Source organism: Euprymna scolopes, chromosome 28, assembly GCF_053919585.1.
Source record: "Euprymna scolopes isolate OS-2025 chromosome 28, ASM5391958v1, whole genome shotgun sequence".
Classification (NCBI taxonomy): Eukaryota; Metazoa; Mollusca; class Cephalopoda; order Sepiida; family Sepiolidae; genus Euprymna; species Euprymna scolopes.
In genome coordinates this window covers 5,881,455-5,953,543 of record NC_136509.1, presented here as the reverse complement: position 1 = coordinate 5,953,543, position 72,089 = coordinate 5,881,455, and positions in this window count along the sequence as shown.

Below are 72,089 nucleotides of genomic sequence, written 5' to 3'. Positions count from 1 at the left end.
AACAAATCTAAGGCAAGGCAAACGAACAATGAAAACAGAAAACGAACACGTGAAAAATGGCTTAAATAAGCCTGTTTCGCTATAAAAATTTAAAACATCGGTGGATACCCGGGTGTCGCTAAGAATAAGCGAAGTAAAAAAAAAACAGGAAAACGAACGTTACGTGAAAAATGGCTTAAATAACACAGGGGTCAATATTTAAATTTCAAAACTCGAAAAAAAAAAAAAACCCATCTCACACCAAGATTCGAACCCAAAACATTTAGATAATGAACCAAGGCCTTAACTACATGGGTTAAACCGACTTATCCGGAATTTGTTCGGTTTTTCAACTATTTAAAGTAAATCAGGTTATGACGTCATGACGTCATTTGACGCATGCGTTGTTGACCCTCCCCCCTGTCGATTTCGGGGTGAAAAAGTTAAGGTTTTCTCCTTTTCTGTCTAGACATCTCTCTCTCTCTCTCTCTCTCTCTCTCTCTCTGTTTGCGTCTCTTTCTCACTGTCTCTCTCTCACTTCGTCTTCCTTACTCTAAAGACTGGAAAATGGCGTCTGGCTGTTTTTATTTTTAAAAACTTCTTTCGTTAATATTTTTTGTAAGCGTACTTTTTTTTTACTTCACATGCTTCGCTTATTATTTTCCGTTTTACTATCGTATCTACCTATTTTGAATGTGGTAATAACTGTGGTAACGTTGCCATAGCGTGGGAGTTCATAGTTTAGCTTTAATTAATATTTTTTACCGATAACAACCTTTTTAAATTGTAAATTCAGACCGCCATTAGAGCTTGCTGACGTCAAAATAACGTGACATTACTCAGCGGGTTTTAAATACAAGTTGACCTTAAATAAACGGCCGCGTGTATACTTTATGTAGAAGAGTTTGCGCCCGTATTTTTGGGGGCAGTTATACATCGATTTTAAAATATGTAATGTTTAACATTAAAATGTCACTTTTGGGCCCCCCTTCAAAAAATCGATCAGTTGATGGTCACTTTGAGTCAATTTTTCGGTATTTGTCGTCCGGAAGGTGAGGCTTTTATATGAGACCAAGTTTGTGAATTTCTGTTTCATCTGTCGAAAGTTTTTAACAGACACACAAACATACATACATACATACACACGCACAAACATACACACATTTTCGCTTTTCTATATATATAGACTACTGAAAGGTACCCGGCGTTGTCCGGGTGTTTGTAGGTGTGTGTGTGTGCTGTTAAATAAAAACGAAACCGGGGAGGGGTAGGACCGAAGCCGAAGCCCTGAGGCGAAGTTTGAAAATAAAATCGGCCAGCCAGAATGAAGCATTATTATAAGCGATTAAGTGATAGATGTTTGAAAGTCGTCGACCGTTACGACGATGACGGTGCCGATGTAAGCATTGTTATAAGCGAAGTAAGAAAAGAAAACAACGTTTTAGTTAAGCGGGGTGGGTAATCAAAACATCGAAAAAAACACAAAATAAACTAATGTAAGGCAAACAAACGATGAAAACAGAAAACGAACACGTGAATAATGGCGTCAACAAGCCTGTTTCGATATTAAAAATTTAAAAATCGGTGGGTACTCGGGTGTTTTTGGGTGTCGTGAAGAATAAGCGAAGTAAAAAAAAACAGGTGGTTACCCGGGTGTTTTTGGTTGTCGCTAAGAATAAGCGAAAAAAAACCCAGGAAAACGAATGTTACGTGACAAATGGCTTAAATAACACAGGGTTCAATATTCAAATTTCAAAAAATCGAAAAAAAAAACAAAACCATCTCACACCACGATTCGAACCCAAAACATTTAGATAATGCACCAAGGCCTTAACTACATGGGTTAAACCGACTTATCCGAAATTTGTTCGGTTTATCAACTATTTAAAGTAAATCAGGTCACTACGGTATGACGTCATCTGGCGCATGCGTTGTTGACCCCATCCCCTGTCGAAAATTGTCGATTTCGAGGTGAAAAAGTTAACGTTTTTTTCTTTCTATCTCTCTCTCTCTGTCTCTCTCTATCTCTCTCTGTTTGCGTCTCTCTCGCTTACTGTGACTGTTACTAAAAAAGGAAATGGCGTCTGGCTGTTTTGTTTTTGTAACAACTTCGATCATTAATATTTTTTGTAAGCGTATTTTTTTTACTTCACATTTTGGTTTGTTATTTTGCGTTTAACTATCGAATCTAAATATTTTTAACGTGCTAATAACTTTGGCAACGTTGTCATAGCGTAGAAGTTCATATTTTAGCTTGTGTGAGGCTTAATTTTAATTTTACCGATAACAACAATTTTTAAATTAAGACTACCATTAGAGTTTGCTGACGTCAAAATAACGTTACATGACTCAGCGGGTTTTAAATACAAGTTGACTCAAAATAACGGGCCCCGTGTATACTTTATGTTGAAGAGTTGGCGCCCGTATTTTCGGGGGCAGTTATAAATCGATTTAAAAATATGTAATGTTAAACACTAAAATGTCACTTTTGGGGCCCCCCCTGCAGAAAATCGATCAGTTGACGGACTTCTGATTGTTCTTTGGTGCTAATTTTCGATATTTGTATTCCGGGGCTTAAATAGGATACTCGTACATCTACCCACATAGGCACATAAAAACACATGTACTTTCACATAGATAGGAGAGTAAGTACAGAATTAAAAAAGACGATAAACGAAAAATTATTATGTATATGCCGCATTATAGTCATGCATTGAAAATCAGCGAAAGATGTCTCCATCTTATCTAGAAAATTTAGTTGCACAAAATATTTAATAAGTATAGTCTAAAGCTTTACTATAGCTAATTTGCAAACCTAGAAATTATAAATATATTACACAATAAAAAAATATCAAATGGGAGCCTTAATAGAAAAATATACAAAATCGATAAAAAAGTTACCAACGTAATAACAATAATTTACACCCAAAATAACCAACATAATCATACCAATTTAAACAAAAATTTACTAGCATAATGACAGAATTTTACACCCAAAATGTTTTCAACATAATAACACCAATTTAAACCAAAAATTTACTAATCTATATATATAAAAGCGAAAATTTATGCATACATGTATGTATGTGTGTATGTGTGTATGCTTGTGTGTCTGCTAAAATCTTTCGACAGACAGAAAAAAAGTAACAAACTCGCTATAATATTGAAGCTCCATCCTGCGCACGAAAAATATCGAAAAATTGGTCAAAAACATTAATTTTATTCACACCGTAATCGGCAATTTTCGACAGAGGGGACAACAAAAACCGTCCTCTAATGTACTTCGCTTATTCTTAGGTTTTCATTAACACACCCGATCGACCACACACACCCAAAAACGCCCGGGTGCCCACCGATTTTTTAAATTGTAACACCGAAACAGGCTTATTTAAGCTATTATTCACGTGATTTTTTTGTTTTAACGTTCATTTTTCTGTTTTCTTTTTTTGTTTTTTCGATGTTTACATTTAACATCGTTCGTTTGCCTTACGTTAGTTTTTTGTTTTTTTCGATGTTTTGATCACCCCCCCCACTCGGGTAGCCCCGCTTTTGTTACTTCGCTTATTCTTAGCTTTTCATTAACAACTACACGCACGTTCAAACACTCAGGCAACGCCGGATCCCCCCCCCTCGCTAAGCAGGGTTTTTTAACGTTCGTTTTTCTGTTTATTCAACACCCCCACACCCGCCCGACCACACACACTGAAAAACACCCGGGCAACGCCGGGTACCCCTCGCTAGTAATAACATAAATTTACACCAAAAAGTTACCAACATAATAACACCAATTTAATCCAAACAGTTACCAACACAAATAACACCAATTCTCAATAAAATTTACCAGCATAATAAACCGATTTACACAAAAAAGTTAACAACAAAATAACACAAATTGACACCAAAAATTTACCAACATAATAACACAAGTTTACACTAAAAAGAGAAAAATTATGAGTATTAGAAAGCGTTTTAATAATAAATATCATTCTATTAGAAATAAAAATAAGACAGATTAACAGAGAGCATAAAAGTCTGACCGTTTCAAAATACATGCTTGATCGCACGCATTTTATATTGGGCTAAAAAAACTTAGCAAAGTCAAACTTTAATAACAGAAAATACTGCGTGTGATTAGGGTCGTTAGGTGATTAAATGAGTATTACGATCCTAGAAGTATATTAAAAAATGAAAAACGCTGAATATATATTAAAAAAAAAGTATAGAACATCTAGGAAAGTGGGCGTTCGTCGATAGTCAAGATAACAATAGCACAGAAAGTGAGAACATGTAGAACCTAGACTGACCGTGTAAATTAATTTTATATGGATAATTAGCTACCCTACTTTCAAATATACAAACATTTATTGAACTGCAAGAGCTAATTATCAAACGCCAGTATAAAGAAAAGTATTTTTAAATCATACAACATAAACAAAATTTAAAAACTTAAATTATTATTACACTAATGACGTCCCTGTACAATTGTGGACATTCAGGCGTCTGGCAGAAATAAAATAATATAAATTTCACTGACGATTAAAGCTAGTTTAGAGTTATAAAATGCAGTTACTGTGTGAATTAAGAAGAAGCAATTCAGGGTATACGTAAATGAGTATGAATTAATAAAATTAGAAAAAAGGTACATTAGAATAATAATCTATCTATCTATCTATCTATCTATCTATCTATCTATCTATATATATATATATATATATATATATATATATATATATATATATATATAAAAGGACAAAATGTGTGTGAGGATGTGTGTTTGTATGCCTGCCAAAACTTTCGACACGGCCACGGATTTTCACAAGTTCCACATTTTGGACGGTAAATATCGGAAAATTGGGCAAAAACATTCATTCCTTCATCCTTAACGGCTCTCTTTTTTACAAGGAGGGGGGAATGATATCTTCATGACAGGATTGCTTTATGCATGCGTCATTACGCGCAAAAGACGTTGTACATTTTGAATCTTGTAAAAACCAACCAACTTTTATCCACGCGTTTATAGCGCGATGGGTTATGTTACAGCGTCGTTATCTAAATATTTCAGGTTCGACCCCAGTTATCAGATATACATTTTTCTCGATTTTTAAACATTTAATATTGACATGAGGTTATTTATACAATTTTTGTTCGCGTTTCGCTGTTCTTTTTTTTTGTTGTTTTTTTTTTCCTTTTTTTGGGGTTTTTGTTCATCCGATTGTTTTAAAGAAGTTTTACGTCCGTTCGCTGTTTTATTTATTTTTTTTCCGATTAAAAAAAAAAGTTTAAACAGGGTTTTTAATTCGCTTATTCTTTGCCTCCCCTTTTACATACACACCTCCAAGCACCCGGTTATCGCCGTCTTTTTGGGGGGAGGGGGGTTGTTTTTCCGATTTTTTAAAAAACGTTTTTCGTTCGTTGGCTGTTTTTTTTTTGTTTGTGTTTTTCCGATTTTTTAGAAGTTATCCCCCCTACATACACACCCGTAAACACGTGGGCAACGCCCCCCCCGCTAGTAATAACTAAAACCAAAATGATACATTAGGGATTCTCGTTGTGTATGTATTGTTTGTTGGGATCTAAATGCCAACAGTCTTAACTGTTTCCGTTTTTATTTATTTATTAACTCTTCAACTAATACTATTACATTAAATTCCAGTTTCTTTTTAACGTTTAAAACTAACAAAAATGATTTACTTCACTTTCTTGAGTGTTGTCATGTTAAGAACGACGTTAGGAAGAGCCATCCAAATTCCCCATGTATAGAACGCCCTTCGAAATAGACATGTCCAGCATCCAAAAATAAATAACAGCTTTCAGAGTAGACAAGCATTTTGAGGGAGGACAATTTCACCAGATTACACCGTGATAATCATTTTCAGAATACCAACCCGCCAATGCTAAAAAAACATTGAAGAAAGGTGTTATATAGCGGGGTGTCATAAAGGAAATTCGTTTTGTATCATAAAGGGAATGGTGTCATAAAGGGAATTCGTGTGTGTGACATGTAATTTCTGAACCTACCTCTGCTTCTTCTCGCTGTTGGACCATCTGGGAATTTCTCATCCTGGAGGGAGACTTGATACCTGTTTGACGAAGATTTATCACTCCAAGACGATGAATGGGTTTATAGATTGTATTTCACTTTCCCCAGAGGTCCTGCAGCCGGTGGAAGTGAAATCTTCTTGTGTGGTTCTTCTTCACACACGTCAGCGTTCGTCTCCCCCCTCCCCAGTTAAGAGGGGGGAGACCACGGAAAAACGTCCGTCTTCTTCAAAGCTCAAATCAAATCTCTCAGATCTAGCCAACCACGTCACACATACGTAATTTGGTCAGCTGACCTTTGGTTCTGGTAAACGTGTCTACCTCCACGTTTACTCACCTCTCTCTCTCTCTCTCTCCCTCTCTCCGTCTCTATTCTCTTATAGAGACACAGAGAGAGAAAATAGAAAGAGTAAGAAAGCCAGAGAGGGGGGAGAGATGCTCGTTAACAAAGGCACTGTCGTTAATAGATAAGTAGACTTGTTTATCGAGCTTCATAGAAATCTGGCAGTCAATGAATTGCACTGCATAATACAGGTTTTATATCACTCTAAATACTTGTAGCCGAGAGCATCGTCGAAACTTATAAAGAAAATTGTGGGAGTGAACCTAATTTACAATTTAGCCCAACAGCCAAAAAAGTTAACGTGAGCGCAATTTCGAGGATAAGCCAGGAAATTAAAATGAAAAAAAAAACTACTGCACAGACTTAAAAATGTCGGTAAAAACAATTTTGTAATCAATAATTGATTCTCTATATTATGAAATTTAGATACGGACTGTAGCGTAGGTAAGTCTAAAACCTGTTTAAAAGTGCATGAATTTCAAACACGCCAACAAGTTTGTCAATTGAGGTATTGAAGCATACAACGGACACACTACTTACGCTATTCTTCAAAACTGTTTACTTATATATTTTGACAAAAACTAAGATACTTTTAAAATATATTTTTAAAACATATTTGCGATTTGTTTTTCCAAATACAGTTACGTTTTCCATGTACTTTATGTAAACATATTGTATTAATATATACTTTATTTAAACCTGCGCATTCTATTACGATATTCCAGAATGCTTAACTAATTTTCACATGCCAATTGGGGAGTTGACATATTGTTGGAATAGACAAAAATGTAAATAGTTATCATTGTTTTAGAATTGGAAATCAACTTTTCAGCTGTTGGATTTCACTACAGTAAAATGAGACGCACATTTTTTATAGGCCGACATGTACAATTAACACCCCTCATATATTGTTTGAGCGGAGTATATGCGATTGGAATCTAATCTTCTTGAGTATCTCATAAAAAATGCAAGAAAAGTCATATGAAATTAGTTCCAGAGGGTGCTTTAAATTAATAGACCTCCCTTTTTATGGAACCACATAACGGAAATTTAAAACCGAATCATTGCGTATAGGTTAGACGTTCTTTTCGTATTTCTCAATATTTGAGTAGTCTATTATTGATTAAACAATAATTTACTAGATTATGCAAATATATAACAGAGCAAAATTCAATATAAATATAGTGAGTAAGAATAGAAGATTGAAATAGTTTCACGGCGACATTTTTTATAGCTTAGTAGTTAAACTGTAAAAATACGTTGTATGGTTATAAATTTCAAAACTCATTAACCAAATTAAAGCGACTTAAAAGGAATTAGCCACAATCAACAAACACTGACCAACAATTAAAAAGACTCTTCGATAAATAGATTCCATGTATCCAACGAGTCGTTCGAATATAGGGTATGCATTTAACAGAAGGTTTGCATTAAAAAACGGGCAAACCCCCTAAAATCATTTAATATTTTTTGTTTTATGTTTTTGTTGTTTATTTTTCCTTCGATAAATTGGAAACATTGAAAAAGGAAAAAGTATAATGGTGTTGTACAGGTACCTTTTTCGTCGGTTAAATTTTTAACGATTTTCACATTAACTGTCGATACTGGTGCATATTCTAAACCAGGCGTATGTTACCGTTCGCTCGGTTCTAATTGGAATATGACCTCAACAGCCAGATTTTGGTGTGCTTCGCCGAATTAATCACGAGAACGCCACATAAAAGACAATACCAAAATTGATACATGTAACATGTAGAAAACAAAAATCGCCCAATCGTAATGTGATGTATTTATTCAGTTTTAAATATTAACTGTAAGGAATTTAGAAGAAGAAAATTAGGAGGTCAAAGAAGTTTAAAGAAATGATTTTGAAAAAGTTGAAAGAACTTTTTGTTTTTTCATTTTTGGATTCATTTCTGTTTGCCAAGAAAACAGGAAATAAGATTGATTTTTTCAAGTATGTTTTAAAGTATGTCTGTTACAGATATTTTTATTGTTTTTGTTGGGAAGAGAAAGTATAAAGCATTCAGTAAGTTCATAATGTCCAGGATATTTGTTCCAATAGTTATCTAAAATCCGTTGCAATTAAGCGCTGCGTTTTGATTAGCTCATCAACCTGTTAGGTCAAACTCGGCAAAACTCGGTTGGTGGTTATTGTCCGGCTAAAATCGAGGCAACACTGACATATAGAGTAACCAAATGTTTTTAGTACTGATTTTTTGAACAAGTTTATTCAACAAAGATTCATACACGATACATTTATGAAGAAAATAAACATAACATTAAACGTTTTAATGCACGGTATCTGCAGTAATTTATTATCGTGAAAATTCGTCTGAGCATATTCAGCCGACACTTCATATTTTGTGAGGGAATAATCGGTGTAACGAGACTGGTTAATCACCGGCGTAGATAATTCTCCATAATATATACGGTAACATTATTACAAATAAAACGACCTACTTTATCGAAAATACATTAAATAGAACATTATTTAAAAAAAGTGACATATAAAACACGCCTAGGTACAATGAACATGCTATAAATAATCGAAAAAATCCTGCAGTAGGTTTCTTAGATATTAGGTAAATAAGAAGCATACACTTCCGTATATATATATATATATATATATATATATATATATATATATATATATATATATATATATACATATATATATATATGTGTATGTGTATATATATATATATATATATATATATATATATATATAGCTTAATGTAGAAGAAAAGAGAAAATTAAATTCCATAAATTCTACCTCCCACCGTCTCTACTCTTCTGATGCTACCTAGCACCTTTTTTTTACTCACCTGACGAGAAGCATTATGCTTCGAAACGCCCTGTCATAGTCTTTTCTATCCCCAAAATGTTGCCTGTATTCCATTATTTAATAAATGATCAATCATATATCTACCAATATAGGGTTTTGTGTCTTCATTTCATACTGTTGTTGTTCTATTATATTGTTTGTATATATATATATATATATATATATATATATATATATATATATATATATATATATATATATGCATATATATGTATATATGCATATATATATATATATCTATATATATATGTATATATATGTATATATATATATACATATATCTATCAATGTGTTTTAGAGAGGGTACCCTTTAGAATTAAAACTTTAATTTACTCAATATCTTCAGCGTTTATTCGCAACTTTTCGTTTGATGTTAAGTTTTAGTGTTCTCAATTGTCATATCGTTAGTTATTCCATCGCAAAAATCATGTTCGATCGATACGAAATCCGACGTTATGTGCCGAGTCCTTTGATCATGTTTTCAAAAATAATAATAATTCCGAATGAGTTTTGATGGCGAATTATTAGAATGAAAATCTAGAAAAACACCAAGTCAAAAGCAATCACTTAAGCATTAGATTTTTAATTGTCAATAACGACGCTTAAAATGATCTATTCTTACTTATCTTATGATAACAACAATCGCGATATCCAAACGTGTAGTTTAACTGTTATTTTCACTGCATTAAACAAAAGCAAATGCCAAAACTAATCATGTCAACACTAAATAAAGAAGTGTGCCCAGAAAAGGGTTTATGAGAATTTCTAAAATACGTATAAACAGTCGATAATCGGATCGAAGGAAAACGATTAAAGAATCTATATATTAATTGGCTTGTCCGTACGGTGTCACGTCATCATCATCGCAAACATTAATTAATGAAACGCGTCATCATCATCGCAAACATTTATTAATGTGAATTATCTCCCTTTATTGTTCACTCTTTATTAGTTAAAAAATCATTAACCCCTTTTATTTTCCAAAACTTCCCGAACAATAACAATAACAAAAAATATATATGAACTGTCTGTTTATGGTTCTGTACTATTTTAAAGACAATTATGCATACAAGGTATCGTTCCACAGTTTAAATAGTATTTTACTTACATTTTTAACGATGTGTTCTGTTTACTATAGTAGTGAATACGGAACGCTTATTTTATTTTATTCAGTAATAAATATATTTTTTTTACATTTAACGTTACGAGTTCGTTTTTCTTTTCTTGTTTTTTTTTTACTGTGTAACTTTTTTATTTACTTTTGAGTAAGCCTTATATAACAAAACATATGTTTCGAAATAAATGTTACAAAAGTCAAGAATGACTTTATTAAATACATAACCAAAGACACCATTCGCAAATGTGTAACAGTAACACAGAGTCAAAACATATTTTACGTCTTGTTCTGATTTGTTTTTGTTTTGTTTTTACGGCATATCAATCCTTTTTCGTGTTATTTAATGCCGAATCGAGTAATTTTGTAACATGTATACATCTTCACGTTGTTTACATAGTTATTGTTTATGTTTTATCTGTTTTATTTTTCTTCTTTTACAGGTATTCATCATCTTCTAATGCCCACCGACAGGGACACAACAATTTTTTTTTAATATGAAATAAACCACTGATTTATTTCCTATTTAAATATTTTCAGTATATTTTATTTAACTGAAGAAATATTTATTGTTCATACATATATTTTTCCATTATTTTTATTACATTGTTAAGTGAAGTTTCAAAATAGTTAACCCCCCTCGCCATATTAAGAATGGCTTTCGGCATGATTCTTACAATAGCGGTATCAAAGTTTTTTATTTTTTATTTTAAACAAATTAAAAAAAAAAGATACAAGACCATTACATTTTGTTTCATTAAATCGCTATTTAGGTGAAGGTTCAAAATAGTTAATCCTTCTCCCCTTAACCGTTTTTTTTATGCAGTAAAATACTGTTTCAATAATTATGGTTTAAATAAATATTTATTCCTTATTTACAGATTTACAGTATAATTTATACAGGAAGTATAATTTATACAGGAAGTCCTAGGAATCTACAACAGCTTTATCAATTTATTTAACTGAAAAAATATTTATTGTTCATACATATATTTTTCCCTTATTTTTTTTACATTGTTAGGTAAAGTTTCAGAATAGTTAACCCCCTCCCCATATTTAGAATGGCTTTCAGCATGATTCTTACAATAGTGTTATCAAAGTTTATTGATTTTTCTTATTTAACAAAAATTATAAATAAGATACAAGAACATTTTAAACAGTTTTTTCATTAAATGTTTTTTTAGGTGAAGGTTTACAATGGTCAAACCCTCTCCCCTTATAAAGAATGGCATTTTTATTATTTCAGCATGATGCTTACATTTTCTTTACATAAAAACAAGATACAATAAAATGTTAAGCTTTTTTTTAAATTAAAATGTTAGATCAAAGTTCGGAATAACTTACTTTAATTAACAATTAGCCAGCGGTATTAAAATGTTTTAGCATTTATACCTAATAAGGTTTTCGCTTCAATTGTCATAGGCAGACAATATCGATTCAAAGGAGGTAATTCGTCAACAATTGTTTAAGTCGAATTTTACGGTAAAGTGTAGTGGACTGGTGGATATATTATACATATCCCACAGTTTGTATTTATTTGCTTCCCCACTTAGCAAATTAGGCAAAAGGCCATTTTTTAATGTGGAGAGAGATGGAGGGTGGAGGGAAATGGGGGACCAGCTCCCGATGGGTGGGAAATATGAGTTTGATAGGAACTGTTGGTATGAAGGGTTGCACCTACATTGACCAAAGTAGATATGTGGGGTTACCCCCACATATGGTCTTTGCTTGCAGTATCCGTCGGGACAGATACTACACTTTGATCTTGTCGCCCGGGCCGCAAAGGCCGGGGATATTTATTTGCTTCCCCACTGAGCAAATTAGGCACAAGGCCGTTTTTTTAATGTGGAGATGGGGGAGGGGGGAAAGGGGGTACCAGCTCCCGAGAGGTGGGAAATGGGAGCTGGATTAGAAACTGTTGGTATGAAGGGTTGCCCCTTCAGTGACCAAGGTCAGATATGTGGGGGCAACCCCACATATGGTCTTTGCTAGTGAAGAATGATTTTAACAAATTAAGCATCTATAAAACACAACATTTCAATTGCAAGAAGATTTATCACCTCACCAGCTAAGTGTATACAATAAGTATGGTGTTAGTTGCAACGTAGATGGACGTGTTTTCATAACTATTTATGTTTAGCGCACACTTGAACAATAGAGATTCACAGTTGTAATTTAATATTTTATTAAAATATTTATGATTTCATAAAAGAAACTGTAAAATACAGAGGGTTCAAAAATGAATGTTTCGGTTATTAAAGTACCATTGAACGTTTATCCAAGCCATTATTTAAGAATTAGTAAATAAAATGAAAAATACATTGGATAGAGTGTAATATTGACCACAATGTAGTTGGTATTAATTAAGTGTGCTTCTTCTTTTGACATTGCGAAGCGACTTGATTAGAACTTGCTTTCAGTCAAATTGATGTTAAAATGTGTGAATTAACTCATTTCAATGACAATAACAGTGTTGACAAGTGGCTGATTTCTTACCACTTTCGATACAGGCCAACTTCGGTTCCAGTATATATATATATATATATATATATATATATATATATATATATATATATATATATATATATATATATACATACATAATATTTTTAATATGCTATAAAATTTCATTATTTTTTACGTGTGTATATAAAAAACATGGATGAATTTCATGCACCTTAAAATATAATGTTTAAATGTTTAAGAAAAAGATGCAGAAAACTTGAAAGAATGGTCTGGTTTATATATCACCATGCGGTAGCAGATTTAAATACAACCAACTTCCTAAAAATATATCGCTAAAAGTAGACAGCCTTATCTAAGTTTAACGTGACGTCCAGGAAGTTTGTTATTTTTATGTTAGCTGATACGTCCGCTTTTAAGCCTATTTTTTTCATTTCTTTTTGTACGATTTTCTTAAAGTTTTCTCCCTTGACTTTGTTGGAGTTTTTTTTTTTATTATAGCTAGTCGGTCATCTCTATATAGGCCGATATCCGTAGTATCGAATATGCTTGTGAGGGTATATAGAATGAATAATCCCACAAGATCTGATGCCTCTGCAGAGTCTCTGGAACCCATCCGCAAATCGAACGAATTTTTCATTTTAGTTTTTATCCATTGGTTATTGTTATTTATTAGAACTGATTTTCTACATTTTTTTATGATGTTGATTTCTTCTGAGGATATATCAGGGTATGCCTATGCAAATTCTAGGGCAATGTTAAAAAGTTCTTCGGATATCGAGGGATAACAGTCTATGATGTCAAACTGTATGAACGTACATTTATCTTTCTTTTCTATATTTTTAAACTAGGTGATTGCTTCGGTAGTATTTGTCAACTGGTTTTGTTCTAGGTCCTGTTTGATTTGTTTGTTTACTCTAGAAAGTATAGTTTTGCCTATTTTACCTATTTCTGGTTTAGTTGGGTTTATCAGGCGGGTGCTGGGATTATTATTAAAGTCCCATTTGTGGTCTTTAAGCAGAATGTATGACTCTCTAGGTTTCAATTTGCCAACTTTATCGCTAATTTTTAGTTTATCGGTAATTTGTTTACTTTCAGTATTTATTATATCTATGTAGTCGCACTCGTTTGTCTGTAGTTTTTTGTAGTTTTTTGTAATGTTTTCTGTGATTAGTTTGTTATATTTTTGCTTATTTATTTAGTAAAAGTTTCTGGTTTTATCTGCTTTTACAAAGATTTTATTAGAGTTGTTTATGTTTCTAACGATTTTGTGTAGTTTCCGTTGGAAATTGTTAGGTTGATTGTGGATTTCTAGGTTTTTCAAAATTTATCAAAAGGTCTACTGTTTCGAATTTTAAAGGCTTTTAAAACCATAGGATTCTTTTTTGTTTACGTTTCGTTTTATCTGCTCAGTTACACATATTTCGATTATTTAATCCTGCTAACGATTAAATAATTTCATCAGACTTCACAAAAATATTATAATAATAGGAAAAACCTTAGCGAAAGTACAAAACCCCAATAAAATACAGCAGCTGCACTCAGTTATAAATGATTTAGGATTTAAAATATAAAAAAAAAACATACACAAATCTAAACAGGTGAATAGAGAGAAGGTTCAAAACAGAGAAGTAAAACGTTTTGATGGAAGTCGTAGAAGAAATAAATAGATGAAAATTAGAAAGTAAAGTTAAAGTGATAAGCAGTGTATTTTGATAGCGGCGTAAAATTGTCAAGGAAGTCAAGGAGATAGAAACATAGAGAGCAGGGTGTGGGTCGCCGGTGAATAAAGGACATGGAGGGATCGACATATTAGTTAGTACTACAATTTGAGAATTTTCGTTATTTGTAATGACTAATATACGCGTCTAATGAGAAGTTAACATTCAACTTTCATTCATTTATTTAAAAAGGGAATGAATGCGTCGATTTATAATTTAAAATTAGCTCAGTAAGTCAGTAAATGGGTAGATGAATCAATGAATAAAATGCGGTATATGAAGGGATGTAATGTATTTAAATGTAAAATATAAAATTATCAAAATGCGTATGCAAAAAGGGTGCTATAAAAAGGTATATATATAAATAAAATAATAATATTAATAATAATATTGATACTAATATTACTACTACTAATAATAATAAAATTACATTCACAAATAAATAGTAAAATTTTTAAAAGATCAATAAAACATAAAATAAAATAAAATATATACTTAAAGATTAATTATTAAATGAGAGTAGACAGATGCAGGTTAAATTGTATTCCTAAATATATATATATATATATATATATATATATATACATATATATATATATATATATATATATATATATATATATATATATATATATATATATATATATAACATTTAATATTTGGGAGTTTATATGGGATAGATCCGATATACGGTGCAAAACTGCTAAAAAATTGGGATTTGTAGTGCCGCCAATTAATAGTATGTTCATGTTTTCTATTTAGCTATTTATCATTAAAATTGGTGATAACAATTTTTCCATTAAGAACGAAAAAACTTTTCCCCTTTTTCTGTTCATTTTATTTCATATTTATGTATTTCTTCCTGTATTTTGTTCTTACCCACGTTCTTTTTTACTCTTCTCAGTCTCCCCCTCTTTCTCTATTACTACCTATCTAATTTCATATTTTGAAGCTCCCCTCGCCATTTATCACCTCTCAATGACTTTAAACTTGAGTATTGTAATTTATTGGAATTCTTGTACTTCCAAATTTTTTCCCTACTTATAATAAATATTTCTGTACAATTTGACTTAATTATAAGTTCGTGAAAGTTACCAAATAAAACTGTAATAAAAAATATAAATTGTGCTGCTCTGTAATAGTATTGAGCACTGCTTCAGATTTTTATTAATTGCAAATGAATTTTTGTATGTATATATATATATATATATATATATATATATATATATATATATATATATATATTTATGTGTGTGTATGTATATATATATATAAATATTGTTTCTAGGTTATTAATCTTGAAAAAGTTTCAACGTTTATATTTTTGTATTATTGTTTTTGTAAAAGAATTCTTAATATATTAATTTTGATATTCTGCTAGCATTCTTTATCATCTCCCTATAAAACACATATCCAATTTTAATGTACATTTTCGCAATTTCTTTTTTAAATCCTTTGAAAGTCGGTGTTGTCTATATATTTTTCGTATATTGCCGTCTGTTCATCTTATTTGGACGGAAAGCATATATATATATATATATATATATATATAATTTTATTCTAAATTTTATTATTAACCAATATTACTCTACTAATCTACATCATTAATTAACTATTTTTCTTTATATTTTAATATTTTACAGATTCATCTGCACTACTTAAATGCTAGGTTTATTTATGGTACCTTTTATTTAAAAAAAAAAAAACACCCAATATTTTTCCGATGAGGAGACTTTTTAAAAAAAAAACTATATGCTAAAATAATTGCCCTTCACTCAATGTCTGTCACAATAAAACACATCGTTTCCGAAATTGGCTTTATTGTGTTCTTTCTTATGAAACGGATTTTTAATTTTTACTTTTAATTTTGAATTATAAATTATCAATCATCTTTCCAAATATTAAAATGGTTCTAGGATATTAGACTAGTCAGCATTGATACATCGGCTTTACAACGAGCATTATTTTTCCTGTATTTTAATTTAATTAGTATTTTTACTATAACAGTAAAATACATTCTCCCGTAAAGAAAATTGCTCTAAACCCTCTTTAAATTATATATATATATATATATATATATATATATATATATATATATATATATATATATATATATATATATATATATATTACCTTTCTGAATTTTTTAGATGCTGATTGGCTATACACATTATATAGATTCATCGGACTACTGTTCTTATCTTAAGTGTAATTTTTCAACGTTTTATTCAATGTATCTCAGACACATTCTATGCGTTCTTTTTTCGAAATCGGGAATTGCTCTATTGATCTCGGGAGTCCAGGCAGAATTCAGAATGGTACTTTTAATTTACGTACCGGAGTAGCATGCCCTAGTTGCGCTAGCCCTACTGAAAATGTCGAAATTCAACCTAACTTTGAGAATTCGACATAAACATGCCTTTGTTCGAAAAAATACAATCGAAGAAGGTCGTAGGTTACGTAAACCAATGCCTATTGAAAATGGCAATTAAAATAGGAACAGTAGTCCGATTAATCTATATAATAAAGACATTTGAATTTTGGAGGAATTTATTTTATCGAATGGACATATTGCCACCATAAAAAAAGTGTTTCACGTAGGAAATAATACTACGACAAACAAAACGCACAATGATTATATTGATAAACCATTGTATAACGGTGTTATGGTGTATAAATATATATTAAAAATAGACAGTAGAAGAAATTAATGCTTTGCCACAAACACAAGCCCATCAAAACATTCAAGATTCTAAGTAATTTTTGGAAGAAAGTCTTATGAGACCAGAAAACATTGTACACTACAACCTCTCAGAAAATTGTCAATACAATGCGTACATATTACATACCACCCTAAAATTTCAGCATAAAACTATAATACAATAATAGTTATTTACAGTCTCATATTTATAAACAGAGATAGTATAGCTGACGCAGTATAAGATACTGTTTTCTCTATATAACAATAACAAGTTTATGGTAATTAATACCATGAGGAAAATTAAATACGGTGTGATTAATTTAACTATCATTAATTTCATGGAACAACTTCGGCGAATAGTAATCTAATGTTTGAAGGAGAAATCATTTTTTAAACAAAATTCAAAGGATATAAGTAAGAACCAGAAAAACGAAAAAAATAATTATAAAGAAAAGAAATAATTTCGAACAAAAAAAATCCCTATATTTTTTTGTGAAATGAAACGCATTCATTATTCTTAGTCGGTGTCTAGATCGATAGACCACGTGTTAAGACTCAAAACCGTTTAATTATATTCACTTGGACTGATTTCTTTATGAAGAATATACAATTCTGCAGGGACAACAAGGATGATTAACGATTGATTTTGCCGTTATTTTAGAACAGGAAATGGCACCGGAACTTGAAGAAATAAAATTACTAAGTGATAGAAAGTGCACGAAATGTGATCACAGAATAAAAAACAAACAAACTATGTAATAAAGTATAGTATTTAATGATTTGACAGGTGCTTGGTACGTAGATAAATGTGTTTCTGTACATAGCTTTAAACTAAATATATTTTTAAATTTTGTTTTATACATTTCGACATTAAATTCTGGAATTGTTATACTTTCATTAGACGACCAGTTACATACTGATTCATGGAGAATCATGTGTTAGGTGAAAATAGAAAAGTATGAGTTATATTTTTGATTAGTGTCAAATGACATGCATTAAATATATATAAATATGAATGTATGAAGTCCGTAGAGTTTAGCGCGATAATTCAGCCTATAAATGCATCATTATGTGTATAATGCGAATCATCTATAGCCATTTTTAGGAAAACAAAACTTTTATTTGGAAAAAAATGTGTTTTTTTTTAAATAATGAAAGCAGAGTAGTAAAGACACTGAGGATGTGTTATCGGTAGGTCCGGAAATTCTCGCTTCTTCTTTTTTTTTTGTCTGTTATTCCTCATTTCCAATGAGTGATTTTTCGGACAAAGGGTGAAGAAAAAGTTGCTTTCCAGGTCGGAATTACTTCGTGAACAGTAGCCTTAGAGGTCGGAAATTCTCTGTTTCTATGTCTATCCTTGTGGCCACACCACTAGAAAGGGTGCTTGAGGTAAACGTTTCATCTGGGCTGATGTTAATCGCCTGATAGTCAAGGACCCGAACCTTCGATTAACAACTAGAGAGAGTGTTCTATCAGCAGGGTGAAAGTATTGACCATGTTGTATTGCCATTTGGTGAATGGATTCTAGACCATGCTGCAGTGTCAGGTGGAGGCTCCCGATGCCATACTAGTAGGTAATTTTACGGCTTTACCTTATCATGTGCTACAAAGAAATATTTCAGTCTTTTCTCTCTTACTTTCCCTCTCTGTCGTGCCCTAACCAAGGCTGTCGACCTGTTTCACAAATCCCAAAACCACCACATGAAATATCTCCTAAAACAGTAATAAACCAAGAACCCTATCCTCCAACGTAGACCCCTACTACCATCTCTTCTTATCCAGCATAAGGGATCTACGTTCCAACATTCCAGCGGTTGAAACCCAATTACAGGAAACGAAACCGGACATATTCTTTCTAATTGAAACTGGCATAGGACCGACCAATTCACCAGATGAGTTCTTGATTAACAGATACTCTGACTTAACATAAACATCTGACCCCCACGATCGCCATAGGAATGAAATATGTGCCTACATTAAAGATGGGTTTCCTTGTAGTAAGGATATCTACCGATAATACGTTAATTTACCTTATATGTGCTTCTGGATTGCACTAGCTTACATCACCGCATTTATATTTGCCCTCTATCGCCCCGCAACAGCAGGGTTACTATCTTTAAGAATATATTTGAGAAAATTGACAACATCCTGGCTGCTCTTCGTTCGGCTAACATTCACATCTGTGATGACGTAAATGCCCATAATGTGGAATGGCTGACCCATGTCCTATCATGATTTTTCTTGCCTATGACCTCCCTTTGTTTATTCACAATTCCACCCGTGTGTCCGATACTACCGGTCAGTGTGCAAGCCTTCTAGACTATTTTCTCTCAACTTCGCCTGAGCTATGTTAATTTTCCGTTCTATATCTCCTGGGATCCTCCGACCACTCAATGTATCAGTTAAGATAAAAAATAAATGTAATATGTCTTCAGACGTATCTCTCCACCGTACTGTATATCAGTACTTTATGGCTGACTGGGATAGCTTCCGTACACTCATATATGATCAAACCCGGCATTCCATGTTTAAAAAGGATGTGTCCTCTATAATGTCAGACCGGACCGAATGGTTAATTGTAGGCATATTCCGATTAATACCATCCAAAAATTCCAACAAAAAACCTAAAAGCCAGCCATGGTTCTCCCCAGAATGCGCTGCTTACATCCCACAGGAGGAACCACTTTTTCCATAGCTACCAGCCTAATAGATGTACTGAGACTAAAGCTGCTTTCAGGACGGATAGTAACAACTGTAAAAGAGTAATAAAATGCAAGAGAGCTATATGCTCAGTCCGTTAAATCTAAGGTAGCTTAGCAGCGGATTGGTTCCCACCAGTTTTGGCAAATAGCAAACAGGATCCAGAGCAGAAGTGCACGTTCTATCCCAAACATCATCAATGGACCTGAGGTATTCTCTTACGCATCAGACAAAGCCATACTATTTGCCAAGAACTTTGGAGCTAAGTCTACTCCATGCGACGAAGGCCATCACCTCCTCGTACTTCCACCTATAACAGACAACACACTATGCAGCATACAAATATCTGCGCGTGAGGTCGCCAAACTAATCAAGAACCTTGATTACAGTAAACCACTGGCCTAGACGGCATTCCAATTATAGTGTAGAAAAAGCTTCAACCAGTACTCGTCCCCATACTTACAAAACTGTTTAAACGTTGCCTTACGGAGGAATGGCTCCCAACACCCTGGATTACCTCATCAGTATGCCTTTATTAAAGAATTCTGGTTATAAGTAATCTCCCTCTCAGTACAGTCCAATTAGTCTCACGTGTGTCATGAGTAAGCTGCTGTAATCCATATTAAATAATCAACCACCTCAGCAGAAATAACCTTCTTAATGGCATGCAATAAATAACCTTCTTAATGGCATGCAATACGGTTTCCGTTCTGCTAGATCAACAACAGATGTGCTAACGCTGTATTCTCATAGTATAAGTGAATCTTTTGACAAAGGATTCCTTTTTAGGGCAATTGCTCTTGACATATCAACCGCCTTTGATGAGGTATGACATAAGTGTCTAGTTAACAAGATATACAGCCATATAGCTGGAATATTTTTCAATTATTAAACCATTTCTCTCTGATAGGCTCATAAGAGTAGTGGTTGATGGGCAGAAATCAGAGACCCACAGTGTCAATGCTGCTGTCCCTCAGGGGTCCATCTTTGGCCCAACTCTCTTCGTGATCTACATCAATGATCTCCCAAAAAACATTCTTAAATCATTCGTTGACATCTATGCTGATGACACGACCATCTATCGCAACGCATTAAAGTCCGTAAATTACAAAAATCTCCCTGATTCTTTCCCCTCTGATCTTTTGCGCGTGGTATTTTGAAGAAAGGGGTGGCTGGTTACTTTTACTGCCTCTAAAACCAAGCTTCTCTATTTACATCATCAACGTTCTGATCTCCATCCGGCATCAATTGAAATGGATGGCTCTCATCTTGGGAAGGCTCCATGTTTTGACAAGCTCCTGGGTTTGACCTTTACTCCTGATTTTAAATTAAACACGTATATCTATTCTGTTTACCAGGTCGCTGGGAAAATGGTGGGATCCTTCTACCGCTCCAGAAGATATCCCACTACTGACACACATGTTTATCTGTATTAAGACATAGTACGCCCAAGGATGGAGTACTGCTGCCACATCTGGGATGGAGCTGCTAAAAACAAACTGCGTTTATGGCCTTAACAAATACACACGGTTTGATAAATTAAGAAATGTATGACTTTTAGTTAAAAATATTTTTTTTTTACATTTTAATTTCCGTGACCGGTGGTTTTATGGGGGTAGAGAAAAATGATTTTAAATAATGTTCTCATTTACTCTTACTCTAAGGAGAGCAGAACGGTAGGTGTGTGATAATGTAGTTTCGGAACTGATACACTTTTCAAGATATTGTCATTTCACAATCCTGTTATAAAAAAAAACAAGTATTGTTTTCTCCGCTTCTGTTTCTAATAATTATAATATAGTATCCGTTCTGTGTTGGTGATAGCATACTCCCAGGTATTATTTAAAAAATAACCTGTAGGGAAGGTGCGAGGAAATGTGGGTGTTTCTCCTAACCATCTTCTGCTGCTTTTTAATTCGGTGTAGCCATTCAAAAATACACCTTTATTTTATATTTACTTTTTTTTCAATTATTCATATATTTGCACAGTTGTTTTTTCAACCGAAAGTAATGCGTTCTTAATTTTTGTTTGATTCAATATAATTGGTGAAATTGTACTATAAAGAAATATTATTTAAAATTGATTTATTTAATTTATGTTATATTTCCTTTATATTTAATTGATTTCAATTGATTATATCTTTCAACATTTGCATTTAAAACCGGAATAATTCTACCCAAACAAAGTAGAAATGAAACTGACAAAGAAAGAGCGAAACTATAAGAACCTAAGAGATTCAAAGTTGCTGCAAATCGCTCCAATTAAAGCACTTCCCAGAGAGAAAGATATTTGGTGCTCAATGGAATACACCAAAGAAAATGTCGAGCAAGATTTACAGATTTGGAAAAACCAATCCAACGTCAAGGTGACAGAACTAGACATGCTGCAAGACGATTAAATAAATCAGAAGACAAATTTGCAACAAAGGCAACGAGACTGCTGGAAAAGGAAAGCAAAGCTATGATCAAATGAATCACACCAACTAACAAGTAGATGTACACAACGTCGCAAGATAGAATCTCAAAGACGAAAGAATGAATCACAAGCTCAGCAGATATTTCGTTTTCATCAACGGAAGATCGAGTGGCTGCAAGGAGAGACACTCTTGTGTTGTTCCAGCAATAAAACAGAAAAATAGACAACGAATGCCTTCTTTGACACAACGAGAAAAAAGAACTGCAATAGAAAAGGATTGCTCTTCAACAAAAATGACTGTCTCACTACACCCGGCATTGGGAAAATAGACTAAGTATTTCAGCGTTGCTCAGCTGCGAAATTTAAAGAAGAAACCCCTCGATGATGTTGTTTCTTTTAACAAGGTTGGGTTGATAGCTGCCCGCCACTACCTCAGTTGCTGCAGTATTTGCTCTTCGCTAACAGTCTCATATTAAGAGACTCTTCAAAATCTATGCAGTTATGTTTTGGTGGAAGCACATGGTTAGATGAACAAAACATGATGTTTTTTGATGCCCCATGAAACTTTCAACACTTTTGTTATTAAGTCGATCCTTGCAAAGATTAAATGATGTTACAGATTATGCTTGCAGCAGCGTCCAGTAGAATTGCTGCCACTCTACTGCCAGAGAGCTGCACTCTTCACAAAACGTTTTATTTACCCTTGCGTACTCATAGAATGGATGAGTAATTTTGCAATATTACTGGTACCTCAGCTTTGGCAAGTATTATTCCTGACACCTCAGCAATTATTATAAACCCAGCCTCGATGATACACGAGAATGATTATGAAGCAACTGACCGAACACTGCAAGAAATCACATAAAACAAGAATTCCATGGGTGGCATTCCAACCCTATTTTGTTGAGAGCAGCGTCAAATCCTCCCGGTTGTAAAAATGGCACAAAGGCAAACATTGTAAATGCAAGATGGAAGCAGTTCTTTCTCTGGGGGTACGTTATAGTAAAGAGAAATCTCTGTAAACACGGTCGAAGACGAATACTCACAACTGCTTATCCATATTATTAATGGTTAGTTTGCAATCACTATTCCACCTAACATAATTAAAAATTAAGACCGGGCTTGTCGGATATCTGAAGCAAATAAACAACAACGTTTACACGGCCTGTAAAACAACGGAAACTCAATTGCTGTGAGGGATATTATTTCACCATCAGACAACAATATGGATGACTGGAACAACTGCATAGTTGTACTATTTAAATTAATCGAAGTAATGTTCTCATTTTGAGTGTGGTTTTTACAACAATTCGGTTGATGTAACCTCTGGCCTTCTTTAGAGAGCATGACATCAGCCCAGGAAATATGGAGTAGACACAAAAAGGCATCACTCAGATACGCACCACAGTTTGTATACTATATATGAAGGGCTGGTCTGAAAAACTTAAACGAATATGTATTACGGATGATACACGGACAGTATTCAGGAGTGACTCAACCCTCTAGAAACATCTTGTCAGAGTCATGTACATCGAAAAATCTTAGTACGTGGAGGGTTGACAAAACAGGTATGGATGATCCTATCTGGGAGGAAAACCGAAACAATCTAGCATTATGGGAAACTATAGAGAAGCAAAGTTGAATGTAAGACGAACTATATCATAGGAATTAATCAATTACAGCATGGACCGAGTATAGAATTTAATACGATATGACACTATTAACTATAAACAATAGATAATATACACAAGTAAGGAGTATACACATTAATATATATATGTTGTTCTGAAAAAAGATGTATATATATATTATATATATGTATATATATATATATATATATATATATATATAGAGAGAGAGAGAGAGGGAGAGAGAGAGGAGAAAGAGAGCGAGGGTAAGACGTTAATACATAGTAATACTTAGTAATAAATACTGATATTTACAACTAAAACAACTAGGTTTTAGGCTCCTAGAATCCGTACCAGACTAGTCCACGAAGACCCGCAAATACCCATGGTACAGTGGTTGTATAACTTGGAGAAATCAATTGTAAAAAAAATGATATTCAAGTGGAACAAGAGAATGCTACCCCGTGAAGTAAATACAGTGTTCCGATTTCGGGAAAAAAAATCCGATTTCGACAATGGATTAAGAAGCTTTAATGTTACATCGACATTGTAAAAAATCAGATTCAAGATTGAACAGTAGTCAAATGAATCCAAACAATACGAATAACGAATCTTTATATACAGGATTCCGAAACGTTAATTGTATAATAAATAAAAGGTTCGGGGACTCTAAAAGCATACAAGTTAGTTGATTCGACTACTATGAAGATGAAGCTGTTAACTACTCCCTAGACTCTTTGGAACTATAGAAAATGCCTCTTAACATTTTAAATCTCAAACATGTAATTATCATTCTTCGGTCCTTGAAACGCCCAAAATCAACTAACGAAATCAGATAGCATAATATTGTACTGAAGACCACTTTTTCTCGTGGTCGTTACAAAGGCGAAACAGTTCTACTTCCAAGGATCCTCATTAGTTATGTCTCATTCGGAACTGTTCCTCAAATTGTTGAGACTCCAGTTTCCTGTGAATGTGTATATTACAGTAAGCCTAAATATAATGCAAGGTCAGAAAAACATTAGCGTATATCTGACATCGAAATGCTTCAGTTACAGTATGTTTTACGTCTCCATCAGTCGAACAAGAAGTTCAGAAAACCTCTACATTCTGGCTCCAAATCAAAGCAGCAGACATATCGCTTGCTGTTGTGGGTTACAAATCATTCCTATTTCAGAACTAAGTAGAATAAACTAGTTCTTTGAATACTACTGGTTTTAGAGACAAAATGGAGACAACCATAACATGTTTAACCGCATACTACGAAGGTGTTCCTCTCATAGCACTTGAGTGGCTCCTGTATTCTTTATGATAAATATATATTATATTTTATACACTTTACACTACTTGTGGTTTGTTTCCTTTGTAGCCCCGAACACGGCTCTACAACTGGCTGACGAGGACGATTCAAGAACTTCCCGGATCAATCTACAATAATTGCTTAGCAACAACTGAATGCAAAACATTCGGGCAAAGAATTCACTCTAAAAATAAAACAGCCATTGGAAGACCAAAAAGATCCAAGAAACAAGAACACACGCGGATATTCGAAATAATTTTTCTGCACTCGGGGGAAATTCGAAACTTCAAAAGTATTTATTTTTCTAAAGCACGCTAAGAACGCGGTAACTAGCTGTCTACGTGGGGATAAAAAACAAAATTCGGGCGTAAAACTGCACAAATACGGAATAAAGGGCACTTCGAAAAAAAAAAGACAGCAATTCTTGCAGAAAAAAGGATTTTACAAATACGTCGTCAAAAGACTTATCTTGCTGATTAAAAAAAGCTACTAAACCTTGAACTATGAGTTGGAACAGAACTGATCAGACAAATTGCATGGAGAATTATTATTACTGAATTAACGAGACCAAGCTGTCAGTAAGAACAAACAAAACTTTGTCGTTATAAAAAGCACGGTTAAAAGGTATTAAAGTTGGAAAAAGAAACAAAAATTACTGCAAATGTCAATGATATGTTTTATTACATTGGCTAAATCGACTATTTACATAAATAAAAAAAGACGTCGGAGTTTAATCCGATTAAAATAAACTTTTCGTTGTTCGACGGGACTGCACGTCGAAGAAAAAAAAAACGTGTTCGCTAAGCACGGCAAATAAAGTGTTAACGAGAAACGGACATAATTCCTCGCTCAGAGATGAAAGAGAATACCCAATATAAAATAAATGCAATACACTCTCTTTTACAAATAAGTAACTCTTTTTGTTTTAAGAAAAAAGAGGAAAAACCCAAATGGAATTGCCCCCAGTACCTACACGTTACAAAAAATTAAAAAAAATGAAAAACGAAATCTACTGCTTTCTGGATGAATGCAAACACCGAATTATTTTCTCAGAAAAATTGCCACACGAAGAAATAAATATATGAAAAAAGTGTTCGTTAAATTACCAGGCACAAATCTTGTTATGTTTTTTATAAAGAGTTGGTACTATAAGAAAAGTAAATCAACGAATTGGGTTGTTTTGTTATATTAAGTAATTCAATACTGTAAAATATCAAAATGGACGAGTTTTCCAAATACATTTTGGAAATGCTGAGATTTCCACAAATTCAACAATAAGAACTTGAAAAGGTTCAGAGAATAGCAATTGGCAGTACAGAAACAAAGAGAAGAGAAAATATTGGAAATATAGAAACAAAACATAGACAAGCAGTTAAATTTAATAACATATCTCGTAGAAAAACGAGGAGGAGAAAGGAAAGAAATGTACGAAAAATATTGGAAACGCAGTTAGATTTAATGAAAGTCTTCAAGGGAAAATAGGAGAGAAGTAGGAAAGAAATGAATGAATAAATATTGGAATTGAAAAATATACATTTTGAGCAACACCGGCCAGATTAAAATGGATTTGATAAAGCAAGTTTTAGTGAATAAGGACATCGGAGAATAAACCAGCACGGCATTTTTTCAAAATGTGATCTGGTCAGCTATTATTACATTTCACTATGCTTCTGAGAAAGACTTTATGTTTGAGGCATATTTCGAAAGTTGACCTTTTTTTAAATTGATTTCAGTGCATGGGCTGATGAAACGAACGTTGCTTTATTGCTAGGGAAGTTAGGTACATCGGAACATACAGATTTGTGGACTATATTTTACCATAAAAACAATGAATTATCGTTTGACAAGGCAATCAAACTATTAATGGAGGTATACTGTCCCAAAAGAATCCTTTTTCATAAAAAATGGAAATGCATGCATCTTACACGTAAGTAGAGTCAGGACTATACGACATTTGCCTATATAGTTAATAAACACTGTTATGATTTCAAATTGTCGTCATTAACGACGAATAATTCCAAATGCTTAATAATCACACAAGGTTTGATAGCCAGACAAGACACCGATATAAGACGTCATGCTCCAAATAAATTGGAATTATAACCTGATTTGACACTTCAGAAACTGGGTGAAGATTGTCAGCGATTCGTGGCAATGAAGCAAGATTCCCGAAACATAGAGGAAGTAGGTATCGCTCACATTAAACAAATACGCTTCAAACACCCATCTGCCAGCAACTGCGAACGAAGGGGAAAAATACCCCTTCACAAAATTATCAGTATACACAAAATCGTAGGACCTCTTGTAGCAAATGTGGAGGACCTCATGGGCACAATGCATGTCAGTACGAAAGAAAAATACCATGTGACCCATGCAAGAGCAAATGTAGCAATAAAGGGTTATGTGAGCACTGCTAAAATTGATCCTCAGCACGTGAAAATCAGAAATAAAGAAGTTAAACTGTAGCTCGATTTGGGGTTGGATTTATCAATAATAAATTTTCACACGGGGGAAGAGAACAGGAAAGCCTACCATGACAAAGACGAATTCAATCACAAGATTGGTAACTGGTGATAAAAATAAATTTGGAGGTTGAGGTAGTTATAAATTTGTCACAAAAAAGAACGACTAAAAAGGTAAAATGGTTCGGTAGATTCAGGAATTTGAATTATGCGACTAACCAATCAGTGATTTTTATCACAAAGTAGAATACCTAACCGCCGGAGCTAACAAACTCCAAAAGGATCTCAAAAAATATTTCCCAAGTGTTTTATCTGAAAAGCTTGGATGCTGCACAAAAATAAAGGCGCTATTCGAATTGCTGGACGAAGAAAAACAATATTCAAAAATCCACGGAGCGTACCGTTCGCTTAAAAGGAGGAAAATATTGAAAAAGAATTGGAAAGACTAGTTATCACTGGGATTTTACCCCCTTTTTTATAATGAATGGGTAGCCCCTATCGTATACGTGAACAAAAAAAATAAGAGATTAGGGTATACGCGGACTTTTTGATCGGATTTAATTCGGCACTCAAGGACCATCACTACGCACTACATAAACCCCTACGAAATATTCGCTTAGTTAAATGACGGAATATATTTTTCTAAAATAGACTTAAGCGTGACATACCTACAAATACTAGTAGAGGCAGGTAGCTCGAAACGTTTGTGTATATCAAGGCACAAAGCACTTTTTTAATTCAATAGGTTATCATTTGGTATAAAAGTTGCACCTGCAATATTCCAACAAGTCATTGATACTTTTTAAGCGGTTAGGATTTCGCAATAGGCTATCTGGACGATATTCTCATGCGTAGTCAAAATGTTGAACAATATAAAGATCATGTATTTCAAGTGTTTGACAGAATAAACGAAGGAAGCAAAATGCGACTGTTTTTGGAAGGAATTAAATACCTGGATAATATCATAGATAAAGACGGGAGGAAATCCGATACAGGCAGGTCTACAGCTATATCAGATATGTCAGAACCTTCTAATGTAACTACAATTTTTTAGGGTTCGAGAACTGTCATCAGATGTTCATTAAGAACATGCATGAATTGCATGCACCATAGAATGTACCATTAAAAGAAGGACAAAAACATGGGGCTGAACGCCTGAGTGGCAGGCAAGTTTTATGAAATTAAAAGAGGTATTACTGCCAGATTTATTCCTGATTTACTTCAATCCGAGACAATATATGATTAAAGTAAGCAAAATGCAATTTTTTTAACGAATTAAATCCCTTGGCCATATTATAGATAAGGACGTGAGGTGACCAGATCAAGACAGGTCCACAGATATAAAAAACATGTTAGAACATCATAAGGTAACTACATTGCAGAGTTTTCTTTATGGGCTCGCGGACTATCATCAAACGTTCATTACGTACGTGTATGAATTGCGTGCGCTATAGAATGTACTATTAAAAACGACAAAAAATGGGATAGACGGTTGAGTGCCAGACAACGTTTAAAAATTAAAAGATGTATTAACGTCATAGTTATCCCTGGTTCATTTCAATCCGAAACAAAAGATTATTGTTGCAACTGACGAAAGTTCTTATGGGATCGGGGCGTGAATTATACACAAGGTGTCTGATGGGTACACTAACACGATCGTCCAGGCGTCCAGAAGTTTACTTCCTGCCGAGAAGAATTACTCCCAAATCGAAAAAGAAGCACTAGGATCATATTCAGTGTTACAAAATTCAATCGATTTTTAAATGGTCGAAAGTTTAAATTGCAAACTGACCATAAGCCGCTTAGAACCATCTTTGGATCTAAAAAAAGAAGTCTGCCAACTTACACAGCCAAAAGACCGCGAAGATGGGTGACCATTCTACTGAATTACGATTTCAGTATGCGCTTTCTTACATCTGCGAAGTTAAGTCACACAGACGGAGTGTCCTGATTCATCTTGAAATAAAGGGAACCGTTAGAAGATACTGTAATAGTGTCACATCAACATGAAAAGGACTATACACAAATACTATGTAATACGATCAAGGAACTACCACTAACTTTGGAGTATATAATAAGGGAGGCTAAAGAAGATAGTTTCATCAAAGAAATTAAACAAAAAATTAAATCGTATGAATTGGCGGTAGAGCCTTATTCTATGTGCAATGAGGTACTCTTGTACCGAGAAAGAGTATTAATCCCAGCCACACTACAAAAGAAAATTATAAAGGATTTTCATACGGGGCAACCTAGGGCTACGCAAATGAAGAGCCTCATGAGGTCCTACGTTTACTGGAAGAGTATGTCACTGATATAAAAGGCACGAAACAGCCGTGTTAGAGATGTGCAATGGCTGCAAATGCGCTCGCATACAATTCAGCCGTTGCAAAGAATACACGTAAATTACGCAGGCCCACTGGATGGAAATTATGCAATGACACACAATTGATTTCAACAGATTTTTAAACCTTCTGCGAGGAGTTCCAGGTTAACCCCATAATGACGCCAACTTATCATCCCCTATAGAACGGTAAGCATGAGAGGTTTGTAGACACGTTGAAAAGAGTCCTGGAGAAGGCTAAAGAGACGCCCTCAGAAAAAGGCGTTGCAACAGTTTTTACAAGTTTACTGAATTACCCCAAATGAAGGACTCCATCGAAGATGTTGCCGACAGAGTTATTTTTTGCGAGAAAAATTAGGCAGGTCTTCGAGAAACTTTTACCAAAACAAGCGAATCCGCCAAACACTATAGTTCCTAAAAAGAGGCATTTACCTGGTAGGAAGGTATTTTGTAGGTAGACAAAAATAATAGCACGATGTGTGAACGAGTAAAGATCCAGGAGAGGATTGGGCGAATGGCCTAAATAGTCGATGGTCCAAGATTTACGCACAAGCCACATTTAAACTAAATTCGGAAACGTATAAGTGATGACAAAAGACAATCGCCTACTGAAAAAGAAATAGTAATGGACCAGCTATATGACATGTCGACTTGGAAACACCACAAGCAGCCGTACAAGGTCGGACCTCTAGGAAATGGAAAATGACCGACCCGATAGAGATCAACACAATCAAAAAGAGCTATACGATCATCTCATGAGAATTAAAAGCTCGGGTAGGAGGTGTTGTGGGGTAAAGAACACCTATTTCAAAAATAAGTGGAGTCAACTACTCATATGAATACTACTGGCTTCAGAGGCAAAATAGAGACATGTTTAATTGCATGCTACGATCACGTTCTTCTCATAGCATTTAGGGGCTCCTGTATTTTTTATGATAAATACATATTATATTTTATACACTTTACACAACTTGTGGTTTATTTCATTTGTAACCCATAACCCTAGTCTACAACACTTACCATAAGGCTCTTCAATGAAACGTTATAAAAGAGGATGTGATGAAATATGATATTTTCCTTATTGTAGTAAGTTTTAAGTATCGAAGCTGTTAGATAAAATTTAAGCAATGAGTTCAAATTTACTTCTTTGAAAATTTTACTATGTGATATCATAAAAGTTGACTATGTGATATCATAACATTTTACTATGTGATATCATAAAGTAACATTCATCCTTGAGAAAAATGTGCTCGTGATATTATACAAATTTTAATCATTGTGATTTTTGTAATTGTTTGAATTTTCTATGTGTAACACTGTCAGGGTAAACTTTGACATAATATATTTGTTTCACAGTTCCCTTTTTGAGTTTACTTTTTTATAAGGCAGAGATAAAAATTAAACGAATCTTGTTTTCCCGACTGCTGGAAAACCGCCTCTGTGGTATCAGTCTTCAAGAATTCTGGTGAAAGAACTGACCCACTAAACTATCGCCCCATTAGCCTCCTCCCGCTTTTCGCCAAAATATTTGAGTCCTTAGTTAATCAAGTCCTAGTCCAGCACCTAACAGCTGCTAAACTCCTGACTGAGAAACAATATGGATTCAGGCAAGCCCGTTCAACAGCAGATATCTTAACTTTAGTTTCTGAACGTATATACCGTTCATTGGATAAAACAGGGGAGAGTAGAGCGGTGGCCCTTGATATATCTAAGGCTTTTGACAGGGTATGGCACGATGATCTTCTAAGGAAAATTAGATCATATGGAATCACTGGAAGAATTCATAATGTAATTAAATCCTTCTAAAGTAATAGAAAAATCAAAGTTGTCCTCGACGGACGTACATCCAAACAATATGACATAAATGCGGGAGTACCTCAGGGGTCTACCCTTTGACCTCTATTATTCCTGATATTCATAAACGACCTCCCTGATAATATTGTTTCGGAGATGGGTATATTTGCCGATGACACCACTCTCTATAACAGATATGAGGGGAAAACAAATGAACACATATCCAAGGAAATGGCAGAAACACTAGAGGATTACCTCCAATCCGTAGTGGAATGGGGACAAAAATGGTTGGTCACATTCAATGCTGCTAAGACTAAGCTTGTTTCCTTCAATAACTACAAGAAACCTTCTCTACAACCAATAGCAATGGCTAAGAACACATTGCCTGAAAGTACTTCTTTTAAACTCCTCGGCCTAACGTTTATAGGGAATATGAACTGGAATAGATACATTGAGAGCATTGCCAAGACTGCTGCAAGGAAGGTTGGCTCCCTCTACCGTGCTAGAAAACTACTTACGCCTGACAGTATCCTATACCTCTATAAGGCAACCATTCGCCCATGCATGGAGTACTGTTGTCACATCTGGGCTGGTGCATCTGCTGCTTGTCTCTCGCTCCTGGACAGGGTTAAAAAATAGTCGCCAACCTGATAGGTCCTGAACTGTCATCTAGGCCTCAACCTCTGCCCCATCGACGAGATGTTGCATCCCTCTGCCTGTTCTACAAATACTTTAATGGTGAATTCTCTGACGAACTGCAAACACGTGTACCTCCCCGACGTAACTACCCCCGACAACCCCCGACACGCTACTAAGTCTCATCTCTTTACAGTAGAGATCCCTAGGTGCAAGAAAGCCTTTTACTCCAATACTTTCTTCCCCAGAACTGCGGGTCTTGGGAACTCCCTTCCGGGATTCTGCTTTCCCAACTGCAATGATATGCAGAAGTTCAAGTGTAATGTTAACAGACATCTTTCTACTCTTCTCCCTTCATGATGACCCCGCTAATTAAGTCCCTAATAGTAGCCCCCTGCTTCAAAGTAGCACTGTGCCTTGTTTGGGGTGAAAATTGAATAAAAAAAAATAAAAAAACAACGTAGGCAATAGTTGCACTGCTAACATCCACTTACTGGAAGGGTGCCCACGAAGTGGGTACCCAGGTGCACAGCAAACTCCTACGGGGTGCTCGGGTATCTTGAATCGTATTAAAATAAGCAAACAATGCTGAGAATCTTAAATAAATTTAATAAGCTAGAGTTATTCTTATCATTCAGAATTACTCGTATTAAGCTTTCTATTTAGTATATAATACAAGCAGTAAGATGATTTTGCTATTTTTTTAAATAAAGATATTACTTTCTTCAGGAAAATCTGTCTTATTTCTTTCACAAAGTAGTCACGATTCTTGTTTTCTGCTGAGGATTTAATTTCCGGCTAGGACTAATACAGTTTTTAACGAAACAAAACCGCCGAAGTCTATTACATATTTTCGTTGATTAACAAACATTTCATTGTTTATACTGATGTCAAAAATATTGTATTTGAATTATACTCATGAAACACTGAACATTGTCTCTGAGACGTAGGCTAGCACAGTGAAATGCAGTGTTTATAATATTAGTGAGAATCTTATAGGTTAGTTGGAAAGAGTTAAGACATGAGTTAATATTTTTCCTTTAAATTTATAGCTTTAAAAAAAAATATTTATTTATATGTTGGCTTAGGAGTAGGATAATGCGTTACAGAATGACTTTATATTAAGCGTGTGTAATGTATGAGTGTTAGTAGCAGCTTGGGGAGTAGGGTAGACTTAGTGTTTTGGAAAAGATTAACTTACAGAATACAGTAGAATTACTTTTTTAAATTCATAGTCAAGTAAAATTTAGTTATAGAGATAAATAAAAAATACATAACTTTGAGGTGTCTAAGGTTTTATAGTATCGCGAACCTTAAAATGAGTCATTTTAAAGATCGAATGTGGTTTCTCTCCACGAGAGACTTATATGATTGATCCAAAGTTGAGTGTGAGGCAAAACGTCGGGCAAGTAGGTAAGCTTGGCATACATTTTTACTGTCTATTATTTACTACATTTATGTATTCATATATTACAATTTGATTATATGTTGCTAATTTAAATTTAAGTGATTGATGGTAGTATACTTCAGTCATACTTTATGTTGGATAACAGGATTTTAGAACAAAAATATAAAATATATTACGGGACTAACACTTGAATAAAACAAACCGTTAAATATAGAGATAGGGTAAACGTAAAATTATTAGCAACAAATTCTAGGAATAATAAATAATAAAAAGTTATCTCTCATTGGCAATATTTTCATCTCAGATTATTGATATTAAATTCTAGCTTTTTACGTGTGTGGACAAACAAACCACTGTTGAATTTTTGAAAGAGAAATTGTTTTCATAAAGATGGTAAGGGGAACTAGGGGCCTGTGACTAAGTCTTTCCACCTTTTCCTAAATAACGCCATATATTTATTTCTTCAAATTTAATTACGTGTGGGCGATTTAAACTGCAGACATTGGACATCGATGCCAAAGTGATAATGTATTTTGAAGAATACGTTTATCAGACTAAAGATAATGCATGTCAAATCTTTAACGATGTGATAAAACAAAACAAAAATGAGTAAAGGTTCAAGCAAACGCAACAAGTCCTGTGTTGTTGGTGTCGAATATTGAAAAATAAATCAGACGGCGAGATTTTCATTCTACAATATTCAATAACATCGCGTATGTAATAGGTAGATGTTAAGTAAACAAGTAAAACATTGAAACCTATATTTATCTGGTTTGAACGAGGGCGAGAATAGGCACTATTAATATAATAATTTAATATCGCAGCCACCACTAGCTTAGGTGATGTTTCATAGGCTTGTGGACTGGCAAACTTTCTTTCCTAACGGTGATGAATGTCCTGCCTGTCATTATTTTTTCCACAAAACGCTCGTCATGACGCAGTTAATCTATTGCTGCGATACATAACCTTCTTCCGAAATTAATGAAGCGAAGTGATGCTTAACATTGGTCTTTGTACTCGCTGTTTTGCCTTGCCTTACGACAAACTATGGCTGCCTTTAAATCTGCTCCACGTAAACCCGACGTTTCCAGGTTTTGTTGACGGTGCCTTATGTTTTGGCCCTTGTAGATGGAGAACGAATTCTCGTAGATGATGGTCTACGTAGCGGTATATCCTGCAGCTCTTTGGTCTGTATCGACGACTATCAAAACTGTCATCGATGTCGATCCTCAATTTAAAATGATAGTCACACACATGGCCGATTTTATAGATTTTGTGGCATCAATATCGTACAGATCACCAATGAACGATCGTCCTGCTTCATGAAATCATCAAGCGAACACCATCCCCATTTTTGCATATTATCTCTTGTCTTATTTCAATTGACATCCTTATTTTTTTTTCTAAAGTGCATATTTCCATTTTTTATATTTTTTGCGAACTCGGACTAAGGATGATAAAATATCTCAAAAAGGAGACACAATATGATAATACAACACAACACAAAATCGCTGACTCAGGTCTGTATGGTGGGAAACACGTTGCAACTGGGTCGAGTAAATGCAGGACAGTCTCGTCCACTCGACAACCTAGGGGGCAACATCTGGAAGCTCTTGTAAGTTGGGTTTTCTCTTATATGTAGGTGAGGATATTTTGCTCGAAAATATATCGTCTCAAATTTATCGTAAATAAAGTAGCTTCCATGTAGAGGGGGCACGATACCTATTTTTGTGACTATTATGAAAATACTTTTTTCTTGTTTTGTTTTAAATGATTAAGTTATTCTAATGACGTATTACGATGTATTATGATGTGAATTACCATATTCTGTTTTGTTTTAATGCATACCGTTTGCTTTTAGTTACCGGTTATTTCATTTATATTGATTATTTACTTTTATTTTATATAAATGATAACGCAATATAAACTGGTATGATTAAACTGAATAAAACCTAAGCAAAAAATAAATAAATAAATAAAGACACACTGGTCTAGTAGATAAACACTTATCGAAAAGAATAAACTAATTGTAAAGAAAAATTATTGTATGAAATATCACTTGAATATTAATACAATTTAACAAAATATGATTACATTTTAACAGTTAAATGTTGGTAACGGTCGATGTAGATAGTGATTCTATCGATTCCGAAACGAGTATATTTACTAGTTACACCACGCTTGATTCTCTGCATGCGAGCACATCATAAGCACACATATACAAAAAAATGTATGAGTCTTTTCTCATAATTTATAATCCGATTGAGAGTGCCCAAAATTGCTAGTTATATTTATGTCATGTTATTATTATCAGTATTATCATCCAGAGAACTCACGTGCATTTAAGATGTATACCGCTACATGTTATGTGGAATACAAATGCAAATGCGTAGGAAACCTGACAGTACTTCACTGATGGGTGAATTTAGTGTCTCGTATTTCAGTGAAGCAATAATTTCCGAAGCAAGGCTTTTACTTGAAATGTGTTTTCTGTTCTTCCAATGTTCCCGTGCACCCCTACGCTCTAAAAGACAACATAATGAATTATGTCATGTTCGTCTGCGTACTCTTCCTCTTTACCAATACAAAAAAAAATCCTCCATCCCCTTGATCAGCGAGTCATATTAAAGCTAACAAAAACCTCTATAGTAAGCATTTGTTCTGGCAGAGATTTGAAATCACGGACAAGATTCAAATAACACTTTCTAATTTTTGGTAGGAACATTTCAACATTGGCAATTGCTCTGAAAATTAGTCGGTTCTGTCTAGAAAAAATGTTGCCCGATTATATTGCGAATAGTGACTTTTAAGGGTATGATAAACAAATTGAGTTCGAGGTAGTGTTGAATGTGATTGGTTCCATCGGAAACTCCATGAGCTGAAGATGGAAAAGGAGGATATTCATGAACTTGTGCAGAAACGTAAGATATGTCTCGCAATAAAAAGGTTGAAAAAGTTACATGCGAGAAAACTGACGGAGGTGTTGCAATAGATAACCAACAAGAAAGAGGATGAGTCGTAGAAGGTGCTACTTAGAAAATACATTAGAGACCTATTGCGTAAGTAGGAGGAAATTGCCACTTTGGTTTAAAAGAAACACATACAAGTAGATACTGGTAGTTCTACAGATCCCTTTCATGTCATTTGCCTTACACCTGTTCGTTACATTTTAAAAGTGGAGTCTGGAACAAAGCTCTTTTATTAGGCTTTTGCTTAAGAGAACTGTAGAATAATAAAAGGTTGCGAGTCATGCAAAAATAGCAAACAATAAAAAAAGAGAAGAAAAGTAAAAACTCATAGTAAAAACTAAAACCAGAAAAAAATAAATTAGTGCAGACAAATATTCAAGTTCTTTAAGGTGTACAGAAATTTTAAGTGTAATTGTTTACATATCGCCACTCTTTCCGCAACTCTCTTTATCACTCCTCCACCACTAGCATACCTTCCATCCGGGCACGAATAAATCTTCTAATGGCAGTGGCTACTCTATTTTACATGAAACATTCATTACCGCTAATCGGGTAATTGTATAAACAAAATAAAATGTAGAGAATTCGAGTATAGAAATCAAGCTAAATAGTACACTAAACGTTCGAATAATCAACCGAAAAATGTTGCAATTTTTATCCGTTATCCGAATATGTAGTATTTATCGTTTTAGAACAACGGCGATGCAAAATGCTGCACGTTATTTTCATAAAATATTTCAGTTATAAAAAAGATGCCCTTCACGTCGACACACTGATTAGCTCGCAATTTATATTAAAATAAAAACGATTTAAAATTGTCATATTTCAGTCTTCAGCATTTACTTGAATTTAATTAAAAAAAATATAAAGGAAAAGACATGGGTTCCCCAACACACATTTATAAATCGACCGTGCGAAGAATGAGCGTGTCTTTTTTAGTTTCGAATGAAAAAAGGTAAACTCAATAATTACAATGCCTTCATGTTCTATAGTTATTTTAAAAAATAGCAGGAAAATATTAAATTATAAACGGCTACATTATAAGCGGCCATATAAATAGTCAATAGAATATAACTATAGCAACATAATTATTTCTTATAGTACTTACTAAAAACATTATACATTGTTTGTTTTTTAATATATTATATTTGTTTAAACATTTTTCCTAATCTAACAACGCCCACCAAATATTTTCATAATTTAAAAATATAGTACTTCATGAAACAATTTAAAAAACTAACCATTAAATATTCTAAGCTTAGAGTCGGATATAACTCAAACAATTCGAATAAAACTTTACAAAAACAGGCCCAAGTTAAATATGTATTCCAAAGTATCGGGCAGATAATATAAATTAACATTAATGAGACATTTCGCATATTACTAAGATAAAATATATTATGTTTATTCCTCTTCTCCAAGATCTATTCTTCCGTCTACTGAAACACGCTAATAATTATTAAATATAAATTCTAAAAAAATATCTTTACAAAAATATAAAAAAATATACTCATGTGAAAATATGTTCAATAAATTACCTGCACTATAAATTTTTCGTAAGTTCAGTTTACACATTTATTTTTATTATATGTAACAATGTGCGCATAGCAAAATATAAGCACTTTCTCAACATTAATGCATGTAAAAAGTCTCAAAATACTTTTAAGAATGGGATTTTCTAACAAATGTTCAAATTCAATCCAGTATATATTATATTTGTTTAGAGAAAAAGTATATTTGCAGACGTACTATACTTTGCAAATGTACTATACTTTGTAGCGTTTAAAATATAAACAATTTACTCAGGTTTATTTCTATTACTTAAGAATTTATTTACTTACATATAGACAGGGAGACACACGCACACGCACATATATATGTATATTTGAATATGTGATCATATCTTGGTAAACTTAAACATGCACTTTTTGCGCTTTCGTTTATAATTGAATATGTGGTCAATTATAACACCATAATTGTTTTATCAAATACTTTTTTCATTTGTAATTTGCCGAGAAGAAAGTAAACAACGTAAAAGACTAGGTTACCTGACAGTAACTAACGCTGACTCTTTATCAATAAGTGATCGTTAACGTTATGTGTGAAAATTCAAGTGTCAACAAAATGATTAAATTATTCTGTAACTAGAAAATCATCGGCTAACGCATAGAAGAAAGGTAGTATCACTAACACCGTTTAGTAATACAGGTTATTATCATGAGCTTTCTTAGATATTTTGTATCGGGAGGAACAAATAACGGATTAATAAAGGGCAGCCTCGATAATACAAATTAATTAGACTTCTATGTCCCCAGTTACAGGTGGGGACATAGAAACCTTCACATTGTAAGTTACTGATAAACGATAATATTTGAATTTTACCAAGTTGAAGTTTTTTAAACACTAATTGGAGTTTATAAATTGATGGAATATTCAAGCAGGTATAAGAGCATTCGCAAAAATGGATATGGACGATGTAGAAATTAAGCAAAATTACACTTCAAATCCTAATAGCACTATGGACAATAACGGACTTCTTAGAAACATGAATGGTGAGAAATTCAAATGACAAGGAAGGCTGAGATTATAACAATATATAGAATTTAAAAATTGCGGAAATATTAGAAGAAAACCTAAAATTCGGAGACTAATACACTACATTTCCCTTGGTCTTACTTCTCCAAACATCATTATACAAAAGAAATAGTATTATTGAACATTTGTTGTGAGCATTTGATTGGTACGCTTTTATATTCGGAGTCATTCTTGAAAAATCTAAATAAATTATTCAAATATCAAATGAGTGAACACGCATAACAACTTGGCGATTAGGAGGTAGCTTACATTTTTCTTACTGAAAATAAATCATCGAAATACTTGCAACGAATAGGCAGAACAAATTGCCGCAACCCTTGTGTTCACAATGTAATACATAAAACCTATTCTTCCATAGTGTGCGCGTCTGTGTGCGTGTGGTTGAAGATACTTCACGAATTCTGATGTGGGGGGTTGACTTAAAAAATATAAAGTAATATCAACTCTTTACAGCTGAAAAAAAATTGCAATTAATTTTATGTGGCTAATATATCACTGAATACAGAAATCCAAAAAGTCACTGATGAGTTAAAAAACATTTTCTTTTGAAAAACAATCATTAATAATGATTATTTTTTCCAGATGTATTATATTTCCAAGATAATATTTTGGAAATTACTGAGGGATAATACAGCCTCGAACAACGTACGCCAGTTGTGAAATTTTCTTACCCAAATCAGGGGTTAATTTTTGGGACTTAAATAAATAATTGATGACATTTTAATAGAAGAGATATCCCAATCCACGACATTTACAGCGGCCGTTGGTTCCCACTGGAATTTGAGTGGATATAAGCCTCCCCAAGGTCCAAGTTCCGTATAATGCTTCTTTATGTTTTTGCTCTGCAGCAGTTTTTCTGTCTCGCACATGTGGCCCAAGTGTATTAGTCTCCGCAATTAAGGGTTTCCTTAATATTTTAGCTGTTTTTCTTACAGCTATTCGTTGTTTTATTGCAGCCATTCCTCTTATTCCCATTTCTCTTATTCTTTTTTCAAATTTTCTCGGAATTCTTCCCAGTACCTCTACTATTTTACTTCATTGTGCATATTGCATTTAGCTCTCTAGCTTGCTCTGTGTATCTGCTGTTTTTCTCGTTTTTCTTTTTTCTTTTTTTTTTGGGATATTCATTATGTAGGCATCTGTATATATATACTTATATATATATATATATATGTATACGCACAATATATATACACACAATATATACACACATAATGAAATACGCATCACGTGCGCCTGAAAACCAAATCAATACGCATTATTAGGAAAACAAATATGTTATTTGCTTGAAATTTATGATTTAAATATATTTTTGAGTCAAACTTCATCCTCAGTATGTTTTTCTTCCTAGTTTTTCTCTTCTTCTTTTTTGCTATGTAGTAAGGTCTGACAAATGGGAGTCTGTTTGCTTAGACCCGAGCTTTCTAGCTCAGTGGTTGCATTTTGAAATGTTGGAACTGTGCTTTGCCAACGCGAGATTAACGTCAGGTGTGTTAGTTCAATTATAGACAGGTTGATTTAATTTGAATAAATTTAATACGCATTAACCGCGCTTGAATTCCAACTCACAACGCCGTATTAGAAAGTAAACAAATATGTTACTTGCTTGAGATGTATAATTTACATATATTTCCAAGTAAAACTGTCCCCTCAGTATGTCGTTTTTTTTTCTTTTTATCATTCTTCCTTCTTGCCATGTTGTTAAGTTGGAGAAGGAAAGTCTGTTTGTAAAGATTCGCGCGTTTTCACACAGCGGTTGTATTTTGAAATGTTGAAGTTGTGCGTTTGCAACGCGAGATTAAGCTCAGGTGTGTGATTTTGTTTTAGAAACGTTGATTTAATTTCAAACGAACTTGATGCGTATTGTATTTAGATAATTTTCTTAAAGTTTTTTTCCTACAAATATTGTCTGCGAATAGTGTAGTCTAATCACAAACAATTGTAAATTTTAAAGAGTTATAAATTTGTTTCGGATAAATTAAAATATATCATTGGTTTTATAGCAGGAACTTGTTTGCATTGCGTTTTAAAGTAATGAATATTTATATTTTGATAGCATTATATCGGATGTAGCTTTAGGGGGGGCATCTTAAAAAAACACAGCATTGGTTAGGGAAATTTTGATTGGCCCAAGGGTTTTTTTTACTATTTGTGTGAAAGTAAGGATTGCCCCAATTTAGGAGGGTTTTTAACGTTTTCGACAATGCTTATATTTACGAAGAATAGCGTATGCGTTTCATTTTCGATTAAAAAAAAACGTTTTTGCTGATAGGTGATGCCAATATTTCAATAGTCTGCTCATATCATTAGAAGTGCACGCGCCCATCTCAGTTCTGCTGTGTAAATCATTGGATAAATTGCGTTGAAGGATCCTTGGTAACTATAATCACCGACCTGTTTTATGGCTCTTGATTCGTTGTTTTGCATGAGTGATCTGAGTTGGAAGAAGAGCATTTCTGCATGTATTGCATTTTTGTCTCATTGACCTAAAATACAACGAAGTTAGATGTTTGAAAACAGATTGTAGAAATGTATGGATGTTTAACAAACACTGGCGTATTAGTGCAATGTCATCGACAATCTCGTAGTACATCAATTATCCATTGACCAAATCACACACATTTCCCTATTACAATTATACACCAAAAATCGATTATTCATTGTAATATCCTTTAATCAATAATTTCTACATTCGTTCAAAACGTTCGATTGCTATGATTTGGTGTTTAATTTTAGCCTTCCTTGTTGGTTTTGTTATTGACGTATAAAAGTGTTTAATCAAGTTATTTGATGGACTACGCCGTACGTTAATGAAAATACTTGCTTAAATTAGCTTTGCCAATTTTATTATCATAATAAATAAGAGTAGTAAAAGTTTTATCAATCTTGGTATTATCCTTGCGATAAGAAGCGATGTTTGCGTCAAAGAACAATTAATTTTTATTTCGATTAATCTTTAGTATTTGATCTGATTCACCTCGACAATAACTTTTCTGGCGAATAAACAGATTCGGTTATTCTGATTGAAAATACTGGAGTGAAAGGGTTCACAAAAGCTTTCTTTCCAACCAAGATTGAAATACATGAAAATGCTATGTTAAAAGTGAAGTGTATTGTTTAAAAACTTTTGTGAAAGCATTGCTATTTAAGCTATTGCTTAGTTACATATATTGGTATACATCCCCATTCATATCAAATTAGTTATATACATATTATTTTTAAGTAAATGTGTTGTTGAAATTATAACTAACTCCAACGAATTCGGAGTCTTTATGTGTTATGCATTAATATTGTAACGCTTCGGATATTTGCTTAAATACACATTAAACACTTTCTTTATATATTAACATACAAGACACAAAATAAATGTGGATGTTTTCGAAACTATTATATTACATGGTATTAACTGGAATCAAATTTTGTAATATAAGTGTATGACGTTTGCTTACTGAAATCTCTCTCCCTCTCTCTCTCTTTCTTTCCCGCTCTCTCTCTCTCTATATATATATATACACATATATATATATATATATATATATATATATATATATCTGTCTGTGTGTATGCACGTGTTTCTGTTTTTGCATATATATATTTATGAATACGAATATAAACATAGTTTTTTTTGTAGATATGAATATATATATATATAGATATATATTTGGTAAAACTGGTAATTAGTAAAAAAAAAATTGAAAGGTGTGCTCAATACTATTGCAGAGCTAATATGTTTTATTTTTTATTACCGTTTGACCTGTTTGGCTACATATGTTTCAGATGTTTGACCATGTTTACGATGCAACAGACTCGTCAGGCCTCGTAGAAGTGGTTGTTAGTTTTTGGAAAAAGTGTTTGCATATTGATTATATTAGAAGGCATCTGTTAGAAGGACATTCATTAGTGTGTGCCTTTGCGTATTATGTTGGTGTGTGTGTGTGTGATTCTTCTTATGTCTTTTTTGCCTTGCCTAGGGATGTTTCCGATGACGTGTATGCGCCAAAAATTCAATGCGAACATACCTAATTTGCCTTGGCCAGCGATGATATTCTCTCCTTCGCTGGTACTCCATCTTGCTTGGAGTCGGGTCACTGCAGACAGATTCATTGATGAACAAACAAGATGGACTTGAAATTTCAATCTTTATTCCAGGCAAATTCTACATCTCGGATCCTGGTTGTTTTCGGGAGGCACCCAAATTCCCGTCCGCTTAATCTGCTGCCTAGACCCTCTCTTCCCGTCTCGTCATCACCGGAAGTTACCCAGAATTTAGTGTCACCTCTCAATTTCCGGTGCACTCCATCTGGGCCACTCCAGGTAACTGAGTTTGACAGCTGTCAAAACTAACCCTGCTAAACTATTTAATGAGAAAATAAACATTCTTATGTTCTTTATTTCTAAGCTAATGAGAAAATAAACATTCTTATTTTCTTTATTTCTAAAAACAGCCTAGATAGTCTTTATTTCTAAAAACTACCTAGATAGCATTTAAGCTAGGATTCCTAATACAACAAAAGTACTTTTAAGAAAAAAAGAAAGACAGAAAAGAGGAGAGGGGGTGTTGACAATATTTCAGTTCTGAAGGTTAAAGATACATTCGATTGTAATGTGTGGGGGGTAGTAGATTCAGGTAGGCGTGGGTGGAGATATTGATATAGGGAATTGATTGGAGAGAGGATGATAAAGAGAAAAGTGAGTGGGTAAGGATAGGAGGGGAAAGTTTCAGTATTTTGGTTTTAAATTTTAACTGGCTTTTGGTTTTTAAGAAAGGTATATTAAATAGATGGGCGAGGTAGAGAGGGCGAGAACGAGAGGGAAATAGAGGGAAAGAGAAGGAGAGAGAAAGGCAAAGGGTTAATGGAGAGGTCATTTGTTTTACACGTACGGGGTCCGTTTAAATGTTTGTAGTCGTTACACGTCGGCTTGTTCCTTGCCGCTTCTAATGGGTTATTTTTATTACATAGGTTAACGCACGCGCACATTCGCATGCATACCTATACATACGCATGTATACTTCTAAACATCCACATGCAGACACATACGTACACGCGCATATATATATATAAACAAAGTAGATGCAGATATACATGGGTTCATAATTATACATACACATATAAACAACTCTTATACATATATGTACATTTACAAAATTTTATATGATAATAAAAAAAAACACTAACATATTTTTATTTTAACAGGGCGACTATGTGATTTCAAAATTTAAATACTTGTATTTTACTCTATGTTTGCATTAGAAAATCAGCTCACCCTTTGCACTGATCACATTCTTGGATTGAGGAGACATTATTATACTAACTTCCTCAGAAAGTCAGAGGTAACAACATTTAGCGCCAGGGGTGTACGATTGCGATGTGCATATAATATTCCAAGTAATTGAGAAGCAAATATTCTTAGATTAAAGTTTTTTTCATTAGAGTATCCAAAGAAGGTTCCTGGTCGCTATTTTCCGGGCTAAATTAAGCATTGTAGAAAACGATATCTTGATGAAACTTTTTTAAACAAAGTACTATACCTATGCGGGTACTTAAAAGATTTTTAACAATATTGAAAAACCTCTTGGGGATATTAGGTTTTACATTGAAACTGAAAGGAGGATTAAACCAAATATTACTTTTTCTTCTCGTCCTTTTCTAGTGGGAGATTAGTCTATGTTAGTGCGCTTGTGGTTCGTATGGTTGACATTATTATTGCTATTATTCGAAAATCTTTTTTAGTTCTGGATACGTTAGGCGTAATTAATGAGGGTAATAAATAAACGGCAAGTTTCTTGGGTTTTAAGGAAATATCTAATCTTCCCGGATAACCCCAAATTATAATAGCGTAATTATACAACATGGAGTTTTGAACAAATGTCTATTTGTCAGCTGATACCGTAGAGGGTATTATGGAATTACTTACTGAATTAGAGTGATTTGAATACTTATGCACAGATAATAGTGTAAGGTTTGTCTTATTGTAAGGCTGTATCTGTCAGAGTAAAGAATAAATAAGGTAGCTAAGAACTTACCTGTTTTGTTGAAAGGTTACACTGTTATGGAGAATACAAATTAAAAAAAAGCGAAGATTTTTGACAGATTTATTATATTCTCTATGTCTGTCTTTTGTTACCAGAATGGCATCGTTTACACATAACATGTCCAGAACAAATAGAAACCATAGATTTGCAAATAATAGCATTTACATTGTCACGTTTACCAACCACCAGATTTTTCGGCTATTTAGCTTTTGGGTCGATTGGAAGTCAACATATTAAGTAAAGCAAAGCAACAGACGAATTTTCAAATAAACAAACCGGAAAAAATAAGAATGCAATATAAAATGAAATCCCTACTAAATATATATATATATATATATATATATATATATATATATATATATATATATATATATATATATATATATATATATATATATATTCCTTAAGAGGGAATGCATTTTCTATTATTTATTATTTATTTTTATTAATTTTATTGCCGTATTTTATCAACAAAAAACTGTTTTCTTTTCAATGCAAAGATGAATTATTTTACTGTAAATTGTGAAAGAAATGGTTTTACAGAACACTTACATCTTTATTTCTTTTTAAATGACATTTGCAGTTACCATTTTGGTAAACCTTTTGTTTAAGAAAACATAAATTGTATTATAAAAACTGTTAATTATTATCTGAAAGGACATAAACGTTTTTTTAAAGGAAACCTTTAAATATTTTGTCGACAGATGTTCAAAAAACAGGAAAAATACACAAACATCAAGAAATAAACTCAAATTTTCATTTTTATACAAAACACAAAAAGACAAGTCGATTTAGTATTCGGACATTTGAACATTTGAACAACGGCTTGCTGGATCCGATGATTTCTAGTCGAATCGTAGGTTTACGAAAAAGATCAAGAATCCAGGTAAAATATTGCAATTCTTTTTCATTTCTTCTTTTTAATTTTTCTGTAGGTTATTTGCAATAGCAAACAATCAAATTACACCAAAATGCAAAAAATTAAATTTATCATAATTTTGAACGGGTGGTAAATTTCACATCTTAAATCTATCTTTCTTATTGGAAAACTTTAAAGATAAGAGTAAACCAACGTATTGCCCCTATGATTGGGGATGCTCTTTTCTTCTTTTTTCAATATTTTCAGAAGAGTATTTTTGGTTAGATATCTATCTACCAGATTGTGCAAATTATTTCTTAAATGACTAAAATAAAACATTCGAAGATTTTTAGGGGTAGCTCAGTTTCTAATATAACGTAAGAATATATAGACGTGTTTGGTTATTTCACGATAACACATATAAATTAGTGCCTTAATGCTATTTTACGTAAAAATAATAATGTTTGGATATAAATTCCAAACCTATTGCACTTTAAATCATGTAAATGAATGAAATAAGAATTAACCACAATTATTTAAAATGAGAAACAAAAAAAAAAACACTCACTTCAATAAACCGGCGTTGTGTATATGTCGGTTCCAAAATACAGAAGATAGATTTACCAGAAGACTTTATTTGAAAATGCGCTCACATTTTATGCCATTAAATATTCATATTTTGGAATTTTCTGTCGGTAGATTAAAAAATTATAACAAGACTAAAAAACAATAGTGTGGGTGTGTGTGTATTGTACAGGTACGCTTTTTATCGGTGTATTTTTCTAACGATTTTTACATTAAATATATTTAATACTTATTGTTATTCACATATTCATTTTTTAAATAAAATAGATACGATACATTTAAAAAAGGCAGAATTGACATTCAGTTGTAAAAATATGTTCAAACCATAAATCACTAAAATGTATTTCTATGATCAACACGGTATCCCGCTTAATCTAAACAGAATGTAACAATTTTATTGTATAATTGTTAAACAATTAATAAAATACTGCCACGTGAAGTGCCCTTTTTATAATTTAAAATTCAACACATTGAAGAGTTTGAATAATATTTCGGTATGCAACTTCAGTTCTAGTTGTAACCTAATATAATTTCCGTATAGTTTCGCAATTATTACGAAACTGATATTCTATGTTAAGAATGTTGTATTTCGAGCTATTAATCACTGACCAAATAAAAATCAAATGTAATTGGGATTCTTTAATCTCTCGTATTGGTAAAAACATGATCCACAATGGCTGCTTTGTTGCTTTTATACATGTTCAAAGAATAATAAGCAAAAAAGAGACATTAATTAAAAAAATTGAATTTTAATCGCAAGATTGAATTTACAATAATCACATAATAAAATGTTTTCCATTTAAAGTTTGCAGAATGTTTCTAATACAGTTATCTCGTTTATTTCATACATATAAACAAAAACATTAAGCGAAATACTGGTGTTGGTCGAAAGTATTACTTTTAATGATTAAATATTCCCAATATATTTGTATGAATAAACGCCGAGTCTCCCTCTAAAACTAAATAAAAAAATATTATACAGAAACGGTTCACCGATGTTATGAAGTACATTATAAATTCTGAAAATTTGCCGTATGCATTAATCTTACGACCTAACCAAATGGTGTGAAAGTTTAATGTTTTACTGATGTCACATGAATAGTGAATCATCGGTAGTGATATTTTATTATATAAAAATTGGTAAGATCGTTACAAAGAACCACACCTACTCTATTAAATCAACCGGTCTAACTCAAAGAGAGATATAAAAACACGCATGCTTACGATGAAAATACTATACCAAAATATCGAAGGAATCTTTGAGTGGATATTTAGATTTTCGATTATTGAAAAACATACATTTACACACAAATACACACACACAACCCCCCCGCACACAAATATATATATATATATATATATATATATATATATATATGTGTGGTGGTGGTGGAGTCTCTCATCGAAGTCGATTAATGAGGGTTCAGTATGCAATCTTCAGCAGATCCCAAGCTCTGTGACACCACAGGCGTAATTGCAATCCTGTAGACGTCCGGCACACTCCCCCGCAGATGGTGAACATTCATATGCTCTTCGGTCAAAGATGCCTTCTCGAATGAACAGACACCCCTGCTTTGCTGCTTGCTCTGAAACCACAATGGCATACATATTCATTTTTAGGTGGATGTTTCTTGTGTTTTGCCTTCATATTTGCACGAAGGGTGTCCCTATGGCAAAGACGGTTATGTTCAAATTCTTTGGTCCCGAGGAAACACGTCTTCCTCCATTTTCTGCGACCGTCTGCTGCACTCTCCCAGGAACTCAGAGAAATTTCACAACGTTGCAGGTTGTCTTTTAGTTTATATTTGTAACGAAGCAGGGGACGCTCTATTGGACGGAAAGTATTTGTCAGTTGCCCATAAAAAAGTTGCTTAGTAACTCTTGAGTCATCCATTCTTACAAGATGACCAGACAACCGCATTTGTATCCTGATCAAAAATGATTCAATACCAGTGATTTCACATCACTCCGGTAATTCACTATTCGGAACACAATCCTGCCATCCAACATTGCAAATAAAATTCAGACATCTCATATGGAAGGAGCCAAGCTGATTTATATGCTTTCGGTACAAGGTCCACGTTTCGGCACCATAAAGAAGAGTAGGCAGACCAAAAGATTTATAGACTGCCACCTTTACTTTAAGAGACACGTCGTGGCTGTTCCAGAGTCTGTGTCGCAAACTACCAAATGCCTCACTAGCTTTATAAATTCTACATTCGATGTCCTTTTTCAAATTTAGCATTATCAGACAACATAGAGCCGAGGTATGTAAAAGAAGATGCTGTTTTCAAAGCTTTACCATCAACATATACCACTGGTTGTGAAGAGGACGTAGTGTTTGTTTTGGCTGATGAATAAGTTCAGTCTTTTTTATGCTAATTGTAAGACCGAAGGCCTTGCATCCACCAGAAAAGCTGTTGAGGATGTTCTGCATGTCATCAAGACTATGAGTGAGAATAGCACAGTCATCAGAATAAAGGAGGTCAAGAACAGTCTCTACAGAAGTCTTGGTTTTGGCCTTGAACCGTTGCTGGTTAAATACTCCTCCACTTTATCGATACTCAACACCTATGCCTCCTGAGGTGTTCCTGAAAGCTGTCTCAAGCATCACTGAAAAGAAAAGAGCAAATAGGATCGGAGCAAGGACACATCCTTGCTTAGTTCAATTTGACACTTCAAATGGTTCACTTTGTTCACAGCCAGATCGTACTGTTGCCACCATTCCACAGTGAAAGGAGGCAATCACATTCAACATCTTGTCCGGAATACCAAGCATCCTCAAAACAGTCCACAGGGCATCCCTACAGACGGTATCAAATGACTTTGTGAGGTCAAGGAATGTGACAAACAAGTCCTTATTCTGCTCCCTCGCTTTCTCCTGTAGTATCCGAAGGCTGAAGATCATGTCCACATTACCTCTTCCTGCTATATATATATATATATATATATATATATATATATATGTATATATATATATATATATATGTATGTATATGCGTATATATGTATGTGCGTGTATGTGCGAATGTGGATGCATTTATTTGTATATACATATAATTTTCATATATATTTCTGTGGATGTTATGATGTATATTTGGTAAAAAAACATAGAAAAAATGTCCAATACGTCAGTAGAGCTAAATATGTTTTTTCTTGTTTCAAACTCAGGGATTTTTACTCAAATAATTACAATTTTTCGATAGACAAGACAACAAAAAACTTATTTCATCTCCACAGACAATTCAAGATAAAAAAAAAAAATTCGAGGGAAAACGAATTCTTTTAAAATTTCGTATGCATATGAAAAACAAGAGGTGAACTGCTGAACATAGATGAGGAGGAAGTAGGAGAAGAGGAAAAGGTATGTGAGGATGGTTACGCAATATTAATTATTAGGATTGAAATTCGAAATTTATGATTGAAGAAAAAATAAAAAAAGAAGTTATGTGAATTAAAAAATGTTAATAATATATTATGTGAAATATACAAAAAAAGATTAATAATTAATAAAATTATGAAAAAAAATAAATATAAAGAAATATATACTAATGGAGACAGGAAAAGTGATGGAAAATATATCTAGATTAGAAAGAGGTAAACAACAGACAGCCAATAGAGGAAAATGAGAGAGAAAGTATAGCTAAAATAGAAAGAAAAAAGAAAATGAAAGAGACACGGAAGAGACTTGTTTGAAATTTGTCAAAGTCGAAGCAGCTGTAATTGTAGCATGTCAACAAACATAGGATTTTATCAAACTTTCTGTAGTCTAAAACCTACCCACGTACTTGTCAACAGGTGCAGTTAGAGCAGATATACGTCTATTCTAGAAAGTGAATAAACACGTCCAAGAAATTAGTATAACGTGCTTTTAAATCCAAAAACCGAAATATGATGGATTTATCATTATGAGAATTAGGACAGAACACTAAGAAACATTATTCATTAGGACAGAACACTAAGAAACGAAGCCTAATTAGAGGCTGGGGCCGTTTTGTTGGGTCACCCTGTATATAAATTTATACGTAAATGATTAATTTTATAAAACTCATTTGAAATATACATTAGTTCAAACATCTGACTAAAATGTCGGTGAATACGCTCAGACTTCTACACAAAGCAAGGCATTGTATAGAGTTTAATATGCAAAAACAAAGTCGGTTTTAAAAGTATTTTAATATGTATAGCCTTCCATTATCTTTTAACACATTCTTAAGCAGAGAAATTTGAAAATACTAGAATACAACATACAATAATCACAGATTTATATAAGCGTGAAATATTATACGCATTATTATTAAGGATGGAGATAATAATTTTTTGTTCGAATTCTATTTCCCGCCGTGTTTTATCAATCCGTATCAGTGGGATAATCACGATTATTGAAATGAATGCAGAGGCGGTCCGATATTTTTCTCATAAATGAGATTTATTCTCTTTGGTTTTTACCACATCTATTTATGAAATACGCCATTATGAAATGCATACGAATGTCCTTTCATAAATCAAGTCTTAGAAATTTCTATCTCACTATGAGTTGTAACAGGAACTTGGTATTACTTTGCCATATAAGAATTACACATTTTTACAGTTTTTATTTTCTAGGTTACTTGTTTTGTCGCTATGCATTTCGATCTCAGACATCCGTTCAGTCCCAAAGGTAATGCATATTTTGTGGCTGCAACGCGTGTAATTGTAGCAAAATCGTTTAGATATCGATAAACATAATTGAGCACTGTCTTATTCTATACGCATGAGAGGGCGGGTAGGTCATTCTGGCGGTTGGATTGTTCTTTCTGAGAAACCACGAATATGTGAGAAGCGAGTTTTCTTCTGGCTTTATTTTCTGTCTCCTTCTTCTTTCTCCACGGTCATTAGAGCCAAGAAATCTCTCCTTTCAAGAGGTGGGCGGTGCAGGACGAAACTGACTATTTCCTATCTTTTTTCCTGATTTTCCCTACTACATTTCGCTACAAGCTATTTCGGCTCGACTATGGCGCAGGTGCGGAGGAGCAGTGATATCATCAAGCCGTTTTCTGGCGGGGGAGATGTTGTGGCGTGGCTGAAAAAAAGGTGGATGATATAACGAGTATGCTACTTTTATATTTCGAAAAGGATGCACTGGCCCTATACATGGAAATGGAGGAGGACGATCAAAAAAAGATAGACCGGATTGAGGCCCAAGTAAAATAGCATTTACCGATGACGCATTTGGAGGATACAAAAATAACTATGGTCAGATGGGCAGGCGACGGTGTGGATGTTTACGACAACAAAATCAGGTAGTTGGTTGGATTGGCAGGGTTCACAGGAGATGGCCTCGAGAGTATCACGAAATTTCGTCACTGGTTTCCCTGACGCCATCTCAACTGCTCTTTAACAGGAACCGAACATCGAAGCCTGACCGTGGGGGAACTAATGTCGAAAGCGAGAATTTTGACGACGACTGGGGATCAAAATCAGGACGTGGTTGCGGCCACACGCTCACCCAACAACATCAGGACCAAGAATATTCCTGTTAGTGTGAACTGTTTTTAATGCAATGTAAAGGTCCACCTTACAAAGGACTGGCGAAAAGGCGAAACGCGGTGTTGCCGGTGCGGTTAGGGTGGACACTCGGTTCGGAACTGATCTGGAAAAGAGCAAGGGGAAGAGGCATAAGCGCCAGTCTCCTACCCCACCAAAATTCAAACATGACGCTCCCAGTGACAGGCATGTATGTTTACGGGAGGCAATGTTTGGCGCTTATTAATACAGGATGTTCTAGGACGATTTTACATGCAGACCGGTACCGGTCGTGGAGAAAAACAAACGTCAATGTCGAAACGATTGGTAGGATATCAATACGCGCTGCCGTGTTGGAGCGGTCTCTGTATCACGTGATGAAGGTGTGTCTGCCAGAATCAATGTGACGGTGCTGCGTGGCAAACAACTGGAGTTTGAATTACTTCTATGGTCCGATGCCATAAAACTCTGGGAGGTGTCGTTTTCGAGCCCACAGGATCAGTGCGGCTGGGCGACAGGAAAATATTAAATGCGCAGCAATTTTTATTAATGAACAGGATTTCACCGCAAACCTTTACTATCAAGGCCGAACGTGGACCGCATTGTGGAAGTGGTCTGAGGACAACCCCCTGAAAGGCTACATAATCGAGTGTCAGAATACCCAGTGCCGAAAAAAATCGTGCAGAATACATGCAGGAGCTCCGCACCTGGATAGATAATGGTTTACTCGTGCCGTACCCATAGAATAAATTGGGCCCCCTCTCCAAAGGCCTAATTTCACTGATGGCTCTGATACAGCAGAACAAAGCCAAATTGCACCCGCTGATGGACTACCGGGAGCTAAATCATTACGGCCAACGCAAATGTTTGTGCGGCTAAGCTGCGTGTATGAAGACAAAAAGATGCTAACGTATCTCTACTGAACCTCAGGAAAGCATACCAACAAGTACGGGTCCATGAGACACCGTGGCTATGTAATACTGTGGAAATCGACGGGAGAATACTGTCTGCCTTGTTTGGGGTTCGGCTTGAATCTGGATCCCCTAATAATTAGAGCAATTGTTAGCGATGTATTATCCCAGGAAAAAGTTTCTGGGATAATAATTACATTGATAACATTTTTGTCAATGAAGACGTGGTGCCTGCGACCCGTGTAAGAAAACACCTAGGGCAGTTTGGGGTGGAGTGCAAGAACCCGGAGCAGTTGAAGGATGGTGCCCGAATACTGGGAGTGGCAGTCGGGATGGAACGCAATGAACTGCGGTAGAAGAGAGGAAATTCCATTCCAGGGGCTCCCAGTATTGTTACGCGACGTGTGGTTATTATCAGGCACGAGGGACGTATGATGTTCTAGACCTTAGAATCCGTGCATCAAGACGATCCGGTCCGGGGAAATTGGTGTGGGGACGGCAAGGAGGTAGATGTATGGATCGATGCTAGCTTTCTGGCAATTGGTGCGGCCTTGGAGACGCGTGAAACTGCGTTGGAAGACGAATGTTGTTTGCGCCCTGAAAATGACTCTAAGCACATCAACTAAGCTGAACTGGACGCCGTATTGGAAGGTATCAATTTGGCTATTCAGTGGCAGGGCAAGGGTCTACACATAATGACAGATTCTGTGTGCTTATTCGATTGGAATTCTAACACGCTAACTGGAAAGGCGCGAGTACGCACCAAAGCAGCAAGCGATATGCTTACTAGGAGGCGACTAAACATTCCCAAGGAGCTTTTGAATTAGTACAGGTTCACAGATGATGTGACGCTAGTTCCATCAGCAGGAAACATCGATTACCGATTGGCACGAGTACCACAGTGGTGGGTTGAGGCGATAAAAAAGTAAAACAGGATTGACGCCGTGATTGGCGGGGTTCACACAGATGAGCTGGATGAGAGTCAAATAATTGGCTATTCGCAAAGATAGTGGACATCCACTACCTACTCAGTCAGGAAAAGTTGCCCAACCCCGACAAAAGCAACCATTAAAACGGTCATATAGAAATGTGAGGAATGTCAGTCCATTGTCACAACGCCGGTCAACTGGGAAAAGGGACAGTGGAAGTGAACGAGAATTGGAAGAAAATTGGATTGGATTGGATATCAGACATTATGACACCTTGTAGTTTTTAACTCTGACAGACTGTGGTCCACCGCCTTTCGCTAATTGGAGGAAATTGGCTAGGCAGGACTCGGCAAGCGTGATTCATCAGTTGGAGGCAGTATTCCCCGAACGTTGCTCGCCGCATGAAATCCTCTTAGACAATGATACGGCTTTATGCAGCAACATACTCCAGGCATTTGCAAATAAATGATGAGTTTACTTGCGATTCCATTGTGCATACGCTCCAGACTGGAATTGCATAGCAGAGCGATGTCACCGTACAGTGAAACGAATAGCGGCTTGATGACGTTGTCCAATACAGGAGGTTATCTACTGGTATAACATCAGACCAAGAGACGACGTATCTCCCTTTACTGCGCCTGCAGATACGAAATTCGAGTAAAGGAAATCAATCTCGCAACTGCGTCCCCAGTTCCCAAGAATAGCTCTTACCATGTTGGAAATCGGGTATGGGTCAAAAACCGCAAAATCGATGTACCATGAGGTTCGGTAAGAGTAAGGTCGACAAGGTAATCAGCCCTCAATCGATTTTGGTGGGCATGGTGCCTCGCAACGTGAAGGATCTGCCCCCTCGCTAATATGTTGTTACATCGGAGTAAGAGGAAGAGGAAGACAATACAAAGTCTTCTGAAAGGACAGAGAGTACGATGCAGGGCGACGAAGAGGATTTTGAGCCATTTAATGCACATACCGTAGACGCGGAAGAAGGACCACGCACCTTGCCTGTACGAAGGAGCACCAGACGAAACCGCCGGCAACCAGACTGCCATGTTTGTGATCATGAGATCAGGCGAGAGTGTAGCGGAATTGGTAATAAACGAAATGGGGGAAAATAAAGATCTTACCTATAATACGTCTGTTGCTGTGTTACGGGCCGAGAGGAAGAGAGTGAAGAACGTTCCAAGATGGCGTCGATGGGTATGTATTGGCGGTGACTCACTGCAATTCTCGCCGGATCGCGTGTGTTCTCCCGCGATAATGAAAATATATAATTCGAGGACGCTATAAAGGCAGGCTGCTTGGAAGCCGTCAGGCAGTATCCTGCAGATTGTGTGTAGGTGATTCTGGCGTTGGATTGTTTTTGTGACGAACTACGTATCTGCGAGAAGCGAGTTTTCTTCTGCCATTTTTCTGTCTCTCTTCTTTTTTTCTCTACGGTTATTACAGCCAAGAAACCCCTTTCTTCTAGATGTGGGCGGTGCAGGGCGAAACTGACTGTTTCCTATCTTTGTTCCTGACTTTTTCTTACTACATTTTGCTACCGTCTGTTTGATTATTTCAATGTTATATATCAACATGATCACATTAACAGCTTACACACAAATAAACAAACTAATTTTTATGTATTAAATAATGGTTGTATCGTGGCTGTGACATGTTTTACTCCGATGATTCCGAAATTATTAGACATGCAAAAGTTCTTGTTTTTGCATTAAAAAATTATATCTATGGTCGGCATTGTTTCGTTTTAGTTGTTTTATTCTTAATTTATAGATTTTGTCTATTAATATGCTTTGTTAATGAGATAGGTTTTACAGACATGTAAACAGCTGCATAATAACACAGATATGTCTTTATCTGGAGAATTATCGGCGTATACGAACAATCTCGTTAGAATTTTTAGTTTTCATTTTAAATCTGAGTTAACTTCCTTACCTTATATAACGCTGGTTTAGGATAATGCTTCTCATATATATATATATATATATATATATATATATATATATATATATATATATATATATATATATATATATATCATTGTTTTATTTATAAGTATCTCGGCCGCATCGATTGATTACTGAGTCGCTTTTGTGTGATTTTTTAGTTAGTATGCAAGGTGCACGCTCCTTTAGGCAGTTGGTAGTATATTTTGTTTTAGTTCGTTTATGTTAAGTATTAAACGGTTGCGTTTGAAATGCTGTTGAGGGCTTAGGGTTAGCGTTGGATGGGTCATTCTTTCAATAAGCTATGTTATTTATGTATCTTTTTTCGGTAAGTAGAGTTATTCATTAGAGGTGAGCCAGTTTTTAGTAAGTATAGTTATTAGTCGGTGTTTTATCGGGAAACATCGTATTCAGTGGACTTTCTCTTTTTGTTCCTTTATTATTTAATTACGTAATTGGCAATAGGGAGAAATGCGTAGTAATATAGCAATCATACACGGAATTGGTATATGTTTTTTTATCTTATTTAAATAAAAACCAAATAACTATTTCAACATTCCTTGTATGATAAACAGGCTATATATATATATATATATATATATATATATATATATATATATATATATATATATACCTTGAAATCAGAAAATATTGTTGAAATTTAAACATTTATATTTAACTGTCCTATCTTCTATCAAGGTGATCTAACGATTATAATATCATGATCTGCGCATGCGAGCTAAAGTTAACGGCTTTATTTTAACCCTAATGTTCTTAAGGATAAAAACGTTGGTCAACAGGGCTTACACAATGACTTGAACAATAATTGTTGAATACTTAAATGCACTAGTGTTTAATTCTTTCGGAAATCATCAACGCAGAGTATCACGATTACTGCCGGTCGGAGATTCGAATCCGGCAACGAAACTATCTCTACTTCTCTTAGCAAGGAGCAAATCCCCACAGCCAACGCCAAACGCAGAAATACCGTTGAAATTAACTATTCATTTTAAAATGTCTTCCGTTTTTCAGAGTCATTAAATGATAATAATATCATTATCTGTCCATGCGAGATTTAGTGCCCGAGTGATTTCAACTGTAACGGGGCCAACGATTAGAAAGGAGTTACTTAAAGAGGGTTTAATGTATATTATTTAATATTAATTTTTAACTCCCCGCATTTTCTTTAGCTTAGTGTTGCAGTAGGATCTACCTAATTAGTATGAAGGGAGTGTCAACAATATAAATATTGTTGGTACCGTAAAGACAGGAGAGACCCAAGGAGAGACTCAGCGAGAGACTCAGGGAGAAATTAGATCGAGAGTCGAACACCACCCAGTTGACACCTTCTCCAGGGACGGTTTCCACATGGCTATACCAATGGACACAATGTAAATCTATGTATATAATTTCTTGCTTTTAATATAACTCCCGTGTTGTAGGTATTTATTCCATGTGTTCAGTCGACCTTGAACAATTGGGGAATATGCGTTTATATTTCAGACCATACATCAAAAATTTAAAAAAATGCTAAACTTAGGATGCATTTATTTAACAATCATGCGATTTTATTGGTAGTATTTATCTTCTTACACATTTTTCGTAGATTTAATAAAATTTAATTAAACAAACCATCAGAGAGGGATATATGTTCATCGAAAAAAAACACCCCCGGAGATAATGCTTTTTCCCATCGGTTAACAATGGATAAAAATGAATATAAAAATATACATCAGTAAAAAAGTCATAAGAGTAAATATGTTATTATAATATAATTTCGTAGACCGTTTGTTCAGTGAAAACGCTTTGGAATCCAAGGCTTACGCGGTAACAATTTAGGAAATTGATAGTATATTACGAATAAATGCATACATTTTCAATCGATAGACGTCTAGTAAACAATATGGGGTTCAGAAAATTATAGAATCACATTATAATAGGAATACTTACTCATGAAATTTATAACATTCTGAAAACTAATTGTTATCCATCATTTAATATTTACCATCGATCTTATAAGCTAACATACTGTTTGATCATTGATTGCTGATTACAAATGATTGTTAATTATTATTAATATTATTATTGATTATCAACTATGATAGGGTATAGGAGGCTCTGGTAGAGAAAGCACCTTTCGATTCCTTGCTGCTGCATCCAACAGGGCGGACAGGTCTCACTGGTGCTTACGTATCTCCTAAATCCCTCACATATTAGCTCCAAGATTTACACCCTGGGTACTGGTTTCAGCAGGCTTGCTAGAGCTTGTGAAACACGGTGTTGGTGCAGCACCCTTTGGTGGATAGTTGAACAGACTGGACTACCGGCCAAGACTGAACTCTGTTTGAGTAACTTCCATGCATCCATGCCCCGGCCGAACAACCACGGAGGAGGACTTCGGTTGTGGTCCTCGGAGTGGAGTTCGTAGGCGGTTGACTGGCAATAATACATCAATCATAGAAGAATAAATATTGTTATACCATTGATTGTGGAATAATACTAGTTATAATAAAGTAATAACAGTTATGTTATAACATTTTCTCAAAACAATGATACTATATTAACAATTTCCAACTGTTATATAATTTTCTTTAACAACAGACATGCACTGTTCATGTTGTGTATGAAGTCCGATGAAATGGTCCTGTAATTAAATATGAGTTCGCTATCGATTTCGTGTATTTTGCTTCAATTTTCTTTCTTCTCATTCGATTATTATAGATAAAACAATTTGCTGTATCTATGCGTAAATTTTGTATCGTATTAATTAGTCGGCATAACTAATTGCTAATTACTTTACACTGATCATTTATAACTAAGAATAAAATATGTAATTATCATCGATCGACTGTAGGCACAAGTCGATAGACAAAGAAAAAATAAATATTACATCCACACATACATATATATATATATATGTATATATATATACATATGAATATATATATATACATGTATATATCTACATATATATATGCATATATATATATATATGCATATATATGCATGTCTGAATGTAATATTTCTTTGAATTTAAAATACTTTTCCCTGAATCCATAAAGAAGAATTTCTCCAGGAATATGCCAACTCATCATCTACTCAGTTATGTGGATTACCCAATATACAGCTTGGAATGTATTATCCTACTTCTGTAAAGAAAAGTCACCATGGATTTTACCACGCAATTTTGATGTAAAATGTTTATATCCTTTTCTTCAATTTTCCTTGTAAATTACTTCTGATTTACCAATTATTTTTTTAATTTGATTTTCCATGTCTCAATGACTTTAGCAAATACGGTACATATTTTTATAAATATGTCCGCCTATAAAGAGATGGTAGACATCGGAACCCTATAGGTTAAGGAGAAACAATTTCTAAAGTATTCTTTGTCTTGCTTAGAATAATAAAAATCTTGGTAGGAAACTCAAACAGTTCACTTCAAAAAAGTTTTTGGAAATTCATTGAATCACTTTAATTTATTTGCTCTATCTTGTATATCGACCAATTCTTATTAAGATGATATAATACTTATAGAATATCGCTGGCAGTAATATTTTGTAAATCTTATAATCACAGGTTTTAAAAATAACTGATCGCTAAATAATTTTATTCTGAAATATATATATATATATATATATATATAAGAGCAAACAGTTAATAAAACATGTAAAAACACTTTTAAAAAGAGTTTAAAATGTTTCATCTGAAAAGGAAACACTTCATAAGTGAATAGTCCTTAATGCGCGGAGTTTCGAGGAAATACTTTCCTTCTTGTCAGTGCGTAGGAATTAGCAAAATTCGGATCGGATTTTGCATACAAAAGTATTTGATGGAACTGCAAGTAAGTCAAAGATCTTACTTGATAACAAACAGTGAAGCAGAGGGAATATGGTGAAGAAAAAGGTGATTACACGTAATGGATGCAGTTCTCTATCTATATAAAAGCCAAGTACGTCCAAGGATGGATTTCTGCTGCCATATATTGACAGGAGCTTAACACCCTATCCTGCCTTGAAGTACATAATAGACTTCGTGGCTTAGTGGGGGATGCCCTCTTCTCTTCCCTGCAACCTCTCTCCCACAGAGTATTGAGGGAAAAGTGAAACCGACTAAGACACAGAAAGGCACAAGGAAATAGACCAAGATTGATGCGATTATATATGTACAGTCTTTGGAATATTTATGGCATTTCCTTGCGGAATATATATGTATATGTGTAATAAAAAACTCGCTTGATTTCTGATTAATATTAAGTAAAAACATATTGAGACTAGCATTCAATATTTGTAAAAATATCACTGTCAATGTAAATAATAGTCTTGGTTAAAACATCACAATTGAATACATCCCTGAAAGGTCTTTTTTTCAACAACAAATACATAAATCCATTACGACATAAAAGAGTCAGCCGTGTGAGTCCGTGTATTCAGAACCAGCTTTGTTTTGTTCCAACGTAACGGTTACAAAGAGAGAACGTGCTTGTACAAATATCCAGAAGTAAAACAATTGAATTTCATGAGAGTTTTTTTTTATTGATATTCATATAAAACATTTTGTATTTACTAAATGGAAATTGATTTTTCATGAATATGTTGTTTATTTACATTAATTAGCAAAACTCTAGTTAATTTGCATATTCTTTAAAACATACATTGTATTTAATTCATTATTAGCTCTTTCAGTCTTTTTTATAATATGAACAAGTTGACTTAAGTAATACGTTTTATTATATTCATGCAGGTATTCTACATTATTTATACTTGCGTGATAATTGCTAAAATGGTATAGTAACAACAAACGTCTTTCTATATGAATTTATGTAGACGCCTATATATATATGTATTTGTTTAACAATTTTGCCTGCAAAACTCCTCTGTTAGCTTCATATATAGGTAATGCAAACCCATCTGACACTTTATATTTGGTTTTCAGTCCTGGAAAATTGGGACTAAATTGAGAAAATTTTTTAAAAAATTAAATTTGCTTGGTGATTGTTAAACGACACTATTATGTGTATGCATGCGTAACGCAGTAACTATTGGTTTATGTTTTAATATTTCGCCTTGCAGCAAACATTCTCCATGGACCAGTCACGTACGTTTCGTTGGCGACGCACTAGTCATTAAAAACACTTCTAATCATTAATATATATATATATATTTGGTCTAATATAATTTCATAACGAATTCGAAATTTGCATTGAGCAAAATACCATATTTAAGCGTAGTTAACGTGTCCTGCTAATCAAAAATTAAGATAAAATATGGAATAAATAAAAATACCTTAGGTAGAAAAATACAATTATTAAGCTTCAAGCAAGGAAATACTAATTTTATAAAAAAGAATGAAATTGTAAGGCAAAAATGATATACACAACAAACGTAAAACAACACCCAATATTTGATTAGAAACAAACTGCAAAAGTAATAAAAAGAAACACACATTGAGATATTCAAAGACGTCTAGAACCGTTTAATTTACTTAACTACAGAATCAATTTATTTCGGAATTCTGAAAGGAAAATCATTGAAAAGCAAAATAGATGTAGTAGTATATTGGAATGTTTCGATATTATCCAAATTAAATGAACGACCCCTGCACTCAATCCCGCTTAATATGACAGGCCATAATAAGGTCAAGGTAGAGCATGTGCCCTTGACATGAATACATTATTATAACAACTTGCTTTTTATATTTGAGAGGAAAATAATCCGTGGATCGTTACATAAAGCGAAAGTCATAATATATCAACCTTTCATTAAAATCAGTTGCTATAAGAATGTAACGTGAGATACAGAAGAAAAGATTCACATTTATGCCGATCTATGTTGCATTTTAAATTAAAGGACGTTCCACCAACTACAGATTCTAAATATGTGTAAACATAAATATCTAGTACTGTATAAAAGTCACTGTGTGTGAGTTGCTTCCTCATAATTTCTGAAACGCCTGCACATTTCTCCCAATGACAAATTATATTTCTGGAAGTTTTTAGACGTGTTTTGTTCAGGCATTGATATAATAAGTATTGAATATCGAATAAGTCAATTTTTTACCAAGTTGTAATTTAGGCGGTGACAGTAAAATATTCCCCCCGTAAAAAAATGTTATTTTTATAAACTAGCATGATGGCCCGGCGTTGCCTGGATGTTTGGAGATGTATGTTGAGGAAAAAAAGTGGTAGTAGGAAGGCAGGTTCGAACCCGTACCTCAAAGGAGGAAAAGAACGGGAAAAATATTTCGTCTTTGCTGTTACGCCCACCGTACAACCGGAAATGGCGTAAGTGTTTTATTAAGGCTAAACAATTGTAAGGAAAGGATGACGTTCTAAAATATCTGCGAAAAAAGCGACCCCCCTGTAGAAATTCAATCCTAGTTTCCGCATCACCTTCATTAATTATATTTTGAATAATATACATCTTTATATATTTTGTCCTGTTTAAATAATTAAATATTACAAATATTTATTATGAAGCCTGGCAAAGGGATTTAAAACTCCATTATGTCAACCTATTTAACTATTTTGCTATGCTTTCTCGAAATCCTTTATTTTCCTTGAAGATACCGATGAAATAGTGTTGCGTACTCGTTGCATATCTTAGACTCTTGGCAAAGTTTGTGGTTAATGACATATGTCATCGTTTATATCGGCATGTTTAACAATTAAAATGCTATTTTCAGACGAATGTTTTTAACAACTTAATAAACCAACAAATATACAGATCGTATAGGAATTGTTTTATTTCTTCGTCTATGATCTCGGTCAGTTTCGAACTAGATTATTCTTTGTTTCTTTTTCAGACACATAAACTGAAATGATGGCTGATTTTCGTGTACATAATCGAGCGTTGAGTGGAGTCGGCTATGTTATTTTTGTAAGGATGACCAGCATGTGTCTTAATCCCATACTCTCTATAATCAAGCATACATTAACTTCAGCATTACCATTGGATCTTTAGGTTTTTAAATGACATATAAAAATGTATCCTTTGTTCGGTGATAAATTACTGATAATTAATGATACGATGAACAATCAAATATGTTGACCTCGTCTGTAATCCAAATGTATTTCCACTTTGTCATATTCCAAGCGATAACGTAGATCACAAGTACATATATATTTTGGATTTGAAACAGAATTTGTGTTTGGACTTTAAAAAAACGACAACACTTAAGCAAAATGTCAAACACGTTTTCTTCAGCTACATAGAAAGAATGTTTTTAGTTATAATGCCTTTGGCCTGATCGGGACCGTTATTTAACAAGCAAATATATACAGGCTACCCAATGTCAACAATGACGTGTTCCCGTTTAGGCGTATTCTATCAGATTTGGTCACTCCAATATTAAAAGGTCCAACGGTTGGCCGTGATCGCTGATCGTGTGTTTAGAAAATTTTCGAGTAGTTGAATAGCGGATCTTTTCCACTTCATAGCTTTCATGCGGGGAATACATTGTTATACACAAACAGCGTTCTATACGCGGTTGATGTTATGTACACTCGTTTCTCGCGCTGAAATCATACAGAAATGTGCTGATATGCCTCAGCGTTGCAAGCTATTTTCTACTGCATCTCCAGAGAACATTTTCTGGAACTCATGGCAACAAAGTCGGTCTCAGCTATCTTCAATGATAAAATATACCGACAGGTTTTATGGGTAGCGATGGAAAGTCCTTTGATTGCAATCCTATCGAACATTTCCCTAGGTTTTCATGAATGTTTCTTATTAGCCCTAAGTCAACAACAGAAAGAGAGTGTTTTTTTTTCTGAAATTAAAAAATCTTCACGCATCATATGCTCTCTACTCCTATTTTCAAAAAGAGGTCGGTGAAAGGTACATCAGAAATCGCTTTTTCCCAAATAAATATCATGACCTATTTTTTTATTTATTCTTCCTTCCATTCCTCAATTATAACACGACTGAACATGAGTCCATATATTTACTTTAAAACACAATTTAAATTATTTACCACGAAAATACTCATATACAAATTGCTTAAAAGGTATAAGCCTTAGACTTACCCACAATAACTAAAAAAATATTAAAAATCAAAATTTGTTATGAAAAAAAAAATATCTGCAAAAAATGCATTAAAAAATTTTCGTCGTCGACATTACAAATTACTAACATGTAGTAGATGTACAGTAATTTGCATATTAAAATGTACCCGCTAAAATGACGGAATAAAAAGTAACATGTAATGCTGGAAGTGAGTCAAGTTTGGACAACCGGACTGAACGGACCGAAAATTATAACAGCGGTCAGATGCGAACAAGATTCAAGTTTGCTTTGATTACAAGATATTTCGACGAGGAACTTTGAACAATGAAATGCCGAGAGAATCAGAATATTAGATGATACGTGTCGAACTTTTAAAGAATGAAGAGTTTAACAAAATGATTGAAGGAGCCGTGTTACGGTTTGGAGGCGTCAAAAAGGAAAAAAAATCAAATTATTTGCGTCGACTTTTCAAAAAATTGAGCATCGAGAGAATTGGCGTCGTATCTTAAAAAACACACCGGAGGATTTTTTGGATGTTCTTTTTTTATTGTCGACATAGCTCGTGAAGTGAACGTGTTGGACTTCGATTCAGTTAAATGTTGAAGGCACATTCAGAAGTAAACGAAGAAATTTTCCATGCTAAGGATAATTTAAAATATGCGCATATTTATTTAAACACGTAACCGGTATTTATTTTCATTAAAAAAAACATAACATGTTAAATAGCGTTTAAATATAACGTGCTTTCAATATTTCAGTACGCTTCCGGCAGAAGTTAAACGGTGTTTGTTAACATACGAATGATAAATGCGCATTTGAAAGGCAAGGTGAAACTTCTACATGCCGTGCATGATTTATATACGACATCAAATGTCGAACATTGCGAAAATTTGCATGATATTTACTTATCTCTGCCGTACAATAAGGTGTGCTTAATCCCTCTTTTTGCCTTATTATCCCTTTGAAGTAACTCTGTAATAAAATGTAATTTATTTCTAGTTTCAACTTCATTTGTTATTTACTTTCTTCTGTATCTGCTCTAATCTGTGGTATTCATTTGCGAACCTAATCAGTCATTTGGTTTCTTTAACTCTTTCTGTTTTTCTATCATCGTAAGTTGTAATTGTTATTTTTTTCTTTCTAATGCATGCAAGTTTTCTCTTTTAGTTTTTACTTAATCCATTGAAAATTATGGGTTCTGTAATATCTTGAAAATCGTTACTTGTGAAGCGAAGCGTGTTTTATAGATATTCTGTTTTCATAATTGCAAATGAAGGTGATTTATGTTAATTTCTAACAACATTAAAGTATATATATATATATATGTATATAATTTGCTATAAAATGACATATGTAGTTGGGCATTTTTTTATAAAATAGGTGGACGATTTGTGGAATGTTATTGTTCATTTCTTTGGCAAAGTAAAACATATTCTCTTAATGTAAAGAATTTAAAAGTAGGGGTTGAAATAATAAAGCAGCGTTATTTTACTCCCGTTGCAGATTTTTCGAACGAAACTGAAGCGGTGCTACATTATGACCACAACTTTTAAAAAAATAATTAAAATGTGTTTTGCTATATATGCCTGGAATGTACGTTCCAATAACACCCGTCTAGCTGAAACCACTGCCAGTGATGGCCCCTACTCTTAATCTGTGCCGAAATCAAAACGTAGACTCCGTGAACAAAGCTTCTTTCTTAGAAGTGCACGCCCGTGGAACTCTCTTCCGTGAACCTGTTTTCCCCTGACAAAAACCTTGGCGTATTCAAGTCCAACATAAACAAGTCTCTTATTAACCGCCTCCTTAAGTAAAACACTATATCAGGTCTCCATTACTAACGGTTACTACGATATTGTCCCATTGATTACTGTACACGCAATAATCCTTATCCCCGAGTGACCTCCGGGCCTTGATAAGTGTTGAATTCTATGTAAAAAAATCAGAAAACGTACCAGTGAATTTGTGAAGTTTACTAATCTTGTTTACTTTAAAGTAATGCTGGGCGATCAAGTTAACACATGAGCACCCGATATTCTATGCCTGCCATGTGTTCGGGATATCTGATAAAAAGCAAAGAACGAGTGAAAGTCACTGCGCTTTTGTATTTCAATTGTTTGGCGTCAACCGAAGAAATAATTCGATGACTAATATGTTTATACAGTAAAAACAAGAGGAAGAACAGGAATTCGTTGGTTTACCCCAACTTTAATTTTGCAATTCTACACTGCCATTAAATACCTGTTCCAGTGTTTAAAGGTTTGCCGGAATAGCAATTGTCTGGTTCTGAAGAAGACCTAGCCTCTGTTTTGCCCACTTACAGTAGTAAAGCCAGTCTTAAATGTCATTGTTTTTTCTTCGTCACAGCCAGTTGTTTTGTCGAAAGAAGAACTTAATGATCTTACTAGAAATCTAAAACCTTTCAAAAATTGTAGCTATCAACTTTCTATATAAACGCGGTATATTATAGCAGAAAAAAACAAGACCTGATAAAAAATGTGGCAACATTTCTGGAATTAGAAAAATCCGGTCGAAACATCTTAGTCACCATTATAGATGAAAGAATGAAGGTATACGAATAATGTAAGGATATGATTTGGAAGATCATTAAAGTAAATAAGGAAGAGACTTGAGCTTTTACTGTCTTCCCATCAACTACTACTCTTATGAACCGATTAGAGAGAAATAATTTAATTATTTAGAGCAATATCATAGCTGGAGATATTGTGAAGTAAACCTTTGTGCCATACCCTATCAAAGACATTTGGTATATCAATAGCAATTACCCTTGAAATGTTGCCTAACTCGAGAGATTCGCTAATCCTATGAGATAAAACTGTAAGTACATCTACTGTAGATCTTGCAGAACGGAAACAATATTTTGTGTAACTGAGAAGCTTATTTTTGCTAAGACGGTTGATTACTTCTCTATTTAACACTGATTCCAACAAGTTACTGATGACGCACAGGATATTAGTGGACTGTACTGAGAGGGAGATGACCGATCACCAGAATTCTTAAATACCGAGCAGATGAGATTTTCCAGGGTGATGAAAAGGGATTCTCGTTTAGACAACTTCAAACAGTTTGATAAGTATGGGTGCAAGTTCTGGTTGATGTTTTTTGATTAATTCTTTTATTACATTTTCACCCCAAACAAGGTACATTACCACTTTATTGTAGGGGACTACTATCAGGGGCAACAACTACTGGGGCACTATGTTGGCATTTGGGCAGCAAGATGTCGGTTTACGTTACACTTGACCTTCTGCATGTCAGTACAGTTGGGGAAGCAGAGACTTGGAATGGAATTCCAGAGTCTAGCGGTTCTGGGGAAGAAGCTACTGGAGTAGAAAGGTCTTTTAATCTAGGGATCTCTACTGTGTGGAGTGGGAGTTAGCTGCCTTTCGGGTTTATCGAGGATGTCTACTTCGTGGGGACACAAGTCTCTGCAGTTCGCCAGAGCATTCACCATTAGAGTACTTGTAGAACGGGCAGAGGGATACAACATTTCGTTGATGGCACAGAGGCTAAAGCTTAGATGCCAGTTCAGGGTCTATCAGATTGGGGGCCCTCTTTTAAACCTTGTCTAGGAGCAGATGCACCAGTCCACATGTGACAGCAATACACCATACATCGGCGAATGGTGGCCTTATAGAGGTACATGATACTTTCGGGTGTTAGTATTTTTCTCGCACGGTAGAGAGAGCCTACCTTCTTCCCAGCGGCCCTGGTAATGATTTAAATGCAATTGTTCCGACTCATGTTTCCTGTGCACGTCAGGTCAAGTAGTTAGAAAGATGTACTCTAAGACAGGGAGTCACTACCATTGCTATTTGTGGCAGAGAAGGTTTCTTGTAATTATTGAAGGAAAACAGTTTAGTCTCGGCAGTATTGAATGTGACCATCCATTTTTGTCCCCATTCAACTACAGATTGGAAGTCATCCTCTAGTGGTTTGCCATTTCTTTAGATAGGTGGTCAATTGTTTTCCTGTCATGCATGTTATAGAGTTTGGTCTCATCAGCATATAAACCCATCTCTAAGGCAATTTTGTCGGGGAGGTCATTAATGAATATTAGGAGCAATGGTGGTCAAATGATAGACCCTTGAGGCACTCCTGCATTTATATCATATATATATATATATATATATATATATATATATATATATATATATATATGTATATATATATATATATACATATGAATATATATATATATGTATATATCTACATATATATGCATATATATATATATATATATATATATATATATATATATATATATATATATAGTTCAAAATAATCGAAAAGTTCGAAATCTGTGGAATTAAATGTATGACTCATGAAAAAATGTCGTTAGTCGCTTTAAGCACCATGTTATCGTTTGGAAAGACTGTTTAACGTCATATAGTCGTTAATAAATGTGTTTAAATATTACATAATTTATATATATTTTATATTTAATATTACCGTATTTATTTTTAATCATGTTAGTGTGTAGTTTGCGTGCAACTTAGAAAAATATAACATGTTTTGATTTTAAAGTAAATATATGTAGACACATAATGAGTGATTGTTTTCTGATTTATAGGTGAACTTTATAAGGGGTTTGAGATTGTCTGCTATATTTTTATATTATATATGGGTAAGCCTGTTTACATCTACTTTATACACACATAAATAACGTCAAACTAGCATGCCTTATTTTACAATTTAATAACAATTTCTATAGGTAAATATTCGGCTTCCTATGTGAAACCTTCTCAGTGGAGTGCTTGACCGCCTTTACTTAGAATTCCTATAATTTGGTCATTTGAACATATGCTTTATGCAAATAATGTTTTGATACATTCATGATATTTTTATTTTTCTTTCTCAAAAGAGGCATAAAGATAATATTAAAAAGCAATTAGGCTCAGTCGAACCCTTCCATAAAGTCCGCCTATAAAACCAAAAACAATGAGTCCTAAACATTTCTTAACATATTTATTGTAATATCTACTAATAAACTACTTTTTAAAGTCCGCCATAAAACTACGTTAAACCGATTTCATACATTTATATTCACACCATAATAAGAAAACGAATACCTACATGATAATTGATTTCTTAATACGTGCATAAATATTTTGAAGAATTCCAATTCCTCACAAATATATTGGTAATTCGCAATATAGTGCATATTTTCATATTTCACACAAAGGAAAAAAAACAAATATTTTCCAGAATAAATAATTCAAATCATATACCACAGACACGTTTCTTATAAAAAAGCATCTTTTTTACATACACACGCCAATAATACACTAATTTAAACACTCTAAATAAACTAGTTATTCCAATAGCACACACCACATCACAACTTTAAACTAAATATTAAAAAAACATCTAAAAAAAACAAAACATCTAAAAAAAAACAATTTCCAAAACAAGAATATACAGAGCTCAGTGCAAAAATTGCCATCATATATAGGTTTATGAAATCCAACGTAGTTTGGAAAAATAGGCTCCATGACCATAAAAGAAATATAAAACATAATAATTCTATGAATGTATCATTCTCTCATTCGTTGCGGCAGAATTATACTTTTGATTTAAAACTAAGAAAACTAGTTAGATTTATTTCCAGAAAAAGCGCGACTGATAGTGCTTGAATCAGTGCTTATCGCAAATTCAAGCACAATTACAAAATGTGGGGTTTTCTACATTTTATCGTTATTAATGTGTAAACGCCTTTTAAAAGTATATAATTTTATTTTAAACATAGGTAAATATAGACTAGAAATAATAATTAGGAAATGTAATCAATTAATAAGTTTCATAATAATGCACTCATGTATTTCAGTAACACAAGCACATTTTTTATTATAACGGCCAGATTTATACTGAAAAAAGTATTAATTGCATCATTTCTTTTTAAATACATTTACGTCTATAGGTTGTTAACATTTTCTTCTTTTTCACAAATCTACAATTTATTTTGCTAACCAAACGACTCACTTTAATTTCTGAAATAGAACAAAATCATGATTTTATTTTCTAAATATAACATTTCAAATAGATGACTACCATTTAAATTTCTTCAATTCCCGCATTATATAAAGCAGCAACATAATGACGAAACGTTAATGAACGTGCTACTTGATTGAGATTGCCGGGCTGACTTCCTCATATGGCCGAGTGGTCCTGGATGTTGAATCAAATTATACACTTACCCAAAGGTGCTGAGTCCAATCCTGAACGAAGGCAGTGAAAAAGTAACATTCAAAACAGAGAATAAGCAACTATGTCCCAAAGCCTAGCTGGAGTCCGAACACGGTACCCCCGTAATAATAATAAAGGGTTGGGTTCGAGACTCCTAACAAACGGTTCCCCAGTTTGATACAAAACACCTGACGAAGGCCGGAGGGCAAAACGGCCGAAACGTTGTGACAATAACAACCGAGATGAGGAAGTCAGTCCGACAATCACAATCAATCAAAACACCTCATCTCAAAAATACAGACAATTACTGAGCGTCTTGATGTGTCCCATTTTTATCACTTTATCTCGTCGGAATACTATTTTAATTATTCTCATACAAATATATGTATATATATATATATATATATATATATATATATATATATATATGTATGTGTATATGTATATACATATACGCATACATATACATATATATATGAAAGAAAGCGTGAGAGAGAATGAGAGAGAAAGCTATGTATATATGTATATATATATATATATAGAGAGAGAGAGAGAGCGTAAAAGGGAGAAAGAGAGTAGGCGAGTAAAGTTTATATATATATATATATATATATATATATATATATATATATATATATATATATACACATACATACAGGAAGGTGACAAGTAAAATTTATTCCACATGCTGTATACGTACATTCGTTCAAAGTTTACATTGTTAAATATAAACAACTAACTAAATTTCGCTGATGTATTAGTGGAATTTATATTTTTGTGGTGCCTGTCAATGTTCTTCTCATTGTATGAGTTTACTTGTACTCTTTATGCATTTTTGTTTTTTAATGTCGATTCTTGTGTGTCTGCTTGTAAGCAAATTCATGCATGTCTAAAATAAACGTTCAACTCTTAATGAATCAACAAATTAAGAATATATAACTGAAAATGTATGAACCGATCTTAAAAAAAAAATGTTTTAGTTGTTTTCCTGAAAAAACTGTATGCATTCATTTTCGTTCTACTGAGCATATGTCAATAAAAATTAACGAATAGGTCAAGCGTTGATATTCGTATGCACAGTACTTATATACGAGAGCACAATAAATAATTAACCGCTCATTATAAAATATTAGGGAAATTAGATATAACAACGGTCGTTCCGAGCGTAAAACATCCTACTCTTTATTAACTCTAAACTAATCTTGTGAAGCGCTACAAAAAACGGGAATGATACAATTAAAACAAAAACCTTTTATTCTGAAAAAAGTTTGTTTTCTAAATCGTCACTAATATTAACAATCTGCTTTTGTCTGCCACTTTTGATTCTTAAATCTCAAATCCCCAGAACATGATTTGTCACGTGTCGCTACTTAAATGTTATAGTTTATAAACCAACCCTGGTTGCATGAGCACCATCAGCTTTGAAAAACATCAAAAGCTGCTTATGAATATAAATCAGTTCGACTTTTTTACTGCATAAAGGAAATTCAAAGACACGAATCTGGTTTGCGACCACGTCTATGATACGGGCTGTTTTCTTACAGGTTCATAGCGTCAATATCTACAATAGAAAGATAAAACGTTCACACAAAGAATGCATATCTTCATTAATCATTACACTGGAAATTACAAGACCATATGATTCATATA